The 72,089-nt window shown below is 35.8% G+C and overlaps 1 protein-coding gene across 1 annotated transcript; it reads left to right on the top strand.

The window, feature by feature from the left end:
- Positions 1-26,278: 26,278 nt before the first annotated feature.
- Positions 26,279-28,457, top strand: LOC143547124 (eukaryotic translation initiation factor 6-2-like). The gene is made up of 4 exons (XM_077038620.1): positions 26,279-26,513; positions 26,597-26,641; positions 26,721-26,851; positions 27,913-28,457. Exons 1-4 carry the CDS (start codon positions 26,279-26,281, stop codon positions 28,279-28,281), a joined length of 780 nt encoding a protein of 259 aa, XP_076894735.1. The 3' UTR covers positions 28,282-28,457.
- The last annotated feature ends 43,632 nt before the right edge of the window (positions 28,458-72,089 follow it).

A 72,089-nucleotide genomic window follows, 5' to 3' on the forward strand; every position in this document is an offset into this window, starting at 1 on the left:
GGTTACCTTGGATTTTCGGATTGGTGACTAAGGGAAAGATAATATGGTCTTGTGCTAGTCTATAATCCTTTCCTTGGCTTCCTACTCCTTGTTATTTGATTAATCTTCTACTAATGACCCTCAATCTTCCATAATATGGGTGTAATATTTTGAAATGGTGATGATATGAGGGAAGTGGTGGTGACCGATTATATGGAGAGAAAGAGAGGGTATTAGGTTGATGATTTGGATTGTTGGTTTGTGTGTTGTCATAATGTAACTCTTACAAGTAATCCCAAGTAATGATTGAGTGTTTGTGAGCAATAATGTAATTGGAGGGTTTGGGAGGTGTCTTAGGGTTGTGTGAAGGTTGCTGCCGATCAAGGGGGGAGGGGGTGGAAGGGTTGGGTAAATAATAAGACTTATGGTATTATTAGTGTTATGGTTTAACGTATCTCGTAATTTATCTAGGCAAACGAAGTCCGTTTTCGAAAATTTTCATCAGACTTTGAGCGAAACTAGATTATAGTTAATGTCTGCCTAAAAACATAATTTTCTTAAAAACTTGATGTCGGGTCCTTACGGTGTCCTCTACTAGTTTTCGGTTACTTATTTTCTAATTTTTGCATTTCGAACCTTCTAAAATGAAATTTATATACTATCTCTAATATCCTAATATAAAATTTAATTTTTCAAAGTCATCTAAACATGTTTATGAATTTATTTGTTTCTTAGTCGTTACCCGTGGTCAATTCGTGCAGTGTCCGCTACACGACAAAATTGAACTTTTTTGGGTTCCATAATTTAAAACTCAACTAGAATCAAAGACTTTAGATAAAAATATTATTCCTAAATATTTTTTCACTAGTTAATACGCGATTACGGATAAGATAATTACCAGATTAGTCTAATTTTTGGCAGTTGTCACATCCCTACACCGTAATAATTCATTCTCTTGTTAATGTATAAGTCTTGAAAACTTGTATAAAGAATCACCCATGAACAAGGTTTAAAAGAATTATAAAAACATGGACTAGACACAAAAACAAAGAGATTTCTTCAAATAAGGCACTTTTTTAACCATGAAAACGTTAGTTTTTAACAAAGTAACTCTTTAAATGTGTTTGTTTTTATAAGAACAAGTTAGTTAGAAGTCTATATATTGGGTAAAGGTTAACATACTCACAAATATCAAAAATGAAATCTTGTAAGCCTTAACAAAAAAGGATGATAATCTTCTTTCAAGTTGAAATGATAACCTACACCTACTTAAATGTTATAATAAGGGTGTAGACAAACTTATTATACCATGATCTAACAATAAATTTCATAAACTAAGGATTTATAAAAGATAAATGACACAAAATATAAATGTTGAACTAAATTAAGATGAGGAGGTATTGCATACTTTTAAGTTATAAATGTAAACTGACCTGGACATAGACTCAAAACATGTTAAGTACAATGTTAAACAAGTTTATAAACCATTAACCAAAGAATAAAACAATTACAGACCTAGGAGATATGAAAAGTTTGCTTCAATATTGTAACATCCTAAAATTTTAATGTTGAATAAAGAAAGTTATGTTTAGTGATTTCGCGTTAATTATTGGATATCGAGTAAGGAGTGGATCATGGACTTGGATTAATTGAGATGGGTTAAATGAGAATGGGTCTTAGGTCCATGGGATTTAAGGGATATAAATATCCCCTAAACTCTAAAATATCTTTCATTTCACCATATTCTCTAACACTCCAAAACACACACACCACACACCAACACCGCCGCCGGCTGAGGGAAGAACCGAGCTAGATCTGAGAGAGAGAGAGCGATTAGTTGTGATAACAAGTTAAACAAGATCCAAACAAGCTCAGAAATGTATGATTCTTGATCCTTGAAGTTTAAAGATCCAAGTTTTATAGTGTAGATACGACCGAAAATGGTCGGGAAGCGTAGTGGGTGATGTCGAACCTTAACAAGGGTGTTAAAATCGCCAAAATGCTCAATAAAAACCAAAACAGCGGCTGATCTGGGCAACTTCGCTTGCAACTGGGCAACTTCGCATTCAAAGCGATAACTTCGCCTTCAAAGCGATAACTTCGCCTGAGGCCAAGTTCGCCTAATTGAAAACTTCGCCTAAGCTAAGTTCGCCTAAGGTTTAACTTCGCCTAAAGCCATGTTCGCCTGATGACAACTTCGCCTAAAGCTAAGTTCGCCTAAGGTTTAACTTCGCCTAAAGTTAAGTTCGCCTAAGGTTTAACTTCGCCTAAAGCCAAGTTCGATTAGAAAATAAATTAAAAAAAAAACCTAATGAAAAATGTGTTAAGACAGTTAATGTAAATAAAATTTTTCCAAGCTGACCTGGCAGCTCGACCCCAGCCAGGGGCTCTGCCCCTTGGACTGCTAGGGGCTGCCGCCCCTAGACCCCGCTGCCAGGGGCGCTGCCCCCGGACCCCCGTTCGTTGTGGGTAGTAATTAAGACTAGAAAGATGATATAAGTAGTGATAGTTAATTGATATGTATACTTGTTATACAGTCAGCCGTGCACAACTGAGGAAAGGGATTACGATTAACGGTGAACGTAACCGTGTTCAGGTGAGTTCTAGCCCCATTTATGTGTTATGTTTTCGGGGCTGTGTGCATACTCGATATGTTTGTTAATACGCTTATCCTAAGAGATAAGTGTATGCCTTATGTGAATGATGTGATATGTATGAATGATTGCTTGATGGTACGTGAACGATCTTCGGATATTGCATGTACTGTCAGGTTGTAACGCTAAGTATAAGGTAAGTATGATATGTATGCTTATGTGTATGAATGTGATAAAGTTAATAAAAGAAGGAAAGCATGGTTGTATGGTAACGAAGAGGGAATCGAACCCTACTAATATTCGAGAACTAGGGAACCGAACCCTACTAATATTCGAGGAAAGAGGGACCGAGCCCTAATAATACTCGAGGAAAGAGGGTACCGAGCCCTAATAATACTCGAGGAAGGAGGGTACCGAGCCCTAATAATACTCGAGGAAGGAGGGTACCGAGCCCTAATAATACTCGAGGAATGTAGGGCGTAATGCTCTTTATAACGTAAGATATGAAAGTAAGTTAATACAAAAGAAAGTATGAAAGTAAGAAGGTATGAATGAAAGAATATAAGTTTATGTGTATTGTATAGTGTATGATTAACTAGAACTCACTCAGCGTAGCTGACTTTTAGTAAGCACGCAGGTGAGTAGGATGAGGCAGCTCGCTTGAAGAGACACGTGGCACTGAATAAGAAGCTGGCATCGGAAGACTCAAGACGTTTAAGTTTAATGTTTCGTTTATTTTGAAAGACAAAATGATGTTTTAAGACAAGACGTGTTTTGTTATGAAATGTTTTATGAAAGTTTTTAAATTCCGCGAATGTTTTAATTAACTCTGATATTTAGAACTGCGTTTATGAGTAAATCCAACGCTAAAGTAGGGCCACCGGTGACGGGGCCTTACAAATATAATTTTTGAGAAACAGTGAACTAACAGTTTATATAATCTTGAATCACATAGTCATAGATTGGTTAATACTTAACCAAAAGATTCGATTCTTGGGTCTAAAATATACTACTTCGAGTCTAGTTTCGAACCCAACCGGTTTCATGCAATTTGGACGAGTTTTGAAACCATAAACTATCTTTACAAAAATATGTGTCAAAATTGTCAGTTTGTTAACAAATTTGAGTCTTACTCAAGGACCCATAACTCAATCATATTAAGTCTAAATGACATGATTTTTTTGAAAGAGGCATCTTATGTCTTAGGTATAAAAGTTGTACTCAAATTCTTCATGAATATAAGTTAAAGTCGGTCAAGTAAAGGTTTTCTCATAGACTATCAATGAATTTAGCTGTATGACCTTTAAACTCCTCCAAATATTATGCATAATAGCTTTGTGGAAACCTAATACATGTGAGATTATGTGAACTTAAAGTTAAAACAAGGTCGTTGATACAAGAAAATATGGTCACTTCGCACCCCAAAATAGATAAAGAATCTGTGAAGAATTTATGAACACATAAAATGATGAATACTAATTTTAAGTCATCTAGCCCCATATGAAGCATACATGAGAACTTATAGACTAATAATAACATGCTTAATATATATATATTGTAACGATTCCGACGAAACCAAGTATACCCTAGCCGGTAGACAATAGTTACGTTATATTTAATGTCGGGTACATGAATTACCATAGTAATTATACGAGAATACAGGGTTCACTGTATTGATTGTACGTGAATATATAATTCATCGTATTGAATATGCGATTAATCGATCGATAGTTATTGAAACCCGAAAGAATCGAGGGTTCAATTATAGACGATATCTATAATATTTAGTGATTTTACGAAGTATTAAAGCTTCGGGATAAGTGAATTAAAGCACAAAAAAAGAATTTTTGATTTAATGGTACGTCGGTATATTAAACGAAACCTTCAATACCAAACCGAGCAAGAGACGATCAATCAAGCCGAAAAAGATGCGCAATTATTAATAATATGATGTTTTAAGTTAATAAATGTCATTGTTTAAGTTTTTAAAGTTTTTAAATCGGTTTTATATAAATTTCATTTTTTAAGCCGAAAACGACCGTTTTAACCTCGTTTTAAGCCGAATTAGACATTTAACCGAAAAACGAACTGAACTAGATTATCCAAAACATTATCTGGATTTCGAGAATCCAAACATGTGGCTAGAAATGGAGAGGTGGGTCCCACCCCACCCCCCTTGAGTTCCGATCGGCCTAAAAGGGGTTTACCCCATTCATTCTCATTTTTTTTAAACAACCAATTCAACAATCTCCATCTTCTCTCCACATTTCCATCTAAAAACCCGAGATTTTAGCAAGAAAACCGAGGTAAAAGGTCGAGTTATTTACGTTTCCATCTTCGTTTCTTGAGTTTATTTGCAAGAAAATGAGGTTTCAAAGATGAAAACCGATTCTTGCATGATCAAGTGATGTATACGGGTTATACAAGGGATCTTGGTCCAAGAAAAGAGTTAAACGAACCAAAAACGAATTTTTACGGTTTAAACTTTAGTTTTGAAACAATAACCGAAACTATAGAGTAAGAGGCTTGATCGTGAGTGTAACTTGCTTGGTATTGTGGTATGTTGGTTGTAGGTTCTGTATTTAGTGGTAGATAAGGCGGAAAAACGAGTTTGTAGCTTGTAGTGGCGGAGATCGAAAGGTATATTCGGTTTTTATATAAGTATGAGTTTTTGGACAGATTGTGGATGGTTTAGAGTTAGGTCATGAAATTTTACAGAGGTGTTAAATACATGAAAATATGAGTTCTGTGAAATTTTGGTAATTTTTTGACAAAGGATGAATATTTGGTGAATTTAATGCTCGGTTTTGGCCAAAAATGGTGAAAAATAGTTAAATATCATGAAATATTCTGGAAAATTGCAGATAAGCTTTTTATAACATGTAAAAGTCACACACAAAATTTTAGGTCAGTTGGAGAAGTCTAAGTAGGCTTTTCGGTTAAACGAGTTCTAGGGTTTTCTAGCTCGGTTTTAGTGAAAATGGCATGTAAAAAGAGATTTTGGTTCTGGAAAAATTACAGAGGACTATGAAGATGGCAGGGGTCATCCAGGAAAAATTTGGGATTTTTCTAAGGTCGTTTGGTATTTAAGACATATTTAGTGTTTAAATGGTGTTTAAAAATAGATAAATAAATTTTGAATATAAAAATTAATTCTGGAAATATTTTTATAAAACTCCCCACTGTCAAAAAGTGATTTGTACAAAATTTCAAGATCCGAGACTAAACGGATAATTATTTGTGCTAAAAAGAAAATAAAAACAAACTTTTAAAGCTTAAAACGCGTAAACCGGTAAAGCTCGCCTAAACGAGCTGACTGGTGTATAAAAACCCTAAAAATGAACTATTTTCATATAACTGAGTTAAACAAGTAAAAATAAATCATCCGAAAATAATTCGGATGATTTGGGTAATTTTATCCGATAAAACAGTTTCCGGTGCACTAAAGACGGAAACGGGTCCCGCGGCCAATCGGGGCGTCTAAACCGAGTTCTAATTTCACAACTTTAATTAAATTATCAGTCAACAACTATTTTCGGGTCGTGTGTGACCAAACTCATTTTGAAACGTAAAATCGGATATCCGTGCTAGGCACGCAAAACGGGGAAAACAAACTAGTAGTAATTTTGACTATTGAACTCTAAACGATATCACAATCTGAGTCCGGAGAAGTGTTTCTGGGTTAACATTGCCCCCGGAACGGGTACAGTACTGGGTTAACAGTGTCCCCAGATGTACCGGTTAACACGGTTAAAGTTATATTAATAATGAGTGTATAGTAACGATCGTAGGGATCATATTACAGATTGGACGTGTTAACTGATAATGATTGTTGTTACCTGCTTGCATGTGCTAAGGTGAGTTTCACGAGCCCCTTTTTCTGAATTGTTTTTAAATATTTTCCCGGGGCGGAAGCATGTTACTACTGAAATGTTTAAGTACATACTGAACGCATGGATTTGCGTGTATTTATATATATTTTATTGTAGGGGAATCGTACGGAAATGTACTAAGATGGTAATTGTCTGATTTGCTAACATTCTAAGGCCCCGGAACACGAGTGATTAACTGAAAGCCGGTAGAGTGTGAATAGTACTATTGGTCTGACAAACCCAACTGGTCCGGCATGGATTTGCTGATGTTTCCCAGCCAGTTGCACATGTCTATTTTGTTGTTATATATATTTTGCTATGTAATGTTAGGCATAGCGGTTTGGGGCAGGTCCGTGAGCGGAGTATGCCACGGGATTGTGTGTGGATAGTCAGAGGTTTCACTTGTGGGCTCAGCATAATTACATCGATAATATTATATTTTGATAATGATTTATCATGGTTTACACAAATGGTGAAACTCACCAACTATTCGTAGTTGACCCGTTTTCTCACATGCTTTTCAGGTACGATTAAGATGAAGTGATTGCTTACGTGCTAAGTGCTTGATGTGTGTACGATTTGCGTGCGGGATGTTAGGATACATTATAATAAATAGAATTATGTATCGTATTGTATGATGTGTGTATCACCTAGACGGTAATGAAATATGAGATAATGTAATTTGAAGTATATTAATGTATTCAGTTTTCTTTATAAACAATGTGGTTGATATCAGAGGTGTCTGTGGCGCCCCGGTTACGTTTCCGCTGCGGTTACGGGGTGTTACAGAACTTGGTATCAGAGCCATTGGTTATAAAGAATTAGGATGTCTTTAAAAGATACCTAAAATATAACCAGTAGCTCAAGTATTATAGGATCTGAATATCAACTAATAATTTATAGTGACGAGATCTGGATGAACTTGGATGGACAAGTGAGTTATTATGGTCCGGAACATAATAACAGACTTGTTCGCACGAGGGAATTCTGGGGAAGTCACGGGGTACATTAATAGGTAAAAATGGCAACATATGTGTAAAGTATATAATATTATTTATGCGTGCTAATGTGTGTATATATATATATGTACATATCTTGTGGGTACATGTATTGAGAAATAGGACCCGGATAAGGAACCGGGGGATGAAATAATAAAAGTACCGAGGATGCTGAAATTTCTAGAGCATCGGTTGATGATAAGTCTGACTTATCGGGCCATAGTTATGATAGTACCAAATTAGATCTCCCGTTTGACATTAACCAGAAATATCTAGTAACCGTCACTCCCAACCGAAATTAATAAATCCCTTACCCTACCAATACCGGTACCGTATATCTCAATAACCCCCTATGTTCACCCGAACCGCCGACCCTCACGTACGGACGGATCTGTACCTGAACCCATTCCTATTCCATTAAGGTAAATAAATAAATAAATAAGTAAATAAGTAAATAAAATAAAATAAAATAATAATAATAATAATAAATTTGATAATAAATGAGCAGATAAAAATAATATATATAGAAATATATATATGCGTATTTCTCACTCTCAAACATATGAGACATACCACCTCCAGATCGAGAATTACCGATTTTAGCGAACCTAGAACGCCTGAGGACATTGACTGAGCAAGTGATAGAGTTTCCCATAATAGTAACTGATAATATTTGAAGGCAACATGGGCTGCGCGATTAACTTGAACCTTGCAACTCCCTATGTTATCCTTACATCCGTTAGATGCCTATACCCAGGTATACTCAAATAGAATGATTACCCATACACCAAGAGGTGTTGGAATCATTATAGCATAGTTGGTGGTTCGTTCGTAGGTGGTATACCGTGTATGTCGGATATACAAATAGACACGGATATTATAACTCCGTGGTACGTAATCGTTTGGTGCTCACGGTAAGCATGTATCGGTTATGCTGATATGCAGAATGATATTGAAATCAAGCATATTAAACAATAATCTTTGTTGAGAAAGATCTATATGTCAGTTGGTGACAAGGGTTATGGAACATATTTGAACGTTAATCGACGTCAGGTTAAGTCTATATATTATTATATTTGTGGGACATATATACTGGATACTGGTATGTGTAATATGTATGATAATATTTGGTGTGTATGTATACCTGCTGTTATGATTGAGCTGGTAACGAGTTATACGGTGAGATTAGTATTGATTACTGCGTACGGGATGAGTACGGCAGAATGACATAAAAAGAGTAACTCCAATGATGGAGATTGATATGATTCAGTTGATTGCTCAAAGATAGAAGATGATGATACCGAATGTCGTATCACAGATCACTGCTAGTGTTGATGCAAATGTGATCGCAGAATTATAGATCGAGCAATCACATGAATATGAATATTTCAATTCTTAGTGTTATTACTAAGAGTGATAATGTCCCACCGAATACTATTATGACTACAAGTATTAGTTATAAACTAAACATGAATAGTAGTCGTAATGAATTAGATCCGGTATGAAGGATATGTTTGTGGTTGTGTTAAGGAAATTATTAATAGTTTACTGATGGTAAAGGGAGGAATAAATTAGCGAGTGGATAGAAAAGATCGAAATGGTTAAGGATATTGGTAAGAGTCTAGAACATTGTGTAGTGAAATATGCTACAGATATGTTGGTAGATTATGTTGTATCGTGATGGAACACGATGGTATAAAATTATAGTTAGAAAATTATTACTCAGATGATATGGTCAGAATTTAAAATTCTTGTGCTAGAGCACTTTTATTCGAGTAATTAAGTTCAGAGATTGGAAACTGAACTATGGAAGATAGAAATGTTGTGTGCTGATCACTTAGAACACGCTAATCGTTTGAAGGAATTGTCATGTCTGGTAACATGGCTAATTACTCCTGAAACTAAGCGAAGTGAGCGCTATATTGGGGACTAACTCCATCGATAAGGAGTATAGTCAATCCTGTAAAATATACAACCTTTGGAAGGGTTGTGTCATAAGCCAGCATTGATATATTTGACTCTATGGGAAGCGGACTGGAAGGACGTTAGATGAGACGTCGAGTGTTAAAGAAGAGAAATGATAAAGGTATAGTGCAAGATAGGTTTTCGAATAAGTAGGTATGTCCTACAACCCAGAATTATACTAAGACTAGTTCTGGTGTGAAAACATGAACCGCATGAAGGGTCCTTCCCTAAATGTGGAAAATATGGTTATCGGCAGGAAGAAGAATGTCGAGTGATAGTAGGCCACAGGTGTGGTAAAGATGGACGTAATGCCCCAATTGTAGAACCAATTGAAGCCATGTGAACCGGCAACCCCAACCCATTCGTGTACAACCACACCGAACCCAACAGCTTCAATAACAATCCATCCAAAGAATCAAATTATGCCAAACAGTTGTACTTGCTATGAATGTGGCAGTACAGCACACTTCAAGAGAAATTGCCCAAAGTTGAACCAAGTTGTCGTTGGAAGACGAACCTCATGACAAGCATCAACCTTTGATCAAGCAAGGAGCCGTGCTTTTGTGAGTAATTCGAATAAAGCACGTCATGATCCAAAGGTGTTATTAAGTATGTTGTAGTTTTAAATCAATAGGCTTCAGTGATATTTTTTACGGTCGTCGATAGAAGTTAGTTCCTGTTAACCTCCTATCATTTGGAAAGATACCGATTAGTGAAACTATAGAACCCTATACTGTAGAATCGCTAACGGTAAACCCCTAATGGTTAACTAAATTATTCGGAATTGTCTTATTATTCTGCACGATTAACCTTTCCTTATTGACCTACGACCAGTAAAGTTAAGAAGTTTTGACGTAATAGTTAACATGGATTGGCTGACTCAACATGAAGCTGAAATCAAATATGAAAAGAAGATGATTAGAAGCTCTATTTCGGACGATGAAGCGATTAGATACAGAGAAAAGTGTACGGTATTATGTTACCACTCTAATCTCGTCTTGAGATGTTATAATAATTACGTCAAGAAGACGTGGTGTATTTAACAAACGTGATTGCCACAGATTTAAAAGAAAACATATAGAAGATGTTTCGGTGATACGTAAATATCCAGAAGTTTTCCCAGAAGAACTTCCTGGATTACCGCCAACCCGACAGGTCGAATTCAGAATCGATTTAATACCTCAAGCTGGCCCTGTTGCTAAAGCATCTTACCGACTTGCACCAACTGAAATGCAAGAATTATTGGATAAAGGTTTTATACGACCTAGTTAGTCACCATGGGGTGCACCAGTGTTATTTGTAAAATGAAGGACGGAAGTGTTAGGATATGTATTGATTAGGGAGAATTGAATAAAGTGACGATCAAGAATAGGTATTCACTTCTTCGAAGTAAATGATCTGTTTAACCAACTGCAAGGAGCGATTTATTTTTAGAAAATTGATCTTAGATATAGTTATCACCAAATGAAAAATCCAAGAGGAGGACGTTGCAACAACAGCGTGTCGGACTCGCTACGGCCATTACGAGTTCTTAGTTATGCCTTTCGGGCTAACAAATGCGCCGGCAGTGTTCATGGACCTCATGAATCGAGTCTGTAAACCCTACCTCGACAAATTCGTCATCGTGTTTATTGACGATATTTTGATCTACTCGAAAAGTAAAGAAAAGCACGAGCGACACTTGAGAATAATTTTAGAGCTTCTGAATCAGGAGAAGTTGTATGCAAAATTCTCCAAGTGTAACTTCTGGTTACAAGAAGTGCAATTCCTCGGTCACGTTGTAAACCATCAAGGAATACACGTTGATCCGAGTAAGGTAGAAACCATTAAAATTGGCAGTCACCCAAGGCGCCAAAGGAAATGCGCCAATTTTTAGGACTAGCCGGAGACTATCAGCGGTTTATTGAAGAATTTTTTAACATTACCCAACTTATAATCCTTTGTACGACGCAAATGTACAAATTTTATAGATGATAAGAGACCGCAGTCTCATATTCAACGAAGATGGGTCGAGTTGTTAAGCGATTATGACTGTGACATCCGTTATCACCCCGGCAAGGCTAACGTCGTAGCCGATGCCTTGAGTAGGAAAGACCGGGTTAAGCCATTGCGAGTGCGAGCGCTGGGGATGATAGTCCAGTCGAACCTTTCGGACCTGATTCGAGTCGCACAACGTGAGGCGTTGAAAGAGGAACAATTGGAAAAGGAGGGACTTTACGGCAATGAGAAGAATTTCGAACAGCGCGTGGACGAAATTCTCTATTTCAAAAATCGGGTTTGGATCCCGACCCTCCATGACTTTCGTGAATTAATAATGGACGAAGCGCATAGATCGAAATATTCCATACATCCGGGATCTGATAAGATGTACAAGGATGTGAAGGAGTTTTACTGGTGGCCGGGTATGAAAAAGGATATAGCAACGTATGTCGGTAAGTGTACGACTTGTGCGAGAGTTAAGGCGGAGCACCAGAAACCCTCGGGGATGTTACAACAACCGGAAATTCCCGAATGGAAGTGGGAGCAATTCACGATGGATTTTGTGACACATCTCCCTAAGACGTCCCGAGGACATGATGCAATTTGAGTAATCGCGGATCGATTAACCAATCCTCGCATTTCATCCCAATCCATGACGATTACCACAATGAATTCTCGCCCAGGTTCCTGATGGTGAAATGGAATCTCGTCGCGGAGTACCATTTTCAATGATCTCAGATCGAAATAGTCATCCTACTACCATTATTGGAAGGAGTGGAAGGAAGCATTGAGAGCTTGAAGCTTTCTATGGGTGAAGTAATTATCACCAATTTGTTAAATTGAAAATGAGCGTCAATCAAGCCATAAGATTTGAATTGATTCGAGAAACAACCAATCGGATTTATAATATTTAAGATAAGTTGAAAGCAGCGTGAGATTGGCAAAGGATTTATGCCAACATTCAAAGGAAACCATTGTCGCTGGAAAGAGGTGACAAGGTATTTTTAAGGCATCACCTTAGAGAGGTGATATGAGGTTTGGCAAAACCGAAAATAGCTCCTTAATATATTGGACCTCACGAGACTATCTCCATGATTGGTCATTTAGTTTATCGATTAAAGTACTCCAGGGGCTAAGTACTATACATGATGTTTTGCCATGTATACGGATTGAAAAGTACCTAAGCGATGAGGCAACGAAAATACTAGTAATGACTCATAGAAGACATACTTGTTATCATAAATAATTCCGTAGAGATAGTAGACGGGAAAACTAAACAGTTTGGACACACCAAGTTTTATTGATTAAGATTAAGTGGAATTCACAGCGAGGACCAGATTATACTTGGTAACGCGAGGGTGAATTCTGAAGGAAAAACCCCCACATTTCTCTCGGAAGGGGATAGTGGGCGTGTAAAATTTCGAGGACGAAATTTCTTAACGGGGGGAGAATGTAACGATTCCGACGAAACCAGGTATACCCTAACCGGTAGACAATAGTTACGTTATATTTAATGTCGGGTACATGAATTACCATAGTAATTATACGAGAATACATGGTTTACTGTAATGATTGTACGTGAATATATAATTCATCGTATTGAATATGCGATTAATCGATCGATAGTTATTGAAACCCGAACGAATCGAGGGTTCAATTATAGACGATATCTATAATATTTAGTGACTTTACGAAGTATTAAAACTTCGGGATAAGTGAATTAAAGCACAGAAAAAGAATTTTTGATTTAATGGTATGTCGGTACATTAAACGAAACCTTCAATACCAAACCGAGCAAGAGACGATCAATCAAGCCGAAAAAGATGCGCAATTATTAATAATATGATGTTTTAAGTTAATAAATGTCATTGTTTAAGTTTTTAAAGTTTTTAAATCGGTTTTATATAAATTTCATTTTTTAAGCCGAAAACGACCGTTTTAACCTCGTTTTAAGCCGAATTAGACATTTAACCGAAAAACGAACTGAACTAGATTATCCAAAACATTATCCGGATTTTGAGAATCCAAACATGTGGCTAGAAATGGAGAGGTGGGTCCCACCCCACCCCCCTTGAGTTCCGATCGGCCTAAAAGGGGTTTACCCCATTCATTCTCATTTTTTTTAAACAACCAATTCAACAATCTCCATCTTCTCTCCACATTTCCATCTAAAAACCCGAGATTTTAGCAAGAAAACCGAGGTAAAAGGTCGAGTTATTTACGTTTCCATCTTCGTTTCTTGAGTTTATTTGCAAGAAAATGAGGTTTCAAAGATGAAAACCGATTCTTGCATGATCAAGTGATGTATACGGGTTATACAAGGGATCTTGGTCCAAGAAAAGAGTTAAACGAACCAAAAACGAATTTTTACGGTTTAAACTTTAGTTTTGAAACAATAACCGAAACTATAGAGTAAGAGGCTTGATCGTGAGTGTAACTTGCTTGGTATTGTGGTATGTTGGTTGTAGGTTCTGTATTTAGTGGTAGATAAGGCGGAAAAACGAGTTTGTAGCTTGTAGTGGCGGAGATCGAAAGGTATATTCGGTTTTTATATAAGTATGAGTTTTTGGACAGATTGTGGATGGTTTAGAGTTAGGTCATGAAATTTTACAGAGGTGTTAAATACATGAAAATATGAGTTCTGTGAAATTTTGGTAATTTTTTGACAAAGGATGAATATTTGGTGAATTTAATGCTCGGTTTTGGCCAAAAATGGTGAAAAATAGTTAAATATCATGAAATATTCTGGAAAATTGCAGATAAGCTTTTTATAACATGTAAAAGTCACACACAAAATTTTAGGTCAGTTGGAGAAGTCTAAGTAGGCTTTTCGGTTAAACGAGTTCTAGGGTTTTCTAGCTCGGTTTTAGTGAAAATGGCATGTAAAAAGAGATTTTGGTTCTGGAAAAATTACAGAGGACTATGAAGATGGCAGGGGTCATCCAGGAAAAATTTGGGATTTTTCTAAGGTCGTTTGGTATTTACGACATATTTAGTGTTTAAATGGTGTTTAAAAATAGATAAATAAATTTTGAATATAAAAATTAATTCTGGAAATATTTTTATAAAACTCCCCACTGTCAAAAAGTGATTTGTGCAAAATTTCAAGATTCGAGACTAAACGGATAATTATTTGTGCTAAAAAGAAAATAAAAACAAACTTTTAAAGCTTAAAACGCGTAAACCGGTAAAGCTCGCCTAAACGAGCTGACTGGTGTATAAAAACCCTAAAAATGAACTATTTTCATATAACTGAGTTAAACAAGTAAAAATAAATCATCCGAAAATAATTCGGATGATTTGGGTAATTTTATCCGATAAAACAGTTTCCGGTGCACTAAAGACGGAAACGGGTCCCGCGGCCAATCGGGGCGTCTAAACCGAGTTCTAATTTCACAACTTTAATTAAATTATCAGTCAACAACTATTTTCGGGTCGTGTGTGACCAAACTCATTTTGAAACGTAAAATCGGATATCCGTGCTAGGCACGCAAAACGGGGAAAACAAACTAGTAGTAATTTTGACTATTGAACTCTAAACGATATCACAATCTGAGTCCGGAGAAGTGTTTCTGGGTTAACATTGCCCCCGGAACGGGTACAGTACTGGGTTAACAGTGTCCCCAGATGTACCGGTTAACACGGTTAAAGTTATATTAATAATGAGTGTATAGTAACGATCGTAGGGATCATATTACAGATTGGACGTGTTAACTGATAATGATTGTTGTTACCTGCTTGCATGTGCTAAGGTGAGTTTCACGAGCCCCTTTTTCTGAATTGTTTTTAAATATTTTCCCGGGGCGGAAGCATGTTACTACTGAAATGTTTAAGTACATACTGAACGCATGGATTTGCGTGTATTTATATATATTTTATTGTAGGGGAATCGTACGGAAATGTACTAAGATGGTAATTGTCTGAGTTGCTAACATTCTAAGGCCCCGGAACACGAGTGATTAACTGAAAGCCGGTAGAGTGTGAATAGTACTATTGGTCTGACAAACCCAACTGGTCCGGCATGGATTTGCTGATGTTTCCCAGCCAGTTGCACATGTCTATTTTGTTGTTATATATATTTTGCTATGTAATGTTAGGCATAGCGGTTTGGGGCAGGTCCGTGGGCGGAGTATGCCACGGGGTTGTGTGTGGATAGTTAGAGGTTTCACTTGTGGGCTCAGCATAATTACATCGATAATATTATATTTTGATAATGATTTATCATGGTTTACACGAATTGTGAAACTCACCAACTATTCGTAGTTGACCCGTTTTCTCACATGCTTTTCAGGTACGATTAAGATGAAGTGATTGCTTACGTGCTAAGTGCTTGATGTGTGTAAGATTTGCGTGCGGGATGTTAGGAAACATTATAATAAATAGAATTATGTATCGTATTGTATGATGTGTGTATCACCTAGACGGTAATGAAATATGAGATAATGTAATTTGAAGTATATTAATGTATTCAGTTTTCTTTATAAACAATGTGGTTGATATCAGAGGTGTCTGTGGCGCCCCGGTTACGTTTCCGCTGCGGTTACGGGATGTTACATATATATAGGATTATGTTCATTTCAGAAGTAATCTTAGTGCGAGAAGTGTGAGAAGCAATTACAACCAATCATATATTTTCCTTTTATTTTTCCTTTAAATTGTATATAAGGGCATATGGGTAATCTATCATAATCTTTCTATTTGGTAACTTTTAATTGCATGACTGTTACAAATATTACTATCTTTGTAAAATTTGATCTGTAGGTACATCACCAACAATAACAGTTTAAGAACAAAAGGTTAAGTTGAGCCCTCTTTGCAATCCCAGATTTCTATCAACATAATCATTCAAAATCTTCCAAGTACTCAAACCCTTTCCGCAATTCTGGATTTCAAGCATCATCATAGCAAATAATATCCAACGGAATATTAGTATTGAAGCAAAAGTGGCCCTGAATCGATTCTACCTAATTCATTGTGCCCTAATATTACAACATGATGATGTATCGAATCAAACTCTTGAAAACCAGGTTTCATTTAATTCGTTTATATCAATTTCAATATTATATTAGCCATCGTTTTTTCCCCATTAAAATAACTATTTGGCTATATTTATGGTAAATAAAAAACTTTTTTTTGCTTTTCTTGAGTATATAACAATTTAAATATTATTGCACTACCTATAAGTGATTATTATACTGGATTATTAATTATCATTTAATATGATTCAATTAATTAATTTGATATATATTGAATTCTCATTATTTACGTATTAGAGTATGTAACTGCACAAAGATACCAGTTTAGGGTTCATGAAAGTTATCTAAACTCGTTGTTCATTGTAGTTAGAAAGCTGCGAAACCTAACAATCAGATCAAGGCGAAGAACCTGGAGCGTTTGGTTAGAGCTAACAAATCGATTTGAGTTCATATTAATAAAATTGTGTTGCATATTCTAAATCATGTTCGTGTTAATTACGTGGTGTTTTCTTATTTTCTGGATTCTATAATATAATCATGCATATGTTACGGTTAACATTTATGCCACACAATTCTTCAAATTTTTGTTTGTAAATGACTGTTAACGGTAAACTATTTTGTGTATATGAATAAGCACTACATATTATACATGACAACATACTGTTTTACCTGCACATCCCATGGACACAACGAGTCTGCGTGTTTTTATATATGCTCACTATAATCCTTCAAATATATCTTTATAAAACCAAAATTTACATCACCCTAATAAATTAGCTTCGTTGTCTGCGTGTATTTATATATGGATGCGTGTGTGGGTGTACGTTTGATGTATGAGATGCATGCATGTACGTACGTGTGTAGTATGTAGTTATGTAAGTACATATGTATGTAGGCATATGTAGGTGTGTATGTAGTTATGTATGTACGTACGTATGTAGGTATGCATGTAGCTACGTATGTATGCATGTAGGTATGTACTTATGTATGTACGTATGTATCTATATATGGGTATGTATGTATGTAGGTAGTTATGTATGTATGTATATACATAGGTATGTGTAAGCATGTATGTATGTATGCATGCATGTAGATATGTACTTATGTATGTATGTATGGATGAATGAATGAAGGTATGCAGGTATGTGTAGGTATGTATGCATTTAAATAGGCACTTATGTGTGTGTAATTGAATATATGTGTGTATATGAGTATGAATGTATGTGTGTACTTAGGTTGGTGTGTATGTGTATAAATGTATTTATGTTAGATGACAATGTTTTTCGGTGACCTAAAAAAATCAAGAATCTTAATGAATTCAAGCACACAAGTTTCCAATGTAAATCAGCTTTAAAGTGCTAAACTTTTCCATCGATCAATCACATAAGTGTATCAAGTACATTCATTCCATAACCAACATAAAATCCATTACATTAATACTTTCAAAAGTAACCAACCACATAATGAAGTCATAAACATCTAACCTACATATATGTAGGTAAAATCAAAACAAACTAGATCATCAGTTCATCACGGTTCAACCAAACAAAATAGCGTTTAAAGACTAAAAATCTTTTCACATTTAATATAACTATAAGCCTTCAACCAAATTATCATACTGTCATGAGAGCTACTAGGATTTCTGTCTTTTTTTTGTGTTTATATCAATTAGCAGAATCTTGGTTGTGTACTTAGTCCTTAAACTGACTAACACCTTTTTCTACTTCAACCACTCATCCCCTAGACCACAACCACTTCATCTTTTCAACTTTCTACCGACGCTTCTTTCTTAATGTATCAACACAGTCTAACACATCAAATCGGAGATTCTTTACACAAAAATACACCAAATAATAGTGATCAACCGCCATTATTTATTGGGAAAAAACATATTTGTCTTAATTTGATTTTTTTTGTATCGTTGTTCAATGTACGAGAAATATTCTGCTTCAAGACGGCCACTCCTATGGTGAATGTAAAATATTTGAATGCTAAATGTCTTTCATTCTGTTATAAACAAAAAAAAAGATACAAGAAACAAAGTGAACACAATTAGTCCATGCAAACAATATAGAAAAACATACCTTACAACTGAAATGTAAAACATGCACCTACATCCTACTACCTACAACAACTAAAAAAATCATTACACAACTATGTACCTACACACAATTAACTCACATAACAATATTTTAGAGACCCATCTACTTAGTAAGCTACAAACTTTCCTGTAAATTAACACTAACATGGTATCATTTTGAAATTACACTGCCTCAATTTTGTGTCATAAAAATTGAAACTCACCCTACACCAATTTAACCCTTCTAGCAAGCAAGTCCCACTTTCACATAAAAAAATATATCTGTATAACAATTAAATTATTCTACCATACACTACTACTTGACATCCTACATCCTATTCAACACACATTTATAAAAAGACATGTATTAACTAGTTGTTTTAGTACAATACACTATATTAACAAACACTATAATGCATTTTGACAGACTTATATGAAAATATAAATCACAATTAATAATCATATGCATGGTGTAAGCTTCATTAACAACTAAATTTACTTATATGTTTTAACTAACATTACATACATTTAATACACTAAAAGACGGTATGCAGTAATCCACACATCTGCACCCCCCTTATAAAATATTATAACTACACAGTATAATCAGAGGCTTACACTTGCATAAGCATAAACTATTACTAATTGCACAATACACAATGTACACTTTACATTACATGCATGTTCTTCAAGATTTCAGTATCACATAATATGGTTACAACACATCGAGCCATACACCATACACAACATGCATTTATGAAACAATCAAACCTCCACAATTATAACTAACAGCACCAAACAATTTGACAAATTGAATCTTCGGTATTAAAAAAAACAATTTATCTAGTGTTTGGGTATGAGAACTTCATATTACTTCAGCTACACAACTCAATTGAACAAAAAAATAAAAAATAAAAAATAATTCTTTTTTTGAACTGCGCACCTTCAGGACGAAATTCAATAAACAAATACTCATATTGTGTGTATTTTTAAGCTTATAGTATAGTTTATTGAAACAAACAAGACAAATTAGCACACATACCCTCCTTGTTCCGTCAGCAATCAAGAGAAGAAAACCCCCAATTACATTTAAAAGAAAACGATACCTACTAAGGAGGATCGATTCATATACACTTGCAAACACAATAAGTTTTGTTAAACTCATCAATTGTTTGAATCAATTTCATTATGGTAGTCGGATTTCGCACCAGAAACTCTAAGTTTGAAGTTTTATAGTGAAACCAGGGAATGAATTGAGGGTTCGCCGACGTTACATATTTTACTCCTACACAATTAGACAGTTTTGCCCTTTTTATCATAATATATTCTATTAAATTATCAACATAATTACAATAATACCATCTTTCATCTTAAACCGTTGATACGTGTAATGAATGGCTAAGATTCACTTCTCGCACTTCTCACTGTAACTTCACTTCTCGCATGAATCATCCCCTATATATATGTATATATGTATATATATATAACATATGTATATTTATGTATATACATGACGAGTTTGCAAAACATTCCGCGACGAGGAGACGCAAATTAAAAGTGTCGGTTAAATAAAATAGTATTTATTTGATGTTTAATATTAATTATAATGGTTTTTAATTTGTTTAAAACCTTTAAAACAAAAATAACAAAATGAAGAAGCAAAACTGGGCTAGCCAGGGCTCGAACCTGCTCCCCTGGCCGGCTCAATGTGTAACCATACGCACAACAAACCAGCTGCTCTAACATGATAGTTGGATAATAAGCAAAAACGATTCCTTATATACAGATTTCAATATTTAGCCCTAAATTGATTATAAACCCTAGGTTTTACAATTCGTTATACTGTTATGAGATTGATCAATTAGTATTAGGGTTAAGGTTAACTGAATATAGACGATTACAATACACCAAACGATTACCTCTAATGACGATGTATGATGGCTTATCTGGACGTAAAACCAGCGGCCTGAATACGATCAATCCAGCCCTAATCAAGTTGTATTAATGAAATCAGACATAGGGGAAATGATTGCGCTGATATATGGAGGCTGTATGCGTGTTTAATTGAATTATCGAGTTCGTTAACATGTATAATGGGAACGAGGTGGCGTCGGCTCAAAGGACGAACAAGTTTGATCGATTGCGAGTTGTATATCAAAATTAATCTTGGGGTTTATAGTCGCGAGGCAGAAACAAAGGTTTGCACCAGATTAATTGAGTTAATAACAAACATATATATTGATTTGATTCGTCTATAAGGTCGGCTTTCTTTATATTAGCAATACATATCAATTTTTGATTCTTTTCCTAATCAAAGGCGTCGGTTAGGTCGGATATGGAAAGAGGATCAAAGTACATGATTAATTTCCTATTTTACGACGATAATTGTGGTGCAAACAAACTAAACGGGTCGCGGTTGGCTAAATGGGTCGGGTTAAAGGGTTAATGGGTCACTTGTTTAGTATAATAAAGTATTAAAATTGTAATAATTGCAGTTTAGCCCTTGTAGTTTACATGTGGAACAAAAAATAGGTTAAACTTGTGTCTAAGGGGTAAAAATGTGAATATGTCAAAGTTACATAAGAAAATTGATTAAATATAATAAATAATAATAATAAAATAATAGTAGTTCGATGAACGCGATGAGTTGTTGAATAAAATTACCCGAAAACGATAACGGGTCGGTATATATATATATATATATATATGAAAAAAATCCGAGTTGTTACAACCTAGCCTTAAGGTGAAGAGTAAAAACAAAAGTAGGGGATTCTTAAGAAATTTCCCAAATATAAAAGCAACCTAATTTTTTATTTAAATCTAATTCTTAAGGTTTTGTTTTCTACATTTATGATATATATATATAAATATATATATATATATATATATATGTGTGTGTGTGTGTGTGTGTGTGTTATTTTTAAACAATTAATATACATTATAATGATATAAATATAATATTTAATCTGTAAACCGACACATTAACTAGTTGTTTTCCGAACCTTGGTTATATCATATATATATATATATATTAGTTGTTAAATTGTTAAAGTTTTTATAATAAAGGTTTTTAATATGTATATTTAGGATGTCCCGTTATTTAACATATTGTATAAATTTAAGTGTTTTACAAAAATATTATAATTTACATAAATATTATTATTATTTATTATTTACAATATTTATTTAAAAGAAATCTTTATTAACAAAATATATATATATATACACACATTTAATGTATTTTTAGATAAATATATCTCTTAATATAAACCATAAAGTCTTATAACTATTTTATTTAAGTATTATATATAATTAAATCATATTATTTACAATAAAACTTCGATAATAAAATTAATAATGAATCTAAGTAATATTAAGCTTTCGTTAGAATATACTCGATCGTCGAATCCCAAACCTTTATCTAATCTTGGTTCCGTTATTCAATTTATATTTATTGCCGCAATTATTCTTTATTAGGATATCTTGTCGGTAGTTTCTCGAAAAGCTTGATCTACCTTTATCTTTCTTGTTGAACCATTACCTCTTGCTTATTTCCTAAGGTGAGTAATCACTCCCATTTTTACTTATTTTAAATCTTTTTGAGGACATATTCATATTTAGAGTATTTATATATTATCTAGTATTCAAAACCGCAACTGTGTTAATCCTTGTGTGTATATCAGTTTATGCCTAACTTGTGATTTGCTTACTTGCTTTATTTGAACGCATTTTGGTGAAGTTCCTCATTATAGTATGATCATACGACTTTCTTTGGCAACCGATGTCAATTTTTATGGCAACTGTTTAGTCCTTGCTTGGTAACCAATGTCCATTTATATGGAATTGGTTGAGCCCTTTCATTATGGTTGATTGATTGTTTATATGCTATGTTTTAACTGTTTATTGTCACAGTAACAGTTTGCATCTTTCTTTATTTATTATATATTATTATTGTTGTGTCTTAAACTTGTGTTTTACTCACTCAACATGCGTTGTTGACAAACCTTTCTATTTTATACGCATATGCAGGTTATTGTTTAAACTAGTTGCAAGATTTGGTGAAGACGTACAGAAGAATTTAAGTTAGAAAACTTTTAATCAAGAGCATTTGTGATATAAATTGTATTGTTGTATGATTATGGATTTTGTACGTTGTACTTGAGTTATTTGAATCATTTAATCGAATTAAATAGATATTGTCACCTTTAAAATATTGCATAATAGTACATTGAGAGGTGTGAGCAATCAGCTCACGCCCCGACATTTCCGCCTTAAGTTGGGGTGTGACAATTTGCTCATGATTTGATTGATTTATACTCACAATATTAGCTTTGCTCTTTGATTTACATATTAAATATCAAACTGATAACTTTCTCACTCAACCTCGTGTTGACAAATTATATTATTGTGCACACATTTGCAGATTATCATATCGTTTGAAGCTAAGGTGAATGAACATTTAGAGATACCTTAGGATAAAACTAATAACAAGACTATTGGTGTTTTGATGTTATCGTTTTGAGATATTTGGTTGTTTGGGATTAAATTGTAATTGACATGGTCAACTGACACCTTTTATTTGCTCATGGTTTGATTGATTTATACTCACAATATCAGTTTTGTTCTTTTATTTACATATTATTATATCAAAACTGGTGACTTTCTCACCCAACTCGTGTTGACAAGTTATATTATTTTGAATGCATTTGGAGGTTATCATTTCGTTTGAAGCTAAGGTGAATAAACATTTAGAGATACCTTAAGATAAAATTAATAAAAAGACTATTGGTGTTTTGATGTTATAGTTTTGAGATATTTGGTTGTTTGGGATTAAATTGTAATTTGCTTTGAACATGGTCTACTTGGATCAAATTTTGGTTATTTAAAATAATTAATTAGATTATGTCATATTTAAATTGCATGATAGTATCTTATGAGCTGTGAACCAACGGTACGCACCCCGACATTTCACCATAGGTTGGGGTGTGACAATCCAAACTCAACCCGATACATCCGGGTCCGAAAACTTTGACGTCTGTAAAAGATTAAGCACCGAAAAATCTCAAACCCATTAGATAAAATTTATGGCTCATCCACTGCGCATACCTCACAGTCTAAGTAAGCATCAATCAATGTTTTCAGACCCGGCCCGGACGTCGACCCGGATGCCTTACCTGGTCAATGGTCGGACCGACCCGGGAGGGCAGACCGGTGTTGACCCGGATGACGTCATAAATACAATATATGTATATATATATATGTACACATATAAATTATATATAAAAATATATAAAAAATAACCAAATTTCATGAAATTTCATAATCTAAAATCCAAAACACACATCACATTCTTAGTCTCAAACCATTGATATGTAAAAATCTTTTTGAAGTAGACATGCTTAATCAAGTTTTTGAATAAAAAATAAAACTTAAAAGACAAGAAAATAAAGCAACTACACATTAGTATAAGTTTAGGGTTAATTTTAATAAAACCATAACTCCAAGGTTAAAAGTGTAACTCAGTAAATGGGTTCTTTAGGGTTTCATATGTGCAGTTTGTAAACATGTTTGAAGGGGTCACGGCTGCCTCCCATGTTCTCTAACAAAACCTTCAATAGTTAATAAGGGTTTGACATAATAATCAGGTACATCACACATACATCCATCGCTAAATCTTCATCAAACATTTATCACACATCTTTTCCAAATCTTCTTCAAAGATCATCTTCACCACAATTATTTTGGTAAGTTTGATATTATATGAATCGCCGGATTATTGCCGATTTAGGGATGATTATGGACGGTTTTGGAAGTGACGAAGTGAGCAGCGAAGAACGCGATTTGTGTGTTTGGTATATGGAGATCTGATTGTTAAAAAACAGGAAAACACAAAACTGCCGGTCCACCCGCCGATGAGTGTCATCAGTGTCGGCGGTGGTTAATCTCGAACGAAGACAGGAAAGGGAAATCATGAGCTTGAAGCCCAAGTAAAGTAATTTTGAACTTGCTCATCACGTTCCAGACCAAAAGACAACATACAAACGACACCTTTACACGTATATACATACACACATCCTTGTTTTTCCCCCAAACCCAACAACAATTATCAATCTTATCTCATATTATTATATTACCAATTCTTGATCCCTACATTCAAATCCTCAATTCGGTTTATTGCTAATAAATTTTCGATCTTCCACCTTCTCACATCACAGGTCCGCAATCTTAATTAACTAATTTTATTTTATTCATCCAATAATTGAACCTTAGAATTGATATTTGTTTGATTAGAGAATGATTATATGAATTAGGGTTTCACGTGATACATGACCACCATCTATTAGAATAGTTTAAATTTTTTGGGTAGAGGGCAAACGAAAAAAAATGGCCTTTAATTAAAAAGGATAAAGGATTTTTTATGGGAAAAATTCTAAAATGTCTTATTAAAGAAAATAGATTCTATTTTTGTCCCTATAAATAAAAATTTCCAGAAATGTCCTTTATAAACATGTCTTTGACGACGTGTACCTCAATGCGTCTTTCACGACCTGTTAGCTTATAACGCGTCTTTCAATACATGTTTGCCCTATTAATTATAATCATGTAATATTAAAAAAAAACAATTAATAGGTCAAACATGTCGTGAAAGACGCGTTAGAGGCTAACAGGCCGTGAAAGACGCGTTGAGGCATAGCACGTTGTCAAAGACGTGATCGTAGGGGACATTTCTTGAAACTTTTACTTATAAGCACAAAAATGAAATCCCTCTCTATTAGTGGGACATTTTGCGAATTTTCCCATTTTTTATTTGACATAAACAATTAATTTTTTAAATAACTTGATTATGATATAAGTTGTTAAAGAAAAGCTTTTTATAAAAATGGGATGAAATAAGTTGAGTAATTGAATTAAAACATCCAGAATACATATGTTTTTTTTTTTTAAATGTTGTATATAATTTGCTTTCTAAAAAAAATTCAGGCCGTGGACGGTCAACTTCCCCACACCCTTTATAGCCGGCCCTATTATTTAAAATCATATTTTTTGGATACCTGTACTGAATTAGGGCTAAATCCTGATGATTTATTGACTGTTGTGTGCTTGAAGGTTCTTTGAATCAAGAATCATTTTCAATTCGACTGCTTGTGATTTTACCATGGCTACAAGTAAGTTAATAATACTTGTACCTTGTTTATGTTAATTTTCATTTGCATCAATCGTGTTATTTGGTTATATATTTGGGCATTTTGTATCTGATGTTATTTAGGGCTGAGGTTTGAAACTCATGTGAAATTGGTGTATTCACAAAGCTAACAAATGCTTACTGTTTGGTAGCAAATGAAGGCTCTGAAACCTTCTACGGGTTTGTTTGTTTGTTTGTTTGTTCATATGATTGATTTTATATGTGAAATTGGTGTATTTCAATCCTTGATCTTTCATATTCGTTGCAATTAACTCTGCCTCATTAACACTGTTAGTGTTCTTCTCTTGATTGAAAGGGCATTTTAGTCTTATTACATTAGGTACAAGATGTTAAAACAAAACATATATACTAATATATAGGGGGTGTCTGGGTGAGCTTTTAAATTTGCTTATTTGCTCATATGGTTTTTGAACACTTTTGAAAAACTCCAATTTCAAGCATTTGGAGGAGCCTTACCAAACATTGTTTGCTTTTTTAACAAACCAATAAGCAAATAAGCAAGTTTTAGAAGCTCACCCAAACACCCCCATAAATATAAATCCTGTATCTAACATAAAAAAACCAAAATTCCACTTCATTCAACCGAAGAAATCTGATGATGTTAATCAGGTGGAGTAAATTGCAAAGAAAATGATAAATAAAAGGACTAAAATCGCGAATTTAAACTGTTGGACTGAAATAGCAATTTTTAGCAAACCACTGGGACAAAAACTGCAATTTACTCATGCTAATATCTTGTTTATGAACACGTTACAAGAAATTATATGTCGGTTATGCAGTGTTTTTGAGTCTGAGTTGGCTGATTTCATCCCTGTTGTTAAAACTTCTATCGGTGGTACAAGAATAATTGGAAGGCTTTGCATTGGTAAATAAATAATGTACAACCTTTTCAGCCTATGCCGCAACACGGGTCGACTTTGGTTACTGATTTTGGATATTATTTTGTAGGAAATAAGAAAGGTCTTTTGTTGCCTCATACTACTACTGACCAAGGTAATTAAGGTCATATTACAATATTTCTATTTAAATAAATGTATTAGTTTGATAATTTGTTTATTGATTTCGTTCGAAGAGCTTCAACACTTGAAGAGCAGCTTGCCTGACGCAGTTGTTGTCCAACGGATTAACGAGAGGTTATCGGCTCTTGGTAATTGCATGGCGTGTAATGATCATGTTGCTCTTACACATACCGATCTTGATAAGGTGACTGCAGTTATTTGTAACACGGAATTCATGGGTTTGGTATAAACGTGTTCAGGCGGGTCAAGCCAGTGAACATGTTTAACTAACCGGGTTGTGTTTTGGTTAACCTGACGGATTTGCAGGTTGAATCGTTTTGACTGTTTAGTTTTTTACTTGTTTTTTCAAATGTGTCTTATGTCATAACTTAACTTTTTTGTCCAAAATTTTAAGATAAAAGAGACATGGGTTAACCAAATTTTGTAGGATTTATAAATTTCTAACATCAAATAAATAAGTAAATAAACTTTTGGGCTGGATAGATTGTGTTCGGGTTGAATTGGCGGGTTCGCGGTATTATATACTCCTTTAAAAGTATTTTATGTTGCAAATCAAGTTTTTATTATTTTATTTTTGTTTTGTCAAAATTTTAAAGAAATGAGTATCAAGGTTTATAATTTAAACATAGTGATTATATATATATTTCTATTTTTTCTTGCAAAATTGTAATTTTTGAGTATTAATAAGAAAAAATAAAATTAAATAAAGTTACGGTTTAAACAAGTCGTGCTCGGATCGACTGTGGCTTCTCGTGTTGATCATTTTATGTCATTTAATTTTATACTCTTTTATAAATGTGGTTTATGCTGTAACTTATTTATAAGCCCAAGTTTAAAAGTTAAAAGAGAGACGAGAACCAAGTTTTATAGTTTAAACGTATTTATTTTACATGCATTTCTACCGTAATAATTGTAATTTGTGTATCAATATGCAAAAAGTATAAAATAAAAATTTTAACGAGTGGTGGTCATGTCAACTCACAAAAACTTGTCATGCTCAGGTTGATGTGTCTAACTTAATTTTAAGGTTTGTGTCAAATTTCCGTACTCGTTTCGGGTTCGGGTCCAATTTCTGTGTTCGTAACGGGTTCTTGTCAAATTTCTGTGTTTGTGTCGGGCTCGACCCGCCAACCCACAAACACGATCTGACACTCGTTCATAATTTTATGCTACCCTTAACAACAAATCCAAAACGACGCGGGTGAAATTACTTTCTAAAACAACTTGCGTTAAATTTGTTTATAGGAAACTGAAGAAATGATAGCCGATGTTCTTGGTGTGGAAGTGTTTAGACAGACGATTGCTGGGAACGTTCTTGTGGGTAGTTATTGTGCATTCTCAAATAGAGGCGGGTTGGTTCACCCTCGCACATCAGTTGAAGACTTGGAAGAGCTGTCAACCCTCTTGCAGGTTCCTTTGGTTGCAGGCATGGTTAACCGTGGTAGTGAAGTGATTGCGGGCGGGTTAACCGTTAATGACTGGGCTGCATTTTGTGGGTCAGATACTACGGCTACTGAGCTCTCGGTGATTGAGAATGTTTTTAAGTTGAGAGATGCTCAGTCTAGCGGCAGTGTTGATGAGACGGGGAAGTCGTTGGTTTCCACATATGTTTGAATCGAAATGAGAAGTTATGTTGCTTTTTTAGTTTTGTATGTTGTTGAAAGTTGATGTGTGTTTTTATGTTTTAGTGTTTAATTCAGTTTTCGTATTGTATTATTTCCCTTGGTTTATTAAAGAAACCTACGAACAATAAGAATAAATATCAATAAACATAACAAAATACTAAATCCATTTCCAATAAACATAACAAAAGACTAAATCCATTTCCACTTTGATAAAATGGTAAGGTGGTTTGGACGTGTGTTGGTGATATTTGAGGTGGGACCTTCTTATGAAGTAAGAACCTCTTATGTCTATGATCAATGTAGGATCTGCTTAAGGTGTTAAAACTTAGCCCCGTCCTTTGAAGTACATATAGCTCGATGATAAATGGAACCGACCCTAAAAATGGTAACACTGGCCATGTGAAGAAGCACGGATCTAAATTTTACCGGTTAGACCGATGATTCCATCGGATATGGATTGCGAGACAAATAATATGTTAACAAGTAGAGCCCAACAATTCCGACGATGGTAACCTGCAAAACAGAACACTGTGAGCTTGTTACGGGAATGACATGAGTGGGTGTTTTTCTGTAACCACCCTCGGCGTGAGAATAAGTACAGTTCTTATAGAGAGAGAAAGTACTTAGGTGATTGATGTAATATGTGAAGTGTGAATAAATACCTCATGCTGATGAAGTGAGTATTTATAGCCGGGTGGTTAGGGAAATATTGTTTGCACAACTGTCATCTTCTAGAAGGTATTCTTTGTAACAAACTGTACACATGTCCGCATTTGATATGACAAGACAACTTGGTCATGTGCACGGTTATAACAACCTTTCCAACTGTCCTTCTCTAATTGGCTACTACGTCACGTGTCCTTCATGAGAGAATCTTTACGTAAACCTCGTAGAAGGAAGTTAGTTATAGCTGCTTTACTGACGTTATCCTTCCGTCATCCTGCGAATGATGGAAATATCTTGCGGGTGACTTATAAGGAAGCCCAGAGTGACCCGCGGATCTTATTTCATGATCCTTGGAGCTTTTCACTACCTTTCCTCTGAATTGAGTTATGCGGGTGATGAAGGTGTCCCGTGGATGACTTTTGAGGAAGTCTTGGATACTCCTTTATGGGTATTTGGAGCTTTTCACTACCCTACCTTTATAACTCCCCCCTCCCCAGTCCATTGTTTCTTCCGCGTAAAGTTTTTATGCTGGTGAAATTTTGAACGTAAAGATATTTTGTGGGTATTTTGAACTTTTGTGTAGACCTTTTGGAGAGATTTCTTTCATTTGAAGATAAGTATAAGGGATGTTGACGTGACATGCTTGTAGGCATTGTATGGTGATGTGACGTATGTGTCGACTGTCAACTGAACCAGACTGTACCTTCTTTTTCGCTTTTTTAGTTTTCCCGCCTGACGTGTCTCTTCATTATTGGAATGTGTAACTTCTCTCTCTTCTGCCACCTTCCCATCACATTAACTGCGATGGGTAAAAATAAGGCATTTCAAGGTCTTTCAAAAATTTTATCAACTCTTCGATTTCATTCTCCTTCTTCTAACTCTGATCTATTACCATTTGAGAATTCCCGTTTTATTCCCACCCAGTCACCATTGCTCGGTGTTTTCCCTTTATAACCAATATAATGGCCCATGACAAGAAGAACTCACCACTGATAGATCTTATAGAAATAAACTAGAAAAAGACGGAGTTTGAGAAACTTGTAACCACCTACGACATAGTGCCGAAGTGGGAACCATAATATCTAGCCACTGAATCGATAGCCGACAAGCCTCCATCCGGCAAAATGGCGGTATATGCAGAATATTTTTCGACCGGGAATCTTTGGTTTCCGATAACCAAGTTCCTCGGTAACGTAATTACCGGCCACGAGATCCATCTCTCTCAGATCCACCCTTTCGGGCTTGTGAGAATTCGGCACTTCGATTTTATTTGCGGGGCCAACAACATTGTGCAAACTGTAGAAAAATTTGCCGTTTTCTACAAAATGAATGGGCATGGTGGTTGGTTTAACTGTTCCACCACATCGAAGGGGTCGTTGGTACTGAACCCTCCCTCGGCGCAGTTCTTATAAGTGGAGTACGGAATTCTGTTGGGTCCGTGAGGACGTGGTTACGATAACCATGGTACGTCGCCCGCACAACGAGAAGCTTCCAGACCTGAGGTTTGCTCCCTATGAAGGTCAAGTGTGGTACCAAACGTTAGTCCAGACGCCAACCCCAATGTGGACAATTTTTGAGGGAGCTTTGGTGTGGGCTGGTATAAGCCGCATATGGCCATATCCTGACTATGAGGCGTTCTTTCAGAACGCGGATGAGAGTAAGTATCCATTGATTTATTTTTTATGTTCCTTATGCCTGCTTTTAATTTTTTGCTCACGCGGCACCTGTAGGTGAGGGGTCAATGCTGAATGCACTGCTTTATAAAACAGTGGGTTGTAAGCAGAAACGCCCACGTGATCCAACAACGCTTCCCATTCTTGACAAGACGAGCATTTTTTGTTTCCCAAAGATTTACGCCTTGAGCCTGTGGTGTTAGAGCAATATTTTTGTTAAGTGAGTTTTCCTTGAACCCTCGTCCTTTGAACGCACTAACTTCAGATGGGGTGATTGTGTTGTTGTCATCAAGTGATGAATCATCACCCCGCGAAGAAAAACGTCCCGATGATGCTTCTGATATATAAGATGTTATGCGTGCCCTAGCAGATCTTGAACGCAACAGGAAACACCGATCTTCTAAATCTTGTGATGTGGATGACAACTATGTTGACACAGTAGAGGTCCAGGCCAAGAAAAAACGGGCAACTGGGCCCAAAAGAGCCAAGAAGGTCCGCCTTGAGGACCACGTCAAGCGCGTAGTCATGCAGACATCCCTCGGTAACACTTTAATGTTTATTAAGTTTTTACTTATCTTCTTTCCTCTATTTTCTGATTACATATGCTTTGCTGCTTTCAGAGAAACCAGCTGCACCCGCCTAGGGTATTATCATCCAGGAAACACCAACTTCTCCGCCAGTGATCATAATTCCAGAGATTGGTCGAAAAAATTGGATGACACTATGTGGGCTTTAGAATGTTTAGGTTAGATTTTACTGCTTTCGTTGGGATAAAGGGATAATATATATATATATATATATATAGGGAGAGGATCATGAGAGAACTCCATTTTATGGAGAGAACTAGAGAACAAATAATGAAATATTTTTAATTTAATTAAAAAAATATTTTAAAATTTTTTTTTCTTTCATCCTTCTTATATGTTGTTATTCTTCACAAAAAAAAAATAAAAATAAAAAAAATATAATACGAGTAATGCATATGTGCAATAGTGTGCACTAATGCCTATTGCATATATACAATAGTGTTTTATTGCATATATACAACACAATTGCATTATTCAATACACACTATTGAATATATGCAAATACGACACTAATAATTGTATGCAAAACACATTATCGCATATATGTAATACGACACTAATGCACATATGCACTATATCGATTTTTTTTAATTTTGTATATAATATAACACTATTGCAAATATACAATACAAACAACTATATATATGCTATTCAACACTATTTCAAATATCAAAATGCACACTATTGCACATATGCATTATAAAAAAAGTCGGTGTATTGAATATATGCATTACTCGTTAATTTTTTATATTTTTTTGTTTTTATATTTTTTTGGTGAAGAATAACAACATATAAGAAGGATGAAAGAAAAAAATATTTAAAAATATTTTTTTAATTAAATTAAAAATATTTCATTATTAGTTATCTAGTTCTCTCTATAAAAAAGAGTTCTCTTATGATCCTCTCCCTATATATATATGTGTGTGTGTGTGTATGTGTGTATGTATATATATATAGGGTGGGTTATAATAAGAAGTGGAGTGTGCCTAACAAGTAATTTGGTGCGTTAGATATGTTGATCTGACGGTGGATATGGAAAATGTGTTTATTGTGCGGTGTGTTTTTATTTTAGTTGCAGTGTGTTTTTGTGCAGTGTGTTTTATTAAATCTAATAGTGAAAACACACTTCCTACACTTCTTAAGAAAATCTACTTCTTATCATAACCTTTATATATATATATATATATATATATATATATATATATATATATATATATATATATATTAGGAAGGCACGACCGTGCCCCACTCAACACTGCCGTGCCCAGTACAAGTGTGACATTCGTGACAAAACGAGGTATACCTTATTTATTACGTAGCAAGTAAATAGTGAACCGTGAACCGGTCATTTCGTATTGAGTAAACGATTAACCGAATGATACTAATTATGACCCTGATATATCGGGGGCCATATACATGAGATATATGTATTATAACAACTAACATGTTGATTTTATAGCCCTAGTATGTGCAAAACTATTTAAACAAAAAGATTTTCATTTAACAATACGTTGTGATCTTAAACACAAACGCAAGTATCAAAACAAACATTGTATCATCCGTTAACCCAAAAAAGACTTACAACACATTTATTTGAAATGTTTTAGGCAACTTGTGAAAATATTTTTGATTTTTACAATGAGTTATCATGTTTTTCTTAATTTACAAAAACTAGCTGAAAAACATTTGCTTTTGCGGTGTTTGTCAAACCTAACTAAATTTGGACTCCAGATTTCACAATTGGCACACAAAATGAGGCAAAGTAGGACAAAAGAGGGGCCTAAGGCACCCTCTTAAGTGGCGGCCACAAAAAGGGCGGGACCCCCCTTAATTTTATCTTCGTTTATAAGCTTCAAAAGTTGATATTTTGCATAAGTATCTTCAAACCAACTCAATATCATCTGCTTTCCTTCAATTTCCAGCCAAACACTAAGGTAAAATCTATATTTTGATGAATTTTACACATGTTTAATCGTTTTATAAACCTAAAGAATCATGTTTTGATTAATGAAAACCATGTTTAACCATCTAAAAACCTTTAAAATGATCCAAAAACACGTTTTGTTCCTAATATCGGGGGGCCATACACATGAGATATACGTTTTATAACAACTAACATGTTGATATTATAGCCCTAGTATGTCCAAAATTGTTTAAAGGAAATGATTTTCGTTTAACAATACGCTGTGATCTTAAACTCAAACGCAAGTACCAAAACAAGCATTGTATCATTTGTTAAGCCAAAAAAGACTTACAACACACTTATTTGAGATGTTTTGAGCAGCTTGCGAAAATATTTTGGATTTTTACAATAAGTCAGTATGTTTTTCTTAATTTACAAAAACTGGCTGAAAAACATTATTTTTGCGCTGGTTCTCAAACCCGAACTATTTGTTTCATCAAAAACACAAACCCGAACTAAATTTGGACTCGGGATTTCACATTTGGCACGCAAAATGTGGCAAAGTAGGCCAAAAGAGGGGTCTAAGGCACCCCCTTAAGTGGCAGCCACAAAAACAGAGGGACCCCCCTTAACCAATCTTCATTTACAAGCTTCAAAAGTTGATATTTTGCACAAGTATCTTCAAACCAACTCAATATCATCTGCTTTCCATCAATTTCCAGCCAAACACTAAGGCAAAATCTATATTTTTGATGAATTTTACACATGTTTAATCGTGTTTAAACCTAAAGAATCATGTTTTGATTAATGAAAACCATGTTTAACCATATAAAACCCTTTGAAATGATCCAAAAATACGTTTTGTTCCAAATATCAGGGGGCATATACATGAGATATACATATTATAACAACTAACATGTTGATATTATAGCCCTAGTATGTCCAAACCTGTTTAAACGAAAAGATTTTTGTTTAACAATACATTGTGATCTCAAACTTGCAAGTACCAAAACAAGCATTGTATCATCCGTTAAGCCAAAAAAGACTTACAACACACTTATTTAAGATGTTTTGAGTAGCTTGCGAAAATATTTTGGATTTTTACAATGAGTAAGTATGTTTTTCTTAATTTAGAAAAACTGGCTGAAAAACACTTTTTTTACGCTGTTTCTCAAACCCGAACTATTTGTTTCATCGAAAACCGAACCCGAATTAAATTTGGAATCTGAATTTCACATATGGCACACAAAATGAGGCAAAGTAGGCCAAATAAAGCACCCCCTTAAGTGGCCGCCACAATAATGGATGGACCCCCCTAACCTATCTTCATTTATAAGCTTCAAAAGTTGATATTTTGCACAAGTATCTTCAGACCAACTCAATATCATCTACTTTCCTTCAATTTCCAGCCAAACACTAAGGCAAAATCTATATTTTGATGAGTTTTACACATGTTTAATCATGTTTAAACCTAAAGAATCGTGTTACGATTAATGAAAACCATGTTTAACCATCTAAAAACCTTTAAAATGATCCAAAAACATGTTTTGTTTCTAAAAATGATTACAAATCAGAATCATACACTTTCTTGGGCCAAACAACACGGATTAAGAAGTTTATATCGCGTTTTTACGGTTTGAAAACATGATTTCAAACCTGAATCGAAACCCTTGGATGATTGATGTTCTATGCTTGGTTTTGTGTTACTTTATATGTAGATACAATTTATAGCTAACCAAGAACCCGAAACTTGAATAGAAGGCTTAACTGAGAAAATCGCTATAGTATTTAAACTGAATTGGGCTGTATATCTAGTCTGGGTATGGCTGTTACGCCCAGAACTTGTCAGTAGTCTTAGATTATGACGTTGTACGATATCAAATGTTTAAAATCAGTATTGGCTCAGTTTCACCGTCTTTCGTGCCTGGCCAAGTTGTTCGTTTACGCGTTTCGGAAATAGGTAACATCACACAAACTTAAGTAATTGTACTGTTTGATAAAATGATTCGATTTATAAAAGAAAATTAGGGTTTCAGTATCTGTATTGGCCGCATGGTTCGTTTCCGTTTTCATACGGGTATGATTGTATAAAACATGTATAATTCATTCAAAACCATGATATTTGACCACTTTTGACGTTTTGATATACCAGTCAGTTCGTTAAATACAATGCTGCCTATTTTATCAAAACATTTATAAATTTATAGTTCAAATTATTATAACTCTTTATATCATTATATATATGTTATGAGAATTTTTGTACTAACAAATTAAAATATGTAGAGTTTTATAAAAATATTTTCAGAATTTTTACACGTATTTATTTATTTACAAAAATCCATTTTATGTGTTATATTTGACCGATAAATCACCTGTTTGTACCAAACGATTCTCAAACATCTGATTAATTTTAGGAGTAATCAAAATCCTATCAAATAATACCTGTAAAATTTCTAGAACTTAACTCCTTAGTTAAAGTATCTTTTTGTGCATAATTCGGCTGTTAAAACTCGATTAATCGAAAATTAACTAACCATATCTAGGCTTCTGCAATTGACTTAGACTTTCCAAAATGTAGTTTTTGAGTTCTCCACAAAATTTTAGAAATTTTCAAACTGTTTAACTATTTTTAATAATAAATCAACAATAAAGGGTAATAAAATCGCCAAATATTCTCCGATTAACGAAAAATTACCAAATTTTGATAGGGAGTCATTGGTATGATCCCCGATGTCCTCGAAACACCCCTAATCCTAAACAAAAACACGTCAAGATCTAATCCTAAACACCCCTAAACGAGTGTTTTGGATGTTACCTTTGCGATTTTTCGATCAGTTAAGCCCTCTTTTTCGGTTCGTTGGTTAGCTATAGATTATCTACAGATCAAGTAAAACAAAACGAAGCGTAAATCATCAATCATCAAGCTCGGTTACATAGTGTAAGGCCCCGTTACCGGTGCCTCACATTTGAACGTTGGATTTACTCATAAACACAGTTCTAAATATCAGAGTTAATTAAAACTTTACGCGGAATATAAAACTTCAATCATAAAACATTACATAACTTTCAAATCTGGTCTTATCAAACATTCATAGTCATTTGAAAACAAAACATAGTCTTTAAAACATCATAACACTTCCTTGAGACGCCAGTGCCTTCAATTCGATGCCATCTGTCCTCATCAAGCGAACTGTCTCATCCTACTCACCTGCGTGTATACTAAAAGTCAGCTACGCTGAGTGAGTTCTAGTTAATCACACATTATACAATACATACACTTACCTTCCATTATGCATCCGAAGATACATAATGGTTACTTTACTAATTTATTTTCATTTCATAAGTTCATACATACGTTCGTACTTTATTAGTTTCATACTATATAAATTACCGTCCTTTTCTATCTCGGATATTATTAGGGTCCGATCCCTTCCATTTCTATCTCAGATATTATTAGGGTATGGTCCCTCTTTCCTTTGTCTATCTCAGATATTATTAGGGTCTGATCCTTTTCTTGTCTATCTCAGATATTATTAGGGTCTGGTCCCTTTTCACTTCTCTATCTCAGATATTATTAGGGTCTGGTCCCGTCTTCTCTATCTCAGATATTATTAGGGTCTGGTCCCTCTTTCTTCATCTTCGTACATACTGCCTTTACATACCCATAACATACATACTTTCTTTAATCATTCATACATATTCATATATTGTACATATATCTATCATACACATTCATCTATCATAAACATACCTTCCTTGTTTGCACGTGCAATATCCGAAGATCGTTCGCGTACCGACAAGCTTTCATTCACATTTAAGATATACATACATAACATATAAACCATATAAGGCATACACTTACCAATTAAGGTAAGTGTATTAACTATCACATCGAGTATGCACACAACCCCGAAAACATAACAAGGAAATGGGGCTAGAAACTCACCTGGATCCTGTTGCGTTCGCCGTTGATTGTTATCCTCTTCTTTAATTGAGCACGGCTAACTGTAATATTATATATATATATATATATATATATATGTTAATTAACCTTTTACTTGATTTAGTTGGTATCTTAATTAACCAACACATTTCTAAGTTGGGCTTTTTCATGCTTAAGATAATGGGCTTAGCATGATGTGGGCTTAGTTGTTTCAGGTCCATCTATTCACTATCTGGGCCCAATTGTCCATTTGGTCCCAACTGGATTCAGCCGAGAACTCCTTGGCAGAGAAAATGTGTTGACCGAGAACACATATTTGGCCGAGATCCATACTTAACCGAGAACTCGTGTTTTCGGCCGAGAACACATGGCCACCGAGAACTCTGACCGAGAACTCTTGGTGACTGCATGTTTGACCGAGAACCACATGGTTTGACCAAGTATTCCCAAATTTGGCCGAGAACCCCCAGTTCAGCTTATTTTCTATCTTATGTTTCCACCTTACCCATGTTACTTGTTCCATGGTTCAAATCATGAACTTTTAACCCTTAATCATCATCATTCATACCCGTTTTACACCCATGACTATCACGTCTTCAAGGTCTAACCCATCCTAGTCATAAAGATTGAACCTTTAATCCTAAAACGTTCTTTAAGCTAGATCTAGGGTTTCATTCATGGACCATATCTAACCATGAATCCTTTACGTCCATATTAAACATCATGTTTAAAACTTTATGATTTATATAGATCCGATCTAGTCTATGTTCAATTTTCATGGCTAACCGTTCATAAAAGCGTAACCTTTTTAACAAAAACGTACCTTTGAGGTTTTTGTATGAAATCACTCGAGATGCTCAAAACCATATCAAACGAACTCCGATTTGAGTGATTCAAGCGGCCACGGAACCTTCTTGTCCCGATCTACAAACCCGTCAGCTCATCTTAGCCGGAAACCGCCGCTACATTCGCCGGAATAGCTGAACAGTCGCCGGAATCTTCACTTTTGAGCTGCTGTGGTTTTACTGATAAAAACAATACTTCCCGACCTCTGATCGAAGATTTTTTCTGTGGAAAACTTCATTTATATGTTAGGAATACTCGGTTAAAATTTGAGACCGATCCGACGGGTAGATCTTCGGGAATCTTTGTGTCTTTGTGGGTGTTTTTCTCAAAAATGGGAATTGGGTTAAGTGTGTGTTTTGACGGTGTAGGCTATGGTGTGAAGATGTATGAAAATGGAAAGGATTAGAGTTTTAAGGGGTATTTATACTCTCTTAAGCCCATAGACCTTAGGCCTATATTTCCTTTTTGGTCCATAATTAATTACATCTATTTAGCCTATTTATCATTCCATCTTTATTATTTTACTATTTTTCTATTAACTCAAGTAAACTTTTTCATCTTAAATAAATAATATATTAATTATTTATTCTTAGAAATTTCGGGATGTTAAAAGTCTACCCTCCTTATAAGTGGTTTCGTCCTCAAAACCTGCTTAGTCCCTGTAAAAGGAATACTTCCTGTATTCACATTCTTTCTTGAACCGGCTTAGCTTCCTAACTTACCGGTTTATCCTTTGTCCCACATTCATCGAGTGATGCTAATTAGTTTTAGCTTTCTAGGTAGCTTGTTCATGAAGTTCTTGATGATACGTTTCCTTAATCAAACTTTGCTAGTGGATATCACTTCCACAAGTACGGTCTCCTCCCTTGTCCTTTAAATTAGCACTGAATGACCGTTCCGTCCAATTACAACATGTAGCAAATATACTGCTTTGCAATACGTTCAAAACATATTAATTCCAAAAAAAAAGGAAACCCTTCCAGTTTCTCCTTAAGGGTTACTTCTTAAAATCCCTTTGTCTATTCCTTGAGAGAGAACACTTCTTGCAATTCTTGAGCTCATCCATTGCATAACTTGTCGGAGGACTCCTTAAGTCACCACTTATACCTTCTTTCATTCTCAGCTCTGCATCAACATGTAAGGTTCATAAGTTATAGATGTCCAAGGTAGCTTGATCATGAAGTCCATGATGATACATCTCCCTCTTTCTTGACTAATCAAGCCTTACGTTGTCCTATGAATCCATTGTTGTTTGCCGTTGCATATCGGGCTGTCAGATCTATCTTAACCAATTACCTTAACCGACTTCCTTTCCGGTATGTCTTGACCTTCTTTTATAATACCATTCTATCCCTTCCTTTCCAAAGGACTTCCCTTCCATGATCACATGATTATCAATTACTCACTGACCATTTGTGTCAAGACTCAATAAATCTAAACCATATCTACGCTTTCCTTGCATGTCTTCCCACTTTTTGTCCTTGGTTTCTAGCCTTCTATTGCAGTGTGACTTTCGGCTCTACATTCGTAACACTTGTGGTTGTTCTTATCAGTGTTGGCAAAGTATCATATCTATCCATAACTGTCACATACCATGGACTCATCTTCATTTGACTTCTACTAAAGCGTTTCACTTCATTAGTATATGCCTTAATTATAACCGACACCCAAACTTATAACCTTCATCTAGGATTTGGCCTCTAAGATATCCATGACGTGAAATCCTCAGCCAACCAAATCCGCTTTTCACCTTATAAGTATTATCTTTCAACTCTATGTGTAACTAGAGAATTCATTTCTTTTTCATCTTGCTCTCATCCTTTGTAACTTTTAACTGTGTCTCATGGATCTCGCTCGTGCAATCCAAAGTACTAACTAATTTATACTACTTAGTTGTCGTGATAGCCTCTTCAACTTTACGACTTAGCGCGTCAGTGACCTTGTTAGCCTCTCCGGGATAATACTTGTGTTCACGATCATAATCCTTTATCAGCCTTGCCCATCTTCTTGCCTCGTATTCAATTATTTCTTCTCAAAGAAGTACTTTTAACTTTTATGATCCGTGTAAATAGTACACTTAGTACCATACAGATAATGTCTCCAGATCTTGAGAGCATGCACTACTGCTGCTAGTTCTAATTCATGTGTCGGATAGGTACTCTCATGGACTTTCAATTGTCTAGACACGTAAGCCATCACTTTTCCTTGTTGCATCAAAACGCAACCTAGCCCTTGATGTGAGGCATCAACACAAACAACTAAATCTACGTCACCATCGGGCAAGGCAAGGATTGGTGCTTGTGTGAGCCTTTTCTTTAATTCCTCAAAAGCTTCTTCTTGAAACTTATCCCAACTGAATACTACCGACTTTCGGGTCATACCGGTCAACGGTGCAGCTATCTTGGAGAAACCTTCGATGAATCTCTTATAGTAGCCAGCAAACCCTAAGAAGCTTTGTATGTCAGTCGGGTTCTGCGGAGTCTTCCAATTCGTTATCGCCTCAATCTTAGCTAGGTCCACGGTAATCCCTTCAGGATTTATCACATGACCTAGGAATTGCACTTCTCGTAACCAGAACGCGCATTTTGAAAACTTAGCATACAACTTCTCTTCCTTCAACTTCTCCAACACTTCTCTTAGATGCTCAGCATGATCAGAATCACTCTTAGAATAAATCAATATATCATCAATGAAAACGATAACTGACTTGTCTAACATCGGCCCACATACCCTATTCATCATGTCCATAAATGTTGTAGGAGCATTTTTTAGACCGAATGACATCACGAGAAACTCATAGTGTCTATACCGCGTCCGAAATGCTGTCTTAGGGATGTCCACCTCTTTCATTTTCAACTGATGATAGCCTGATCTGAGGTCTATTCGTGAGAACCAACTTGAACCTTGCAGTTGTTCAAACAGATCATCAATTCTTGGCAAAGGATATCTATTCTTTACCGTAAGCTTGTTCAACTCGCGATAGTCTATGCACATTCTCATACTTCCATCTTGTTGGAATACCGTATGCCCGAGACACATAATTAGGTTAATGTGGCTAGTTGTGTTTGATCCAAGTCGGGTCATACCCAATAACGAGTTAGACACACACCAATAATGTATTTGTTAAGATAAGATCTATGAGACAAATACAGAACACGATACATTCAGAAAATCGGGTTTCTGAATACCTACTTGAAAGTGTTAAATAAATTAATTGGTTAATTTATTTATTCAAATAATTATTATTGGAATGATTATTTAACTATGTGTTCTTTTATAAAATGGTTTATGAAAGATGGGGTGTTTATATATTTTATAAAGTATAAAATAAATAAATAAAAAAATATATATATATATATTTTGGGGCCGGTTTTGGGTGGGCCCCACACCCCAAAGTTTTGGTCAAGTTTTGTCATGGATTTGGTGGAGGTTGAGTGTTTGTTACTTGACTTGAAAACCTAACACCATGATAGGATTTGATTTAAAAAGGTATTGATATCAAAAACTTTCAAGTAACAAGAATACACACAACTCTTTCCTTTTCTTTGTTTTGGTTTTTCGGCCAAGAACAAAAAGAAGAGTCTCGGGTCTCGGTTTCTCGTGTTCAAGCTTCCTAACATAGCTCGGTGTGTGTTGGAGGCTCGGGGTATATTCCGTTTGAGGATTTTCCCTTTGAAAGTCTAGCATCAACATCATCATCTTCTTCAACATCAACTACACTCTTAAAAGGTTAAGAATGTAAGTGTTTATAGTTTTGATAGCTTAGTTTTTCCGTATCATTTGATCCTTGCTTCGGGTTTCTAATAAATAGATTATTGGTAATCTTATGACATGAATAAACTAGGTTGTTCATGAACATATCTTATATAAACTTGTAATATATACATATATAAACACATGGATACATATGTTTAGTTTGTAAATATCACGCTTCCGCCTTAATTGTGACTAGTTAAATGGTTAACTAAGTATAAATTATCCATAGAAACCCAACAAATGGCATCAAGAGCCGGGATACGGGAAACTAGGCTTCGGGTTTTCGGTTTTATATTTTCCCCTTGAAAGATTTTATACAAAAAATTAACATGCATAATTTTTTTTTGTATTTAATCTAGTTATATTTTTTGGCTTTGTTCAAAAAAAAAATAAAAATAAAAAAAATAAAAAAAATAAAACCTAGTGAAATGGGCTGAAGCCCATTTTGGATGAATGGGCCGAAGCCCATAAGACCTTTCATGTGGGCCGAAGCCCATAATCAAGTTATTGGGTCAAGCCCAAATGGGTTGGGCTAGGCCCGATAAGGTCGAGGGTTTTTGGAACGGGTTCCTAAGACATAACGGGTTATGTTTGTTAAAACTAGACCGAGCCGTAGACCAAATGGATGTTTGTTGTGATTGTTATTAATTATTCAAAGTTTCGGTTTGTAATAATTAATTAGGGGCAGTTTTGTAATTATTTATTCATATGGGTATGTAATAAATAGTTTATTTGTAATATCTTTATTTTATAGAAAAAATGTATTAGGACATTTGTTTTGTAAATTTAAAGAAGATTGCAAAATTGGAAGTTTGGGCCTTATTAGGCCGGGTATGGTGATAATGGGTCTCACAAGCCCATTCAGGGGATTCAAGCCCAAAAGGACCTAAACCCACCCATTGAGCCCAAATGGAAGCTTATGGAAGCTAAGGCCCAAGTTCAAGCCCAATGGATCACAACGGGGTTGAAGAAGATGCTCGAAGCATTTGGATGCGGGACCGAGTGGGAGCTACAACATCCATGTGTCATGTGTCCCTTAGGATCGGACCTAAGACACACACTTGTTTCGGCTAACAAGTGTGGTCTAACTTAGCGGCTCGTGTCTAGTATAATTGTGTATGCTTGTTAATGATTGTTTGATTATGTGGTTGCTAGATATTAGGATATCAACTTCGTCACATAGAATTAATTAACAAAGCATAAAACGGGTTCTAATAATTATTGGTAATTACGTGACACGTAGTTTAATAAAATGGATTTATTAACTAGCCGTCTCACGCCCATAATAATATGGTTTTATTATAAATTAGAATTTTGAAAATGGTTTCAAAATAATCATGTTACTAAATGCATGTTAGAACATGATTTAAAGTTTTACAACTAGAATTATTAAAACTAAAAATCCCTTTTAAAATTAAGGATAACAAGTTAAACACCATCCTTTTGTATAACGCTTAACATATTAGTAAGCTCTTAGTGGGAAAAAGGTCACCTAACCGCGTAGAGTAAATTAATATGTTGAGGTAATTTTGGCATATAAATGGGAAAAAGGTCACCTAACCGTTTGTATGTTAATATTACAAGTTGATACAAGTAGGACGACTTAAATTAGAACCATGTGAAGAGGGTCACCCAAGCATGGGGTCTAATAGGTGTTGATGGGATAAACATGCCGACACGAAATATGATTTCGAACCGGTCCCATAAACTCTAGAAGTTGCAAAAGGGTTTGCAATTGTTATGAATAACTACCTTGATAAACCGACAATGGGAAAAAGGTCACCTAACCGGAGTCGGGTTTATCGTTGGATTCTAGATTTTAATTATTAATTATATTTGGTATATATAAAAGGGTATTAATAATTAAAAAAGGGTAAAACACTAAAATGAACTTAATTAAAATTCTGCAGATGGCCGCACACGTCGACGACAACATAATCCCTAACGTCCAAAATGTATCTCTCCGATCTATTCTCGCTAAAGACCGTCTTAACCACAATAACTTTTCGGATTGGTTCCGAAATTTAAGGATTGTTCTAAAACAAGAAAAATTATATCATGTTTTGGAAACACCTATCCCCAATGAACCGGAAGAGGGAAGTGAGGTCGAATATATGAATTGGGTCCAACACACGGAAGATTCCATTCAAGTGTCATGCCTCATGTTGGCGACTATGGTTCCCGAAATCCAAAAGGATTTCGAAAACCATAATGCGTACGACATGATTACTCAACTTAAGGAAATGTTCCTTAAGCAATCAAGAGTTGAAAGGTTCGAAACGGTTCGAGCCTTGCATGCATGTAGAATGGATGATAATCAACCAGTTTCAACTTATGTGCTTAAGATGAAAAGTTACATTGATCGCCTCGCCAAGCTCAATTGTCCCATCTCAAAAGAGTTAGCAACGGATTTGATCCTTAACTCTTTGTCGAAAAGGTTCGACACTTTCGTGTTAAATTATAACATGAACGGGTGGGACAAAAACATTGGAGAACTTCACTCAATGCTTAAAACAGCCGAGGCGAGCATGGGTAAAAGGGTTTTACCCGTGTTTGCGATCAATGAAGGTAGATCCAAGAATCGATCTCAACCCAATCCTAAGGCTAAGGTAGCAAAAAGAAAGGGTCCTCCTGTGCATCTTAAGGGTAAGGGCAAATCACCGGTTATGGCAAAGAAACAAAAGGTTGTGGAACCGAGGGGTCATAAGGATGATCCTTGTTTTGGTTGTGGTGAGACCGGACATTGGAAACGCAATTGCCCGGTCTACCTAAAGGAGCTAAGAGACAAGAGGAATGCGGGGCATGCCTCGGGTAATGTCTTTATGATTAATATTGAGCTAAATCTTATTTCTTCTAACACATGGGTATTGGATACCGGATGTGGAACTCATATTTGCAATTGGTTGCAGGGGTTCAAAAGGAATGAAGACTTAAAGAAGGGCGAAGTGAGTCTTTTCATGGGCAACGGTGCAAGGGTGCACGTGGTCGCTAGAGGAGACTTCACTTTATCGCTTCCAAGTGGTTTGGAAGTTGTTTTGAGAAATGTTTTGTATGCTCCTAGTTTGACTAGGAACATTATTTCCGTGCACCTTCTTAGACAATGTAACTTTGACTTTAAATTTGTAAAATCAGAAATGCATGTATCATCTAATGGTATCTTTTATTTTAAAGCTGTACCAAACAACGGTATTTATGAATTGGTTCATGACAATACCTCAAATAGCTCATTATATCAAACTTCCACTAAAAGACTCAAAAAGGATTTGAGTGATTCCTACATTTGGCATTGTCGTCTTGGACACATAAACAAGAATCGTGTAAATACTCTCCAAAAGAATGGTCTTTTGAAAACAAATGAGTTAGGTTCGTTTGATGAGTGTGAATCTTGTATTCAAGGCAAGATGACCAAAGAACCTTTTAAAGGTACAAATGAAAGGGCTAAGGACTTGTTAGGTATCATACATACGGATGTATGCGGACCTCTCAAGCCCACTAGTAGGAATAGTGAAAGGTACTTCATTACCTTTACCGACGATTTTAGTCGATATGGGTATGTGTATCTAATGAAACACAAACATGAAGCCTTTGAAATGTTCAAGGAATTTCAAAATGAAGTACAAAATCAGCTCGACCGAACAATCAAGGTACTCCGCTCCGATAGAGGAGGCGAATACCTAAGTGATGCCTTTCAAAGTCATCTTAGAGATTGTGGAATTATTTCACAGCTCACTCCTCCTGGTACTCCTCAACATAACGGAGTATCCGAGAGGAGGAATCGAACACTGTTGGACATGGTTCGATCAATGATGGCACGAAGCTCACTACCACCATCATTTTGGGGATATGCGCTACTTACAGCGGCTCGTATTTTGAATATGGCCCCGACCAAAAAGGTGGATCGAATACCCTATGAAGTGTGGCATGGAAAGGTTCCATCCTTTTCATATTTAAGGGTATGGGGATGCATAGTTTATGTTAAACGTGACACCCCAAATAAGCTTGAGGCTCGATCCATCAGGTGTATCTTCATAGGATACCCAAAAGATGATATAGGATATATATTCTATGATCCTAGTGAACAAAAAGTGTTTATTTCACGCAAAGGATACTTCTTAGAAACTAGGTTCCTTATGGAAGGACCTAGTGAAAAAAGAGTGGAACTTGAAGAGGTTCAAGAATCACTGGATGATACACAGTTGGTCGATACTAGTTTTCAACACGAGGATGTTGAAGGTGATCAAATGGTTGATCATACACACGTTGCTCGCAGATCTAGTAGGATTAGTCAACCTCCCGAGAGATATGGATTTCTCGTGGATGGTTGCTACTTGGTCGATTCGGATGAACCGATCTCCTACAAAGATGCTATGTCACAACCTGATTGTGAAAAATGGCTTGAAGCCATGAGCGCCGAGATGCAATCCATGCACGATAACCAAGTTTGGGAATTGGTTGATCGTCCACTTAACTCCAAACTGGTTGGATGTAAGTGGGTCTTCAAGAAGAAGACCGATATGCATGGAAATCTAGATACTTACAAAGCACGACTTGTAGCAAAAGGTTTCACACAAACTCAAGGGATTGATTATGATGAAACTTTCTCGCCGGTCGCGATGCTTAAGTCGATCAGGATATTATTTTCCATTGCAGCTCATTTTGATTATGAGATATGGCAGATGGATGTCAAGACCGCTTTTCTTAATGGATATCTTGAGGAAGATGTCCATATGGTTCAGCCTGAAGGTTTTGTCGATCCATCTAATCCTGACAAAGTATGTAAGTTAAAGAAATCAATCTACGGGTTGAAACAAGCATCACAGATGTGGAATCATCGTTTTAATGAAGAAATCAAAGCGTTTGTTTTCGTCCAAAACGGTGATGAGGCGTGTGTGTATAAATGGGCTAGTGGGAGTATAGTCATGTTCCTTATTTTGTATGTCGATGATATACTTTTATTTGGAAATGATATACCAAGTATGGAAAGCGTTAAAGCGTGGTTAAGTAGTCGTTTCTCAATTAAGGATCTTGGAGAAGCGACATATATCTTAGGAATAAAGGTCTATAGGGATAGACAAAGGAAATTGATCGGACTCAATCAAAGTGCATACATTGATAAAATGCTGAAAAGGTTCAGGATGGAAAACTCTAAGAAAGGTTTGGTACCTATTCCTAGAGGAACCGTGTTAAGCTCATCCCAAAGTCCTAGCTCTAAGGAAGAGCAGGATAGGATGAAGCATGTTCCTTATGCTTCGGCAATAGGATCTATTATGTATGCAATGATGTGCACTAGACCGGACGTCTCGTATGCTTTAAGCATAACGAGTAGATACCAGCACAACCCAGGTGACAGTCATTGGATGGCTGTCAAGAATATATTAAAATACCTTAGAAGGACTAAGGATATGTTTTTAATATATGGGTCTGGTGAGGAGGAACTCGTCGTAAAGGGTTACGTGGATGCGAGTTTCCAAACTGACCGAGATGATTCTCGGTCACAGTCGGGATATGTCTTCATTTTGAATGGAGGCGCTGTCTCTTGGAAGAGTTCGAAGCAGGATGTTGTCGCGTTATCCACTACAGAATCTGAGTACATCGCCGCTTCAATGGCAGCCCAAGAGGCTGCATGGATGAAAAAGTTCATCATGGATCTAGGGATTATCTCTACCATTCAGGAGCCCCTAGAGATATTCTGTGACAATGAGGGTGCTATTGCACAGATCAAGGAGCCTCGTGCTCATCAGAAAACGAGGCACATTGAGCGCAGATTCAACTACATAAGGGATGAAGTTGAAAAGAGAAAGATATGTATTCATAAAGTTCATACCGATCAAAATATTGCGGACCCACTCACGAAGCTCCTCGATAGGCCAAAGCATGAGGGTCATGTTTGTGCATTAGGACTTCGGTATTCTAGTGAGTGGATTTAATCTGTATTTAGTGTTTGTATAAGAACAAATGTAATGGGTATCTCATGAAAATTAATTATGTTTTAATTATTCGATGAGTTATGTTCTATATTTGCATGTTTAATCCATGAATGACTTATGTTGTTCTAAACGTCCGTAGTCGATCATACTTGTGGGAACAAGTATGAAGTTAAGACTATTATGAACCTGGATTGGTTGATATTCATGTGATGAATATAGGGCATAGGTTTGCCACCAAGGTTCATAGATATTTGTGGGATACAAATATTGGACATGATCCGCTCTCAAGGATCACTGCATGGAGTTAGTGCAACTGATCATAAGTAATCCTTGAGTAAAGGCGAGTATCATTGTGTCCTTTGACCTGAGATGCATATTGGATCTGGTTTTTCATCAAGTCTGATATCTTGACTCTCTTCTTTGTTATTTCGGTAACACGATGACGTGTAAGAAAGAGCTCAGATATCATATGAGATGTCAACGAGGATGTATGCAGTCTAGATGGAATTTGTTCCTCTTATGTGTTGAGAGTTTAGCTGTCTAAGGCCTGTTAAGTTAAATCATTGAGAGAATGATCACTCTGTGTCTCTTCGATTTGACAGGACATCTAGTAACAAAGGGATATAATGATAAGACTTACCTATATCATATCAAGTATGGACTTGAAGGGGATGATGTTATTGAATGGCACTTAGTCAAACACACTAGGGGTGGTGACCTGTTGTTAGGCGGTATTCACCATTAGCATTAACTTCTTATGAGTCACGTGCAAGTGGGAGATTGTTGGAATACCGTATGCCCGAGACACATAATTAGGTTAATGTGGCTAGTTGTGTTTGATCCAAGTCGGGTCATACCCAATAACGAGTTAGACACACACCAATAATGTATTTGTTAAGATAAGATCTATGAGACAAATACAGAACACGATACATTCAGAAAATCGGGTTTCTGAATACCTACTTGAAAGTGTTAAATAAATTAATTGGTTAATTTATTTATTCAAATAATTATTATTGGAATGATTATTTAACTATGTGTTCTTTTATAAAATGGTTTATGAAAGATGGGGTGTTTATATATTTTATAAAGTATAAAATAAATAAATAAAAAAAAAATATATATATATATTTTGGGGCCGGTTTTGGGTGGGCCCCACACCCCAAAGTTTTGGTCAAGTTTTGTCATGGATTTGGTGGAGGTTGAGTGTTTGTTACTTGACTTGAAAACCTAACACCATGATAGGATTTGATTTAAAAAGGTATTGATATCAAAAACTTTCAAGTAACAAGAATACACACAACTCTTTCCTTTTCTTTGTTTTGGTTTTTCGGCCAAGAACAAAAAGAAGAGTCTCGGGTCTCGGTTTCTCGTGTTCAAGCTTCCTAACATAGCTCGGTGTGTGTTGGAGGCTCGGGGTATATTCCGATTGAGGATTTTCCCTTTGAAAGTCTAGCATCAACATCATCATCATCTTCTTCAACATCAACTACACTCTTAAAAGGTTAAGAATGTAAGTGTTTATAGTTTTGATAGCTTAGTTTTTCCGTATCATTTGATCCTTGCTTCGGGTTTCTAATAAATAGATTATTGGTAATCTTATGACATGAATAAACTAGGTTGTTCATGAACATATCTTATATAAACTTGTAATATATACATATATAAACACATGGATACATATGTTTAGTTTGTAAATATCACGCTTCCGCCTTAATTGTGACTAGTTAAATGGTTAACTAAGTATAAATTATCCATAGAAACCCAACACATCTTTCTTCTTCACGAACAACACCGGCGTGCCCCATGGGGAAACACTTGGTCTTATGAAACCTTTGTCGAGGAGTTCTTGCAGTTGGGACATCAATTCTTTCATCTCGGACGGTGCTAGACGGTAAGGTACTTTCGCGACGGGTTGGGCTCATGGTACTAAATCTATCTGGAATTCTATCTCTCGCTCCGGTGGCAACCCCGAAAGATCCTCAGGAAATACTTCTGGGTAGTCGCGTACAATAGGAACATCTTTCATTTCTTTTATCTCGGCCGTAGCGTTGACAACATACGCCAGGTAGGCACCGCACCCTCGCCTTAACAAACCCTCGGCTTTTATCATCGAAATGACATTAAGCCCATAACTTTCCTTATCACCATAAACCGTCACCGCACTACCATCCAAGGAATTTAACCTTATTATCCTACCATTACACACTATCTGAGCTTCATACTCAGGAAGCCAATCCATTCCCAAAACTACACAAACCCTCCTAAGGTCATAACGTAAAACGTGACAGGGAACTCACGTCCCTCTAACTCTATCTTACAGTCCTTATCCATTTCCATTATTTTAACGAAAATATCGCTAGTGGTCTCTTCCATAAAGTATCAGGTACATAACTACATTATCCTTAGCGTCTTCTTTCATATTCGCTACACTATGTGGCCTCATCCCTTCATGCATGTTCACTCAGGATATCTTGACAATCACCCGTCCTTCTCGGTCATCTCCGCTTCCTCAGCGATCACTTCGTCACTCCCGATCCCAGCAAGTTCCTTATGGAGTTAACTATTGCAGGCATACTACATGTCTCGACTCATTCTATTTGGTTTATCTCTGTTTCTTTCATGTTGCTTCCACTTGGATTCTCTAGTTTGGGCTACCTTTGATGCTTTAGCGAACATTGTTGGCATTGTATTTCGAAACAGTTGAGCAACTCCCTTGGTGTATACGACTACAAGCTCCAAGTGTAATCGTCCTTCATTACTTCTTTCAGTTGGAGTCCTACTGCTATAGTATATCGTTCTGTCACACATTCCTCAAAAGGGTATCTGGTGGGCATGTGTCGTACCACAGCGTACAGTACGATTTCCTCGTGCTCGCCTCTTTGTATCAGTCATCTATCTTATCTCTAAGGAAACACAAACGTTATCAGTCTAGGAATTATTTAGCACATGATTCATAAGGTAAGTAGTTAATGACAGTGGCCAAGTGTAATTAACTATTTGCATTACTCCTCAGGTTCTACACACTTCCCTTTATGATTTCACATGTGCTAGTTTCTACTTTTAAACAGTTAATCAATCAAACAATCAATTAATCCTATCCCTAATATTCACGTATCCTTTATTTAGCAATTAAGCTAACATTAACATATATATTTAACCATACACTTTACCTTTACTAAGCTTTCTTGAGTGACACATGGCTATCTTGAACTGGCATCTTCTACCTTTTCTTACTTGAATCCCATTCTCTGTTCGAGTCTAAGCATATAGGATGTTTAAATCTCTCGAATTTTCTCTCATACCAACTTGTAAGGCCCCGTTACCAGTGCCTCATATTTGAACGTTGGATTTACTCATAAACACAGTTCTAAATATCAGAGTTAATTAAAACTTTACGCGGAATATAAAACTTCAATCATAAAACATTACATGACTTTCAAATCCGGTCTTATCAAACATTCATAGTCATTTGAAAACAAAACATAGTCTTTAAAACATCATAACACTTCCTTGAGACATCAGTGCCTTCAATTCGATGCCATGTGTCCTCATCAAGCGAACTGTGTCATCCTACTCACCTGCGTGCATACTAAAAGTCAGCTACGCTGAGTGAGTTCTAGTTAATCACACATAATACAATATATACACTTACCTTCCATTATGCATCCGAAGATACATAATGGTTACTTTACTAATTTATTTTCATTTCATAAGTTCATACATACGTTCGTACTTTATTAGTTTCATACTATATAAATTACCGTCCTTTTCTATCTCGGATATTATTAGGGTCCGATCTCTTCCCTTTCTATCTCAGATATTATTAGGGTATGGTCCCTCTTTCCTTTGTCTATCTCAGATATTATTAGGGTCTGATCCCTTTCTTGTCTATTTCAGATATTATTAGGGTCTGGTCCCTTTTCACTTCTCTATCTCAGATATTATTAAGGTCTGGTCCCGTCTTCTCTATCTCAGATATTATTAGGGTCTGGTCCCTCTTTCTTCATCTTCGTACATACTGCCTTTACATACCCATAACATACATACTTTCTTTAATCATTCATACATATTCATATATTGTACATATATCTATCATACACATTCATCTATCATAAACATACCTCCCTTGTTAGCACGTGCAATATCCGAAGATCGTTCGCGTACCAACAAGCTTTCATTCACATTTAAGATATACATACATAACATATAAACCATATAAGGCATACACTTACCAATTAAGGTAAGTGTATTAACTATCACATCGAGTATGCACACAACCCCGAAAACATAACAAGGAAATGGGGCTAGAAACTCACCTGGATCCTGTTGCGTTCACCGTTGATTGTTATCCTCTTCTTTAATTGAGCACGGCTAACTGTAATATTATATATATATATATTTGTTAATTAACCTTTTACTTGATTTAGTTGGTATCTTAATTAACCAACACATTTCTAAGTTGGGCTTTGTCATACTTAAGATAATGAGCTTAGCATGATGTGGGCTTAGTTGTTTCAAGTCCAGCTGTTCCCTATCTGGGCCCAATTGTCCATCTGGTCCCAACTGGATTCAGCCGAGAACTCTTTGGTAGAGAACATGTGTTGACCGAGAACACATATTTGGCCGAGATCCATACTTAACCGAGAACTCGTGTTTTCGGCCGAGAACACATGGCCACCGAGAACTCTGACCGAGAACTCTTGGTGACTGCATGTTTAACCGAGAACCACATGGTTTGACCAAGTATTCCCAAATTTGGCCGAGAACCCCCAGTTTAGCTTATTTTCTATCTTATGTTTCCACCTTACCCAGATTACTTGTTCCATGGTTCAAATCATGAACTTTTAACCCTTAATCATCATCATTCATACCCGTTTTACACCCATGACTATCACGTCTTCAAGGTCTAACCCATCCTAGTCATAAAGATTGAACCTTTAATCCTAAAACGTTCTTTAAGCTAGATCTAGGGTTTCATTCATGGACCATATCTTACCATGAATCCTTTACGTCCATATTAAACATCAATTTTAAAACTTTATGATTTATCTAGATCCGATCTAGTCTATGTTCAATTTTCATGGCTAACCGTTCATAAAAGCGTAACCTTTTTAACAAAAACGTACCTTTGAGGTTTTTGTATGAAATCACTCGAGATGCTCAAAACCATATCAAACGAACTCCGATTTGAGTGATTCAAGCGGCCACGGAACCTTCTTGTCCCGATCTACAAACCAGTCAGCTCATCTTAGCCGGAAACCGCCGCTACAATCGTCGGAATAGCTGAACAGTCGCCGGAATCTTCACATTTGAGCTGCTGTGGTTTTACTGATAAAATCAGGACTTCCCGACCTCTGATCGAAGATTTCTTCGGTGGAAAACTTCATTTATATGTCAGGAATACTCAGTTAAAATTTGAGACCGATCCGACTGGTAGATCTCCGGGAATCTTTGTGTCTTTGTGGGTGTTTTTTCTCAAAAACGGGAATTAGGTTAAGTGTGTGTTTTGATGGTGTAGGCTATGGTGTGAAGATGTATGAAAATGTAAAGGATTAGGGTTTTAAGGGGTATTTATACTCCCTTAAGCCCATGGACCTTAGGCTCATCTTTCCTTTTTGGTCCATAATTAATTACATCTATTTAGCCTATTTATCATTCCATTTTTATTATTTTACTATTTTTCTATTAACTCAAATAAACTTTTCCATCTTAAATAAATAATATATTAATTATTTATTCTTCGAAATTTCGGGATGTTACACATAGGGTTTCGGTTCGAGTTTCAAATCGAGTTTTTAAACCATAAAAACGCGATATAAACATCCTAATCCATGTTTTTGACCAATAAAAGAGTATGATTCTGATTTGTAAGTATGTTTAGCATAACAAGATGTTTTTGCATGACTTTGGAAGGGTTTTAATGATTAAACATGATTTTTCTTAATTAAACCCTAGTTTAATACTTACTTATAAGCATGATGAAAATTATCAAAATCAAGAGATTACCTCAAGGTATTGATGTTTTTGAAAGGTTGGAGATGGGTCAAAATATGAGGATGAAGAAAATATCTAATATGGAGATTAATGAAGTTTAAAAAGGAAGGAAGCCAAAGGGTGGTTCCCATCAATTTCCGGCTCCCCTATTGAGGGGCCCATTGGGCCTTTCTTTTGGCCATTAGTGCCTCGTTTTGTGTGCAAACATGAAAACCCGAGTCCAAAATTAGTTCGGGTTCGGTTTTTAATGAGAAAATAGTTCGGGTTTGACAAACAGCGCAAAAACGAGTGTTTTTCAGCTAATTTTTGTAAATAAAAAAAACGCACTGATTCGTTAAAATTCAAAATATTTTCATGTATTTCTTTAAACATCTTATATAAGTGTTCTATAAATCGTTTTCGGATTGACTGATGATACAATGCTTGTTTTGATATATACGATCGGTTTAAGTTGACAGCGCATTGTTATACGAAATTTTTTCGTTTAAGTGGTTTTGCATATACTAGGGCAATAATATCATTATGTTAGTTATTATAATACATATATCACTTGTATATGGCCCCCTGATATATCCGGGTCATAATCAGTATCGTTCGTTTAATCGTTTACTTGATACGAAATAACCGGTTAACTGTTTACTCTTTACGTAGCGAATAAGGTGTGCCCCGTTTTGTCACGAGTGTCATACCCTTTCTCCCATATCTTATGATATGCTCGCTAATGGTTTAAGGAATTGTGCTAAAGACTAGTTTTTAGGATTTATCGGGATTAACGCGATTATTTGTTATTTTATTTTGTTTTGTTTTTATGTGATTTTATTTTATGTGTTTTTAGAACACATAATGTAATCTTAGGAATATTAATGAAATGAAGTTGAAATTATGTTTTAGGGATAAGAATTGCACAAACTTAACCGACCGTCCGAACGACGACTGAAATATGATCGAGAAACAGAAAAATCGTGAAAATTGGCAAGGCACGTCTGTGTTTTCCCTAAGCACGGGCCGTGCCTAGCCTAAATTCATCATATCTTCAAAAAATGTCGATTTATGAACTGACATTTATGACACTAACCTAACATGGTTGTGTTTATGTCACCATGGCCATGTTTTGCCCTACTATGTGTCTATGAATGGCTATTACTTCCCATTCTTTTGACGTACCCCTTGTCACACATTTCCACCAAGAAATTACCATCGAGAGAAGAGGATGGAGGCCAAGTTATGGAATACAAGGAAAGGGGATAATAGATGTAGGTATGGAATTAATGTGTTTACACGAGAGAGTTGACGAGTTGGTAAGAATTAACATGGCGGCGGAGCAGAGAAACCAAGAGCTGCATGATAAGGTCGAAAGACTACGTTTCGAACATTATCATGTGGACCGAAGGATGGCAAAGCTATAAGACAACCTCGAGCAGCTAACGGCCGAGTTCGCTCCTTTTAACTGGAACCAAGCCGAGAGGGCAACCCAAAGCAACTTCATGATAGGGCATGCCCACATGCAGACCTAGTTTGGAGGAGGACCGAGGTTATTCAAGTAGTTCCGTTAAGTTTAGGATTCTAGTCGTTTATCACTTCTACTCTTCGTTTCCTTTGTTTTAATGTTCGCGTACTCTTATTCCGAATCAATGATATTTCATTTCCTATGCTTCTAAATTGATATACCTAACTTATTTAGTCCAAAATGGTCATGAAATGAATCGCAGGGTTTGAAAACAATTAAAAAACGAAAAAATAGGAACAGACCGGGTCAACACGGTCGTGCCTTGCTGACCACGGTCGTGTAGTACATGACTGATGGTTTTTATCTTCTAAAAATAATCATTTTTCACTTTTAGTTGCGTCCTCTTAAACCCTAGGTGATTTCGGGCCATTGTTCCACCGGTTTCTTGTTTCAATCATCAAGGTATATCAATTTACTCATTTCATTCTCTATCTAGGATTAGATTAAGACCCACTTCACATCCAATTCAGGTATAATCCGAACCCTAGATTCAAGTACCACTAAATTTGGGTTCGATTAGGATTAAATTTGGGTTAGAAAATAACCTATATTTGAGATTTTCAGATAGGACGATGGAGAAAAGAAGGGTGGCCGCATGTTTACAAATAATTAAGTAGAGGGTCGAAAAACCAAAGCTCTATGGATGTACTAATACAATCATGGAAGTCTTTGAATTTGAACGAATGATGTGGATGGTCGAAGGACCATGGATGAGGGTGTTCTCGGTTACTGAAAGGTCAGTCACTGAACTGGCAATGGAGTTTCTAGCTTTTTTGTAGTTCAAAATAAACCGACCACCCGCTGATCTCTGGGAGTGAAACACTTTGAGTTTTAGATTGGTATGAGTATGGCATGATTCAAACTTAACCAACTTTGGAGTCAACATTGCTATCTACACAAAGGAAGAAATCAGTAGCACTGCGTGGTTAGTATCACACCATACCTTCCCAGATGAGATAGGACTACCAAGCACGTATATTGGGCGAATGAGAAAAATTGCTTAGGAGGAACTAACACCTCACCCGGGGAGATAACTACAATCGAAGCATTTGAAAAAGCGGCGAACTAGAAGATCTTCTGATGAGATGTATCCACCGCCTTTTAGGTCACACCATCATAAAACCCGACACCAGTGAAGCACTTGTGAGCCTTTAATATTTATGGGCACTTTATTGCATCAAGACAAAGAGGCACTGTAACATCCCTTACCTTCTCTGTTTCTTACTTGCTACGAATGCACGGGCTAGGGTAGGGGTGCCTCTATTTGGGGGTGGATGGATTGTTAGACTTTATGAAAAATATCATGTAGACATATGAGGGACACCAGGGCCGACACCTTTACCATTAGACCTTCAGTATTGCTCAATATTGGGAATGGTCAAGGTGGTCTCCCATGATCCATACGAGGTGCGGTTTGTGGATTACTCGACCCTCACCATGGATCGGGATAGCCCATAGAAGGTCCCATTTCCACCCAAATGATTGTCTACCCAGAGGACCTTTGGACGCTTGGAGTTGTAATTTAATGGTGTGTATGTGTTAGTCATGGTTGTTGTTAAACAATTTTATTTTTGTTGCTTGGCATGGATGTTTTAAGACATTATTACTATTATTGTTATCTAGGATGCCCGCTTGTAGGGCGGTATGGGTTACTATATACCCATACTTATCTTGGTTCTTTATATATATTGTGTTTTGTGTTTGTGGTTGTGGTTGTAGATTTTATGCAGGTAGGATTTGTTTTAGTACCGGAACTTCCAAACATCCGACATGAAGAAAACATATGACAAAAATTTCGCCTCGGCTCGTAGGAAGTTAAATTCCTTTTTTTACCTCGATTCCATTTATTTTAAATCTTTTCACATTGAGAACAATGTGAGATCTAGTGTGGGGAGAAGATTTACACTTGGCCAAACAAAGTAAAAAAAATGAAATTTTTGAACAAATTATTCAAAATTATGTTTTTGCAGCAACAAAACCTTAAGCTTTTTAAATAGTTTTGACAAACCAGAAAATAAGAAACAACGAGAAACATTTTAGGAAAAACTACCTATACTTTAAAACATGATAAAAATAAAAATATGGTTTGTAATATTAAGATTAACTTTATGCAAAACATGGAGTTTTCACCCAATTTTTCCATTTGTGAGAATTAAGCCTTCATGCAGATATTTAGAAAAATACTCATATATTAAATACTTTTGAGTGAGTCAAGTAGTTTTTGCGGAATAGAACGTGTCTTGAGAATTTATTTAAGATCAGACGAAATGCTGTATAACAAGAAAGGTAAAATATTTCCAAAAATCATAAAAACCTCCACATAAATCCTACACATATCACCAAACCTCCAAAAAAACCTACCCTACCAAATTAACCCATTCACCAGTAGAATCCAGCATTGGTCATTTACCGGCATACCCTAAAGAAATAGAATGCATTCTTTCGATATTAATTTACTTTGTTGCTACAATTCGCAATAGGTTTCCTCTAGAACTTAGGGATATAATTTTTCTCTTTAGCAATGAGGTGAGGAAAACGTGGCGCCAAGAGGAACAAAGGCCACAATTTTATGGGATTTCCAAAATCGCAATGAAAGTTCAGCAAAAAGATATGAAAGATGTTTAAGCTGCGGAAATTGGTCCCACGAAGGAAGATGTAGAGTAACTCAAACCCAATCTCAATACAAATATACTGAACTAATGAGGGTGGGGGTTATTAGGCTAAAAGTCAAACGATCCATTAGAGATGGAAGTTATGTTCAACATAGGATTGAGGAGGAAATGGTCCAAATCTTGAATAAAACTGGTCTTGACGATCTGACCTTAAAAGAGTCATAAGGATTTAAAAAAGGTTGTTGATTCACCACACCTTGGGATGAAGAATGGAGTAAAGAAAAGAAGAAGAAGAAAATATTGAAAAAAGCTTGACTAGTCGTACCCTCTCAAATACCTTTGCCAAAATACCCGAAAAAACCTATCACCCACATGCCAAAACATTTGGAAATATAATGTCTTTTGACGTATGCAATGCATCACAAGGTGAGTGGAGAATTGATCTCTCGACAAGCATATTTTCTGTAAGTTGTATCCGTGATAAGAGTGTTTATACATATAACACTGCGTGTATGTCCAGATATAAAGACGAGTGTGTGTGAACATTGTGAGCACATGACGTTTTCCATAAGATGAAGCTCATAAAATCAAACCATAGTTTTACAAATCATATAATGGCACATTTTGCTCTTATGGATTATCAGGACATTCTGAAATTTCTCGGGATGTTTAGCTTTGGTTGACGTGCTATTTCGAAGAGTTTGTTCAAATCTTGCTTGAGGGCAAGCAAGGTTCAAGTGTGGGAAGATTTGATATATAAGAAATTATACATCTTTTCAGTGCCAATATATCTCCAAACAAGCGTAAGTTCGGTAACTATATTAGAACAAATAACCACTAATGTTTATAATTTATATCCATATGTAAATATAGTCCTAACGAATAAAACAAGCTGAAATAAAAAGAAAAACGGAGATAAACAGTGAAAACTAACAAGACATACCCCATGGTGAAACAAGACATGGCCTTGCCTAGAGCATACGAAGTAAAGACAAAAACCCGGAAGTCAAGACATGACCATGTTAATCAAGACACACCACCATGTTATCAAAGGCAATAAGAAAATACAAAATAGAAGGTTCGAAAGCAAAATACGGTCATGCCTTCCCAAAATACGGCCATGCCTTCAGAACAAGAGGAAAAGACAAAACAGGAGTTTGGAATGTTGTGAAACTCAACACGGCCGTGCATTTCTTAGCACGACGTGTTACCCTTGAGCTGTACGATCTGACAAGAGCAATTATTGCAACAGGACAAAAATTGCAACATGATCGCGCCTTGCTTAGAACGGCTATGCCTTAAGGGTTTGACCAACCTATAAATTGTATACACTTCTCCTTCATTTAATTGACTAAAACACCCCCTTAGAGGAGCATTCAATACTCTCCAACCACTTCCCCTCACCACCATTAATAAGGGAATCAATTCCATCCATCCAACCTTAGAAGATTAAGGAGATTAAGCTTTTGGGCGAAGTCATTGGCATCAAAGATTAGTCATCTAAATTGTTAGATTGCTTCAATTTGATCATGCTTGTATCTATTACTTTGATAACTAGCATTATATCTATTAGTGGCTAAGCTTCCATAGTATCATATTGGTTTATAATGAATCTTAATTAAAGTTTGATAATAATAGTAAAACATGTGATCGGTTTTTTATAACTAATGGTTGTGTTGCAATTATCACTTGATGAGGAATGCTAAAATACTCTTAAAAGATACCCCAAGTGCTAAGCTTGACGATAAGCTGGGAAATTTCTAGTCTTGCGAAGCCTTGGCGAACCTTAAAATAGACACTAAGACCCCGAACTTGATGATAAGTCGAGAAATCACTATTCTTGTGAGGACTTGGTTGATAAATTAAGAATCCTTAAAATCAACCCCCAAAGGCAGAGCTTGATGATAAGCCGGGGAACTGCCACTCTTGTGATCGGTTTTTTATAACTAATGGTTGTGTTGCAATTATCAATTGACGAGGAATGTTAAAATACTCTTAAACGATACCCCAAGTGCTAAGCTTGACGATAAGCTGAGAAATTTCTAGTCTTGCGAAGCCTTGGCGAACGTTAAAATAGACACTATCACACCCTCAAAATCCACTAACGGAGTTTTACCTTCAGAGGGTGTGAACTAACAGGATCGGAATCATTAGTTATAATCAAACCATAAATAAAGTTTTCAAACCATGAAAACATTTAAGTGTAAATAAATGCGGAAGCGTAAAACCTTTAACCAAAAGTTGCGTCACGCATGACGACTTATAAACCCAAATAATAATAGTTTAAAACAAGTTTGCATAAACAATAGCGTTCAAAGTAATGCATGATCCTATACCGCGCGCCCGCCTCGGCTACCTGAGAATAACATACTAAAAGTGTCAACACGGGGTTGGTGAGTTCACAAGTTTATATCAATAAAGCGTTTACGTTTGCGTTTTGCGTTTTGCGTTTTGCGTTTTGCGTTACCAGATAGTGTTAAATCAATTATATATCTATAGGTAGCTAGCCTATAAAGCAAGTATTACTAAGTGTTCGACACCGAAGCTGACTGTTTATCATGTGCCTTGCTACCAGGTCTATCCCGACCATGGTAATGTGTTAGCCAAAATTACACCCACTCGACCTCCAGTCGAGCTTAGCGTTGGGTGGGGTTTGTCAAACCCAGTAGTACTATTCAACAGTGACTCGCTATTATCCAATACTAAACGGTTCGATGTGTGAAGGACTTCAGTTGTTTCGTTTACCACTTAGTATTTACAAGTGATATATAATCTAATAACAAAATCTAAAGCGTTTCGGAGTATGTATTCTCCCCCAAGTGAAAAGCGTTTAAAAGAGTTAAAAGGGGAACGTGAAACTCACTGTTTGCGAAGAATTCCAAAAACGAGTAAACCAAAGGATGCGCGTCACAGAAAAATCCTCACTAGCGTTCTAAAACAACAAATGAGATTTTCTAAGTGTTGGAACTATTATCGAGTCTCTAGACTCGGCACATAATACCTATGCATAAAATTCGTTTCATGTTTCGTTTGTGAATTGTGTGTGTCTCAACAAACACATTCGTGACACGTTACATGTGTGAACAACTACTTACATATCATGTATTAATATTGTACATTACTAGCAATTATTCCCTGCAAGGGCAATTTGGTCAAAACATAACAATTATCTAGTACTTAGCACGTTTCATGTATTTTCACAAAGTTCAGCAGCTAGTTTCATCAAGACAGAATTCTACTTGAAAGATTACTCTATTCAACAGATCATAGCATCTCAATTAATTCACCAAAAATCGTCACAAAAGCATACATGAGTTAGGTTTCCAGAACATATTTTATTGTATTTTTATTCCACATAGATTTCTCACAATGATCAAAACATTACAGCAAACTCACAGCAGTCAAAATCATGCGCAACAGAATGTTATTTGTTATTCCCATTAAATGAAAAATCCAAATAATGCAAGACCAATTGGGTTAGGTTATTAACTCAATATGTTAACTTCCAGAAGTGTAACCAACCCATTTGGTCTTGTAGTTCATGAGATATGATAATTACAAAACAACCTAACATCAGGTCTCACAATTCAGATTTGCACTTCAGTTTTGTAAAATAATAAAAGTTAACTTTTACTCGTCCAAAAATTACAAACTTGGACTTTATAGAAACTAGACTCAACATAGTACCCGGTAGTGTTAACAACCTCGACCAATTTCCACATTAACATTTAGTTACAGTTGTCTAAACATAACTTACAATCTGTCCAGTACCAGTTTTGACCTTTAATCATATTTAAATCGTTTGAGCAACCAAAACACCTCCAAATTAGGCGTGGTTGGGTTTTATGGAAACTAGACTCAGATTACTACCTCTTAGACTCATAAATAGCTCAGTTTGCTTTTATATTTAACAAGTTACACGTCGTTCAAGTTTAACAATCTCTACTGTCAAAACTCAGCAAACACAAACAATTGTCTAACATGCATCCTAAGCATACGACATATCTCCAAACATGTAATAAACATAATTATTCATCAAAATCAGTAGTAACCCTCTAGGGTTTACAAACAATCAATGATTTAACAATCTTTCACCGTTCAAAATCACATATGATCATCTAAATCAATAACCAACGCATAATCAATCATATAATAAACCCTAGTTCATCCTACTCATAATTTTCGTGACCTAGGGTTTTAGATTAACCCATTCAAGATCAAAATTAAACATGTATAATACATAGGATAGTTATTTATACCTTCCTAGCACCTTAATCTTCAACCAAACTTGAAAAATCTTGTGTGTATGTGTGTGTATGTTGACGGCAGCCAAGGGAGCAAGGGGAGGGGGGGCCGATCGAGATTAGAGAGAGGGAAAGAGAGTTAGGGTTTTGGTTATTATTAAATAATAACATGTTACACCAAGGCCCCTCCACTTCTAAATATTATATTTCTAGCCTAAGTAACTTGTTTGCATCTTGAGCTAACGTTTTAAACAATATTATCAACTAACACATAAGCCTAACACATAATTATCACATAATTATTGTTTGGATGTTTTTCGTTTATTCACCAATGATTTGCGTCAACTCGTTTGCGTTTCGGTGCAATCCCGAAAGACTACATATGTAGTAATTGTCAAGCGTCATTTAAAACCCTAGTTTAAATGTAATGAGATGTGCGTTATAGATCAAGTGATCTTAAGTTTGAATTGACGGAGTTTGGATTAACGGAGTTAACCTGAAATTGACGAGTGTCACAGACACCTAGACCCCGAACTTGATGATAAGTCGAGAAATCACTATTCTTGTGAGGACTTGGTTGATAAATTAAGAATCCTTAAAATCAACCCCAAACTCCGAGCTTGACGATAAGTCGGGGAACTGCCACTCTTGTGATCGGTATTTTATAACTAATGGTTGTGTTGCAATTATCAATTGATGAGGAATGTTAAAATACTCATAAACGATACCCAAAGTGCTAAACTTGACGATAAGCTGAGAAATTTCTAGTCTTGCGAAGCCTTGGCCAACCTTAAAATAGACACCAAGACCCCGAACTTGATGATAAGTCGAGAAATCACTATTCTTGTGAGGACTTGGTTGATAACTTAAGAATCCTTAAAATCAACCCCCATACACCGAGCTTGACAACAAGCCGGGGAACTGCCACTCTTGTGAGGGTTTGGGGAATAACTTAAGAAACTTTTAAAGAGCCGCCAAGATTTTGAGCTTAATGATAAGTCGAGGAATCGCCATTCTTGTAAGGGCTTGGTTGGGGAAAAAATATGAATCTTAATATTGACAAGGACCAAATGGGATATTAATAGTGATTGACCATTTTAGAATGAAAATTATCAATAATTTCGTAGAAACAGATTGTTGGTGTTCATCCACTAAGATTGGTTAATTAATTACTCGTTAAGTGAGTGTGCAACATAACCAACTTAAGGCAACTCTTGAGTGATTATTACACGAGTTCTATAATTGTTCAAGAGTTGTGCGGGTTAAGATTTTGTAATTCAAGGTTAATAACTTACGACTCAACTAATCATAATTGGTATTTTATGCATAATACAAGGGTTATTTTACTAAAGTATCAAGGACAATTCACTTAGTAATTTAAGGGATTGTCTCATCTTTAAAGTGAGTTAACTTGTCTTATTAAAGACCACTTGCTTACATAAAATGATGTTTTAGTAAAAAGGGTCAAGAGTTATCTCATTCTTTAATTATCTTAGAATAGTTTGACTAACTACATTATTCTCACATTTAATCACCATAGCAAGCTCAAGATCACATGTTTACTAATCAACTATTAAAACTAGTTAAGAGTAGTCTTAACCATGATGATACCCTTTTATCTTTGATTTTCTTTCCATCTTAAAATATAAAAACCCAAAAATATTCTCTTTTTATTTATTTCTCATAGACTTATTCACTAAAAACCTAAACAAAAATGATCCTTACTTCCAGTTAAATAAATACAACGATTTAGTAGTAAAACTCTATAAGTGTGTCAGTGGATCGATACTTGGTTCTTACCTATACTTTACTACATATAAGATAGGTACACTTACCTATGTGTACGTGGTTTAGTTAAGATAATAATAATCATTTGAAAAAATTAACACCGTTTTCTACTACACCTATAACGCATCACGCTCTTAGTCGAAAGACCCATGTGAAATCAATTTTGCTTCATAGCGTGATCATTTAAACCAATCTTCAACTTCGTATCTATGAAGCTCAACATGTCTCAATCACCAAGGGTAATATGTACACTGAAATGTCTTGTGGTGCTGAGAATCAAGTCGAAATTAAGCGCAATGGTTTGTTGTATTACCTCAATCGTTTGTGGGTCCCTAATCGTGACGATCTTTGCACATTCATCATGGACGAAGCTCATAAGTCTCGATATTCCATTCAGCCCGGTGCGGATAAGATGTATTTCGATCGACAGTCTACATTTTGGTGGCCCGGTATGAATAAAGACATCGTGTTATATGTGGAAAAATGCTTTACTTGTGCTAATGTTAAGGACGGACATCAACGACCACCCGGTTTGTCGTACAACCGCACATCCCTACTTGGAAATGGGAAGATGTAACTATGGATTTTGTGTTCAAGCTCCCGACTACTCGAAGCCACCACAATGGTATTTAGATACGGTTAATATCTATTCATTTAAGTTGTTTATTTATACGAGTTTGCAACGGAATGCTACAATATTAACATTCAAATTGAACTTAACATTATCTTAAAGCTTTACATGATTAATTTTCATCTCCTAATATATATATATATATATATATATATATATATATATATATCATCGTACTCAGTATATCTCACCAATAGCAAAGCTATGGTAGGGTCTGAGGAGGGTAAGATGTAGACAGCCTTACCTCTACCCTATGGGGATAGAGAGGCTGCTTCCGGTGAGACCCCCGGCTCGATAGTAGTTTTGCATCAAGCCTTGGACATAAGGCGCATAGCACTCAAATCATCGGGACACCATCTGATTGGTGCATGTACCCTTGTCTTTCGGCTATCAACGCCACCACATGATGCCTGATTAACCTTCTGCCACTTAAATGATTTTTTCACGAGATTAGTGCAATCTATATATATATATATATAGGTATTGGATCATTTCAGAAGTTTTTTTACAGCGAGAAGTGCGAGAAGTGAATGTGTAACTCCATTAATCCCTAATTTCATTCCCTTTCTTATGTGTAGGTGCGTTGTGTAGGTGCATATGTATGTGTGTAGGTACGTATGTTTGTATATGTGTATGTATGTTTGTATGTGTGTAGGTACATAGGTTTGAATGTGGCTCGGTACATTTATATGTTTGTAGGTAGGTTTGAATATGTAATTAAGACATAAATACAACCAACTTACATATATGTATGAAACATCATATGAAATGGAGTGAAATTAAGGATTAATGGAGTTATACCTTCACTTCTCGCACTTCTCGCTGTAATATCACTTCTCGCAAGATCCATCCCCTATATATATATATTACTAACAATTTTACATTCATACATATTATCTTATATTTAACATCAGTTGATTGCATATCAAATATGAGTTCCCAACGAAAATTTTAAATTTAGTACAATTTCTATTAAATTCATAGCTTCTTTGATAATTGTATTATTTTGTTATCATAAAATTCGGGTTGTCACAACTATGCCCCTCTAAAAATAATTTCTTCCTCGAAATTGCAAAACGGAAACGAGAAAATTCGGATATAACAGAGATATAACATATCAGATCGAATACCATACACTAAAACATGACGTAAAACGAAACTTAATTATACTCAAAATTCGGAGAGATCAATCAAAAAGACTGAAACATATGACTCATAGCAATGGTGATGTCGAATGGTAAACTAAACATAAAAGTCATGATATCAAAACTGAACGGATGACTAAAAAAATACCACATTGTATAGAACTAAGGATTCGTACCAGGGGCATTAGTTGAATCATTAGCTGCAAGTGCAAAAACTCGTCCTCCCGTAGCAGGCCTAGCATCTCCCCCTGTATTAGATCGAGGGTCACGTTGAGGGCACTCCCTAACCAAGTGTCCAGCCTCTCCACATCTGTAACAAAGGTCTTCGGCTCGGCGATATACACCCCTATGAGGTTTTCCACAAGTAGCACAAGGAGGGATAAAATCACGATTCTGTTGTGTCTGATTCTGTGCGGCTCCACGATTATGGTTTCGGTTCCTCCTTGTCGTGATTGATTATTGAAATTCTGGTCAAATCGGTTCTTATGGTCTCGAGGTTCCAATGATTGATCGTTGTCATAGCTAGGAGACTGATCGCTATTAATTTCCCTTGCCCATTTACGGTTATTATCAGACATCCTTTGAGAATGTTTCTTATCGTTATCCAAGTTTTTAACCGCATCCACTATCTCATTAATGTCATTAAAACAGAGATTTAGAATGAACTTCTTATCACGGTCACATATGGCCCACTTGAAATGATTGGTTTGTTGCTCTTGAGTACCTACGGTTGGACCCAGGAAACTTACCAAACGGCCAAAACGGTTCTTAAACTTCACGATTGACTCATCATATCCTTGAACAATCGAAGAATATTCCCTCAGGTATTCACTACGATCAGCATCAGTAAAATACTGCTGGTAAAACAAGGTGCGTAAATCATTCCAAGGAAGTGTAGCTGCATAATTGTCTCCTCCACGAGCAGCTTTCAGTGTCTTCCACCATCGATGAGCATCGTCCTCCAATTTGTAAGTAGCTAGCCGAACCTTAAACAGATCTTCAACACCTAGCACCTCAAACAGTTTCTCGATATGCGCGATCCAGTTTTCAGCTTCTACTGGAGAACTAGCAGTATTAAAGGATTTCGGCTTTTGCTTTTGGAAACGCTCAAGCCATACATGAATACCAACAGGAGGATTGTTTCCTTCGTCATTGTTTCCACCGACGTTGTTCCCACCGGCATTGTTCTGCTGCAACTGTTGTACGATATTAGGGACTATTGCCGCAATAGCCGCATTGACGGCGTTGGTAACAAGGGTCGCAAGAGGGGGGTTGTTCGCATCATCATTCTTGTTATGGCGGTTCACACGTCTTCTAGGAGGCATATGAAAGTAAGATGACGTATGAGCTGAAAGATAAAGATTTGCGGAATACGCGGAAGACGAAAAGCGAAATCCTAACCCGACGTCTACCCATTAACTCACATTTTTAATTATTTTTGTTTAAGTTTTCTACAAGAAAGAGCCTGGGCTCTGATACCATAACTGTAACACCCCAACCCGGAGTAGGTTGACGTGTCACTATTACAAATATCATAAACTACACAACTCCATTAGAAAGAAATAGAGTCCAAACCAACGAGTTCAAACAATTGAAAGGAATCCTAGGTTTTATTTATTACTGCTGAAATACAAGAAAATAAATAAAATCTTTATTCTTGAACTTCATTTTTTTTACTCTCATCACTGATTTCCCTGATTTCCTGGATTACATGTGAACAAATAAGAAAAACACATACAAAGAAAACACTGCTGAGCCAAAAATTGCCCAGTAACGGATAAAACAATAGTACATGTAAAGACGAACTTACGAAAAAGCAACAAAAATAGAACTGACACTAGACCATAACTGAACTAACTGAAACTAATACAGATACTAAATATAATACTAATACGAATGCCGATATAACCCAATATACTAAATAACAGAATCAGATATAAAACAATAATAATAATATTAATAATAATAATAAACATATACATAAACATATGCAGAAACATATGTCAAACTACACGACAATAATATATTCATAAAATAAGTCGAGTACACGTAATCACCCAGAGCCAGAAACAGAAACAGATGGGTACACAGTTAGCTAATCTATGCACCAATGAGATGGCACGTGTGGCGTACACGGGTTGTTCCATTCCCCAGAAATCAGAAGTAAGAAATCAAAACAGAACTAGGATCGATCCATACGCCCCTAAGTGGCCCTAATACTTCACAAGTACTAGTTAGAGACGTCGTGAACTTTAATTACGCACTGTCACGACAAGTGCCATGCCGTTGACGCCCCAACGACAAGTCAGAAAATGCTCGGGTAACAGAGTACTAAAACTAAAAACATATAACTAAAATATATTATATTAAAATAACTGAACTCAAAATATAACTGACGCGTAACAAAAATCCGTACTACAAAGTAACGGAATAGATTCAATACTATTAGTAAACGAGAACAGAAACCGTACTACAAAGTAATGAATATAATTTATACTATGAGTAACAAAAACGGAAACCGTACCTTAATTTGGCAAAGCAAAGTAAACCGCAAAACAAATAACTCGTCTTTAACTAATACGAGCGCCTATAGTTTAATTAGTTTGTAAATTAGATTTACAAAAAGCCGTGCATGCTGACCGATTTGTGTACTGATCGATTTTTCCGACGACGACAACCTTTAGAATAATTAACTAATTTGTTAAAACACATCAAACAATTTACTTGTTCATTTCATTAATCCTAGTACTGATAGTAAATAATTAACATATTAACAAGAAATCATATTATGATTAGCTATATTTAAATGATATATATGATTTCTACTAACGCACAACAGAACACATTCAAAATTCTCTTTTTGACTCTTCTATGATAACCTCATAATAATCATCTTATGTTGTTTTTTATTTAATTTTTTTTATTTCTTTTCTTTTAAAACAAACAAACAAAGCTCACCCAACAAACCTGGTCAGCATAAACAAACAAATAAAGGAGTTTTTACTTTTTAGAACTTTTATTAATATTAATTCAAATAGAATAATTTCCCATGTTGGAAACGATAGTCGTCGGAAACCAAAATAGAACCCATGCACCATAATAAACTATATTGGTTAAACAACAAACGACTAACAAAGACAACCATTACCTTCGTAACCGAACAACACCAAATGCATCAGGAGTGAAAGTGGGTGTCGCGCGTGACGATAACTGCCTCCACTAGAACGAAGTGGTCGATGGCGGTGGCGATAACTGATGTGAAGGTGAAGACTAGCTCCGAAAACAACCGATAGCGGCGGCGGTATATTCCCAGAAGTTTGCAGAACGGCGGTGGTCTCCCGACAATGGCTCAACAGATCCGGTAAAGGGTCGAGAGCAGCGCAGGTGGATGATTTGGCATAACAGAACCGGACCGAACCGAAAGAAAAGCGATTGACGAAGGAATAATTGGTGTTTTATGAGAATATATATGGACGAAAAGAAATCGTGATTGACAAACTACGAATATGGCGTGTAGATGAACTTGGGGGTGATAAGGCTAGTTCAATTTCCAAAATCATATCTTGAAATTATAGTATTAGATACGGTTAATATCTATTCATTTAAGTTGTATATTTATACGAGTTTGCAACGAAATGCTACAATATTAACATTCAAATTGAACTTAACATTATCTTAAAGCTTTACATGATTAATTTTCATCTCCTAATATATCTATACTATATTAAAATGCATATAGAATGAGCAAGATGGTCTTTTTACAAAAACTCTTAATTAAAAGAAAGGAAAGTATAAGATTGGATAGGATGAGAGAAGAAAAGAAAGTACATGCATATAATGCATTCTTAAGTTTAATGAGAAATAAAAGAAATGAGAAGAAAAGAAATGGTTAATTACATTCTTTAGTTTATATGAAAGGAAAGGAAAAGAAAAAAATGTGTAGTTTTACAAATATAGCCTTTTTAAAACAATTATTAGATCTAGATTGAAGGGTAAAGTGGTAATTTTAAATATTTATCTTTTCCTTTCTTTCCAAATCATGTCAAATTGGCAAGAAAACTTTGAGACTTAAACCACCCAAGTTTTACTATCATCTCATATCATTTCTTTTATAAAAAAAACCCAAGAATAAAAATTTAAACTAAAATTTTATCATTTCGTTCCTTATCTCGTGAAAAAAAAACTCGAGTTTTAAACTTATAAAGCATGGGGTACAAGCCAACAAAGATTTTTGAATCACCAGAGCTAGCCTCAACCATGATTTTTGAAATCTCCTACAGAAGAGAGAAGCGCAGGATGAGCGTCGCTATGTGGGAAGGCCGCTGAGGTAAGCGACTAATTTTATAGTTACGTGTTCTATGGTTTTGAATAGCATAGTTTCGAATTTTTATGTTAGGGCTTCTGGGTTTCATGGTTTAATTGTTTGATAATATTTAGGTTTTTTGATTTCATACTTTGATTTGCAGGCTTTTTGTCTAGGTTCTATGTGTGTGGCTGATTTATTTTTTTAAATTTGGCTTTTATTTGTGGATTTGAGTAATCTAGGGAACATTATATTTTCACTAATTGAACTAAAAGATCTGTAACAGTAACTTTGAACCGTATTTATGCTTTCTAGCTATTTGTTTCTCTCATGATAAATCTCTAACTGGTGTTGATCTTTCGTCAGGTCTCAATATTGTACTTCGTGTGATGTGATGGATACACATAGGATAATCGAGTTTCCTCACAGCAAATATGGATCAACGACTAAGTAAACGACCTCGATTAGCTTGGACGTGCCTGATCCCGCTCATTCACCTCCTCCAAAGGTTTAATTCAGGTAATTTTGTTAGGTTTAGATCGATTGTGATAGAAACCATGAATTGCTTGTATTTGAGGTATATATGATCTGGTTAATTTTCCTTAAAATGAACATTTTGTAAATTAACATATTTATTTGTTATAAATTTTTTAATTCAGTTTATATAGCATCTGATATAATGATATGTGGTAATTTTTTATGTAAGGGATGTTTACTTTGCAAACATTTATGACGATTTAGAAAACATGGATATGTTTTTACATTGTTAGGGGTATAAACGAGCCAAGCTCTAGCTTAACTAGGTTCGAGCTTAGCTAATGAGTTGTTTTTTCAAGCTTGAGCTCGGCTCGTTTTTTTATTAATTAATTTATATCTGTTATTATTTTTATATGTTGAGAAAATTCTTAAATGAGCCTAAGTTCGGCTTGTGGCAGTGTTTTAAATGAGCTAGAGCTTGGCTCAAGCTCGGATGTGTATCATGAAGTTAATACGGTAAGTCCAAAATAGTTTAAACTTTATAATATACAGGGCTCAACGAGCCTAAACGATCTTCTTGTTAGGAACAAAGCGGCGCGCGGAAGCGAAACAGCACACACATGCACAACGATAAACACACATAAACGAAAATATAAACGACACAAGAATTTAACGTGGTTCGGTCCCCGCGAGGGGACCTACGTCCACGGGCTGCAACTAGGTTTTCTTATTAGCTCAGAACAAAGATTACAATTACATGATGGGATATATATAATAAACAATATTAGGGTTAAACATAATTAGGAACCAAAACTGGGCCTCCTAATAAAACCGGCCCAAAGGCCTTCATAACCCAACAATCTCCCACTTGAAGGCCTTGCGATAAATTCCAGCCTGCCATCCAAGTAAATATAACAATCTCATTCATCCAGTAACTCTAGTAATCTTCAGTAATAGAAATCTACCAAGCCTCCAGTTCCAAGAACAAGCTAAAACTTCAACAAAAGAAGTTCTCCAAGCCTCCAGTTCTCTAGGAACAAACTAAGATTTCTACCAATCCACACCAGTTGCAGCGCCCCTTCCCATCAGTTACCTGAAAGGCCCATTGAAGCTCCCGAGAGCTCCAATCCGGTCATCACAGACCCAGCCATGACAAAACCCGCCAATGGCTCATCCTCAATCTTAACCGGCCCTCACTTACTCACACTACCGGCTCCAAAGACTTCCAGAGGATAATCACTCTCCAAAAATCAGCAGACTATACCAGGAGAGATTTTCACATTCGGATTTCCCAGTCTTCCGAACTCAACGTCCCTTTGGAAACAAACCTAGAACACACCGCGTGCTCCCACTGTTACCAAAACCCCGAACATGTTCAGACCTCCGAATACGCTCAAGCTAACACCACTGTGGCTCCAGGCTTCATGTCTGCAAACTGAAACCCCTTAGCTCTACCCGATTCAGCGAGCCAAGACCTTATAACTCGGAAGTTGGTTCACTTCTTCCGACGATACAGAGACCGTATCTTCCAAAAGTCTTTAACTAAAAGATTCAACAAATGCTTCATTGAAGTGAGTAACAAGAAATAAAGCAAACTAGAATCTTGAACCCAAGAGTCTTCACCGCCTTCACTGAGTCTCAATGCATCAACCCCAGATACATTCTCAAAAGCAGAATTCCAAACCTTTCGACATCGACTCTTAAAATGTCTCACCTCTACGCAACCTACCAAGTCGACTATGCCCAGCTCCCACTGTTCCTGTTATCCCAACCCATGCCACACCAACACTCC

Source organism: Bidens hawaiensis, unplaced genomic scaffold (assembly GCF_021521415.1).
Source record: "Bidens hawaiensis isolate Kalapana, Puna unplaced genomic scaffold, B.hawaiensis_p1.1 tig00014638_1, whole genome shotgun sequence".
In the NCBI taxonomy this organism is placed as follows: Eukaryota; Viridiplantae; Streptophyta; class Magnoliopsida; order Asterales; family Asteraceae; genus Bidens; species Bidens hawaiensis.

Coding starts and splice junctions, on each gene's coding strand:
- LOC143547124 (XM_077038620.1), top strand. CDS start 26,279: ATGATAAATAAAAGGACTAAAATCGCGAATTTAAACTGTTGGACTGAA. Junction 26,514..26,596: donor AATTGGAAGGCTTTGCATTG/GTAAATAAATAA, acceptor ATTATTTTGTAG/GAAATAAGAAAGGTCTTTTG. Junction 26,642..26,720: donor TCATACTACTACTGACCAAG/GTAATTAAGGTC, acceptor TTTCGTTCGAAG/AGCTTCAACACTTGAAGAGC.